The sequence below is a fragment of the Syzygium oleosum genome, unplaced genomic scaffold (genome assembly GCF_021117445.2).
Source record: "Syzygium oleosum isolate NSW1041296 unplaced genomic scaffold, Sole_v2.1 Sole_v2.27, whole genome shotgun sequence".
Lineage (NCBI taxonomy): Eukaryota > Viridiplantae > Streptophyta > Magnoliopsida > Myrtales > Myrtaceae > Syzygium > Syzygium oleosum.
The window spans coordinates 4,555,719-4,627,206 of NW_026607511.1; the positions used below are offsets into that span (position 1 = coordinate 4,555,719).

The 71,488-nt window shown below is 40.0% G+C and overlaps 4 protein-coding genes and 2 pseudogenes across 13 annotated transcripts; 1 reads left to right on the forward strand and 5 right to left on the reverse strand.

Annotated features, from left to right (window-relative positions):
* Positions 1 to 9,337: 9,337 nt before the first annotated feature.
* On the forward strand, positions 9,338 to 12,193 carry LOC130135068 (uncharacterized). Its single transcript, XM_056303317.1, has 6 exons — positions 9,338 to 10,315; positions 10,551 to 10,716; positions 10,845 to 10,988; positions 11,842 to 11,867; positions 11,972 to 12,023; positions 12,134 to 12,193. Exons 1-6 carry the CDS (start codon positions 9,645 to 9,647, stop codon positions 12,191 to 12,193), a joined length of 1,119 nt encoding a protein of 372 aa, XP_056159292.1. The 5' UTR covers positions 9,338 to 9,644.
* A 2,205-nt stretch (positions 12,194 to 14,398) lies between these two features.
* On the reverse strand, positions 14,399 to 17,369 carry LOC130135100 (WAT1-related protein At1g68170-like). Its single transcript, XM_056303445.1, has 7 exons — positions 17,249 to 17,369; positions 17,099 to 17,161; positions 16,686 to 16,802; positions 16,276 to 16,525; positions 15,399 to 15,557; positions 15,103 to 15,254; positions 14,399 to 15,010 (listed from the first exon to the last, which is right to left on the reverse strand). Exons 1-7 carry the CDS (start codon positions 17,326 to 17,328, stop codon positions 14,755 to 14,757), a joined length of 1,077 nt encoding a protein of 358 aa, XP_056159420.1. The 5' UTR covers positions 17,329 to 17,369; the 3' UTR covers positions 14,399 to 14,754.
* Positions 17,370 to 25,132: 7,763 nt separating this feature from the next.
* LOC115663811 (uncharacterized) lies at positions 25,133 to 30,339 on the reverse strand. 10 transcript variants are annotated; one of them, XR_008814579.1, is made up of 7 exons: positions 30,192 to 30,339; positions 29,152 to 29,207; positions 28,750 to 28,906; positions 28,354 to 28,458; positions 27,694 to 27,808; positions 26,352 to 26,424; positions 25,133 to 25,587 (listed from the first exon to the last, which is right to left on the reverse strand). XR_008814579.1 is itself a non-coding variant. In XM_056303443.1 (5 exons), the coding sequence occupies exons 1-4, from the start codon at positions 29,891 to 29,893 to the stop codon at positions 27,910 to 27,912; spliced, it is 354 nt and encodes a 117-aa protein (XP_056159418.1). In that variant the 5' UTR covers positions 29,894 to 30,179; the 3' UTR covers positions 27,780 to 27,808; positions 27,880 to 27,909. The 10 variants fall into 10 exon arrangements, 2 of the variants coding, with proteins under 2 accessions (XP_056159418.1, XP_056159419.1); XR_008814580.1 differs by lacking the exon at positions 30,192 to 30,339 and adding an exon at positions 29,817 to 30,179; XR_008814577.1 differs by lacking the exon at positions 30,192 to 30,339 and adding an exon at positions 29,817 to 30,179 and having other exon boundaries at positions 28,750 to 29,207.
* Positions 30,340 to 31,858: 1,519 nt separating this feature from the next.
* LOC115663810 (WAT1-related protein At1g25270-like) lies at positions 31,859 to 34,800 on the reverse strand. The gene is made up of 7 exons (XM_030585779.2): positions 34,597 to 34,800; positions 34,447 to 34,509; positions 34,035 to 34,151; positions 33,625 to 33,874; positions 32,751 to 32,909; positions 32,455 to 32,606; positions 31,859 to 32,362 (listed from the first exon to the last, which is right to left on the reverse strand). Exons 1-7 carry the CDS (start codon positions 34,794 to 34,796, stop codon positions 32,107 to 32,109), a joined length of 1,197 nt encoding a protein of 398 aa, XP_030441639.2. The 5' UTR covers positions 34,797 to 34,800; the 3' UTR covers positions 31,859 to 32,106.
* An 18,006-nt stretch (positions 34,801 to 52,806) lies between these two features.
* Positions 52,807 to 55,251, reverse strand: LOC115692876 (WAT1-related protein At1g68170-like; annotated as a pseudogene).
* A 1,977-nt stretch (positions 55,252 to 57,228) lies between these two features.
* Positions 57,229 to 59,247, reverse strand: LOC115667414 (WAT1-related protein At1g68170-like; annotated as a pseudogene).
* Between the last annotated feature and the right edge of the window lie 12,241 nt (positions 59,248 to 71,488).

Sequence of the window (71,488 nt, forward strand, 5' to 3'; positions counted from 1 at the left end):
TGGCCACGCACATTTAGAGTGGTTTTGGCCAAAAATTGGAATTTCGACAAAAATTAGAAAAATAATATTATTTTATTCCCGAAACTTTGCAGTCGATTTTCAAGGGCTTAAAGGGCTGTTTTCGCCATTCCGACGCCATATTATGTTGGCCACGCACATATGGAACACGTATGTGCGAAAATTGGAATTTCGCCCCGGGACCGGAAAAATGACGGTTTTGCCCCTGGGCCGTTTTCAGTTCCGAATTATTTTGGGAAAATTTCAGGATATTTATGGAGGGTTATCAGCTCAATTATTGGCCCTATTGACCCTTTTGCCCCTCATTTTTGGATAAGATTAAATTAGAACCGTTAGATTAAGGGTATTTTGGTCAAAACCGTCGGATTTGCGACACGTGTCGCCCCTAGGCTGCCATGTTTGACCAGATAAGACTCTCTCTCTCTCCTCTCACCCTCACTCACGGCCAGAACATCCCCAGCAGCCCCTCTCCAGCTTTCTCCCTCTCATTTCCTCTCTCGGTTTGCCTCGCCAGAGCTCGCCACCGGCCACCGGAGCGCCGCCGCAGACCGCCGTGCCTCCCCGTCGACCACCACAGCCCCCAGCCGCAGCCTAGCCCCTGTCCGACCCATTTCTCTCTCCCTTTCCCTCTCTTTTTCTCTCTTTTTCTCTCCCGGGTTAGCACCGCCGCCGCGTCGGAGCCTCGCCGGAGCTTCGCCGGAGCTCCGATCGCTGTTCCGTCGCCACCCAGCCGTCCAGCCACGCTGTACGACGCCGACCGTACCCGTCCGCACAGTGTCCGTACGGACGGTACTGTAGCACCGTACGGTCGCCGTCCGTACGGCCGTCGCGCCGGCCACCGGCACCTCGCCGGCACCGTTCCCAGCCTGTCCGTACAGTGTTCCGTACAGGGTGCTGTTCACCGCCGTCCGTACGCCGTCGCAGGGAAATTCCGCCGCCGGTTTCACTGTTCACCAGTGATCGGCCGCCGTTCCCCGTCGTCGTGACCTTGAATTAGGTGAGTAAAATTCCTAAACCCGGATTAGGACTGATAGTGCATTTTTCTGGATTGGTTTAGGTATTATCGGTGCTTTTTTGGACTGGCTTAGGTAATATCAGTGTATATTTCAGACTGGGATGAGGACTGATCGGTAGAAATTATTATTGGGAAAGTTTAGTGGATTAATGAGAATTATTTGGGAAGATTAATTGGATTAAATGACCAATTTAGGAGCGCATTGGAAAATTACCGAGTATGTCCGGATTGACTGGTTGTACGTAATTTGTGCTTAATTGTGATTAACTTCATACTGCCATGTCACATGTCGTGTGGTTGAATTATGTGGAGTGCGATTGGCCAATGATTGGTTTGAAATTAATTACTGATTTGTGAATTGCACGTTAGGCCACGCGGTATTAATTGGGCCAATTAAGCACGTGTTGTGATATTGGGTGTCTGAATTATGTTGGTGCTCGTGGTGCATTGCATTGCATAACATGAACACGCATTGCGTATGCTAAGAGTGAGGCATGTGATGAAATTGTGTGAGAATGCGTGTCTGCCATGAGCATGTGATCACCTAAAATACCCTGAAGCGCTATACGCTGGGTTCAGATAATAATGAGTTGTGTGATCACCTAAGGACCTTCGGGTCGATACCGTCCTCATGCACTTTGAAGCAGGATGATGCCCGGTACGTCCGGAAGGCGACCATCCTCATGCACTTTGAAGCAGGCTCTGGTTCGCAAGGAGAACAGTGTTGCGCCTTATGCACTTTGAAGCAGGCTAGAGACACTGGGCTAGATCGGTTGCTGCGCCTCATGCACTTTGAAGCAGGCTAGACGCACCGGGCCGTGAATATTGTTGACTCGAGTCGTAATAAATAATAAATTGGGCGATTGCCAGTGTGCCAATGTGGGCCAGGAAATGAACGTGACATGTCGACGACATTTGCATGCATGAACATGCGTGGACTAGCATGCGAGTGTGTGAGACTCGGTGCATGAGCATGTGATTGGCGTACGTGTGACTAGGTGTGCCACGTATGTGCCGTGATTATTATATATTGAACTGTCTAACCTGCAGGGTCAGAGAGCTATTCGATTGTTGTTGTGTTATTGTTTTAAGTATTTGTTTCCGGTCAGGAGATTGCATGCTAGCCTAGCCTAGGTTTAGGGGTTGAACTTACTGAGATTCGTCTCACGGTTGTGTAAACCGAAACTTTTCAGACCCCCAGCAGTAGGATGCCGAGGTCACCACCTCTTTTTGGAATACCGCATTTTATCCAGCGGTCGTCGAGCATACACCCCGGTAGGGACGGAGCAGAACGGAGAAGTGGCTATTTGGTTATTCCCAGCTGTTGGCGTTTCCTTTTTGGTTGTAGTGAACACTGTAAAAAGAGATTTAAAATAGTAATATAAGTATGTACATATTTTCTGCGTTGATCGTTGTTTATTGCTTGGCTATCCTTGGCTCATATTTTATATTAGTCAGGGTTTGTTATGTATTGCTTCCGCATGTGTTTGATCTCTGCCTGTTCTGAACGTGCGTCGGCGACGCTTCCTGGGACGTCGCATCATAATCGACCGGAGGTAGGATGCTCGCGCTTCGTGGGGTACGGGGCGTGACACAAATTTACCTGAAACTAATATTTTGACCAGTAAAAACCCTAAATTGGTACATTTGTGATAAATTTACCCTCCATTAATTTCCGTTATATTGAATTAATACCACAACAAATCACAAATTGATACATCTGTGACAAACGCAGGGTAAAATATAAAACCGGTACATCAGTGAACTGTCATGTGTCATTTAACAAAATAATTTGATAGTAAAATTTAAAGGAAACAAACCGAGGGTTAATTTGTCACAAGTATACCGATTTGGGGTTTTTTGTGATAAAAAAATTAGTTTAGGGTAAAATTATCACAGGTGTACTAGTTTGGGTTTTTCGTGGTATTAACCCAAATAAATATATATAGGTGAAATGTTTCAACCAACACCGTAAAACTAGCCAAGGCAACGGTCACTAGCATCAAAAGATTAAAAACTGACACAAAGATTGATCCTCTCATCCGCACGCACCAAGCAATTAGGGCACGCATGGAATCCATTATGCTCCAAAAATCAAATTCTTGCCAGAAAATTGATTTCTGGAATTCTTGCTAGAAATTGATTTCTGGAGGAGAAATCTGTTTGATAAAACAAGACTAATTCTGCTCCAGAAATTGATTTTTGGAAGAGAAATATGTTTGATAAAACAGAAGGAAATTTCTGCTTTTGGAGGTGCCCAAAAATTTAAATTTCACTCAAAGTGGGTAGTTACAGGTATTCTAAGCCATTCTGTGAAGTCTTAAATTTTTTTATTTTTGATTTTTTTTGGGCACCACAAAAAATTTAAATTTCACTCAAAGTGGGTGGTCAAGGGTATTCTAAGCCATTCTGTGAAGTTTTGACATTTTTTTATTTTTTGATTTTTTTGGGGCACCTCAAAAAATTTAAATTTCACTCAAAGTGGGTGGCTACAGGTATTCTAAGCTATTCTGTAAAATTTTGAAATTTTTTTGGGCACTTCAAAAAGTTTAAATTTCACTCAAAGTGGGTGGCCACAGGTATTCTAAGCCATTCTGTGAAGTTTTGAAATTTTTGATATTTTTTTTTTTTGGAACCTTAAAAAATTTAAATTTCACTCAAAGTGGGTGGCCACTGGTATTCTAAGCCATTTTATGAAGTTTTAAAATTTTTGATTTTTTAATTTTTTTTTGGCAACTCAAAAAATTTAAATTTCTCTCAAAGTGGGTGGCTACAGGTATTCTAAGCCATTTTGTAAAGTTTTGAAATTTTTGATTTTTTGATCTTTTTTGGGCACCTAAAAAATTTAAATTTCACTCAAAGTGGATGGCCACAAGTATTTTAAACCATTTTGTAAAATTTTTTATTTTTTTTTTGGCACCTCAAAAAATTTAAATTTCACTCAAAGTGGGTGGTCACAGGTATTCTAAGCCATTTTGTAAAATTTTGAAAATTTTTATTTTTCTTATTTTTTGGGTACCTAAAAAAAATTAAATTTCACTCAAAATGGGTGACCACAGGTATTCTAAGCCATTCTGTGAAATTTTGAAATTTTTTATTTTTTTTGGGCATCTCAAAAAAATTAAATTTCACTCAAAGTGGGTAGCCACAAGTATTTTAAGCCATTATGTAAAATTTTGAATTTTTTGATTTTTTGGACACCTAAAAAAATTTAAATTTCACTTAAAGTGGGTGGCCACAGGTATTCTAAGTCATTCTGTGAAATTTTGAAATTTTTGATTTTTTTGATTTTTAGAAATTTTTTATTTCTTGTAAAGAAGGAAATTTGGGCTAGAATGCATCATGGAAAAGATCTTTTTTGGGCCAAAACTCATTCTGGAAGCAAAAATTCATTCCGGAGCCAAAAAAAGAATGAGGTTCTACCAAACGCGTTTTTATTCCAGAATGCAAAAATTACTCCAGAATGCATTCCGAAAATTTTTTAGCAGACGCATTTCTGTTCCAGAATGCATTATTCTGCTCCAAAAATCAAATTCTTGCCAGAAATTGATTTCTGGAGGAGAAATCTGTTTAATAAAACATGACTAATCCTGCTCCAGAAATTGATTTCTGGAAGAGAAATCTATTTGATAAAACATAAGGAAATTTCTACTTTTGGAGGTGCCCAAAAATTTAAATTTCACTCAAAGTGGGTAGTTACAGGTATTCTAAACCATTCTGTGAAGTTTTAAAATTTTTGATTTTTTGGGCACCATTAAAAATTTAAATTTCACTCAAAGTGAGTGGCCACGGGTATTCTAAGCCATTTTGTGAAGTTTTGAAATTTTTTATTTTTTGATTTTTTGGGGGCACCTAAAAAAATTTAAATTTCACTCAAAGTAGGTGGCCACAGATATTCTACGTCATTCTATGAAATTTTGAAATTTTTTATTTTGAAATTTTTTTTGGGCTCCTCAAAAAATTTAAATTTCACTCAAACTGGGTGGCCACAGGTATTCTAAGCCATTCTGTGAAGTTTTGAAATTTTTGATTTTTTAATTTTTTGGGCACCTTAAAAATTTAAATTTCACTCAACGTGGGTGGCCACGGATATTATAAGCCATTTTGTAAAATTTTTAAATTTTTTGATTTTTGATTTTTTTCTGGCACCTAAAAGAATTTAAATTTCACTCAAAGTGGGTAGCCACAGGTATTCTAAGCCATTATGTGAAATTTTGAAATTTTTTATTTTTTGATTTTTTTAAATTTTTGATTTCTTGTAAAGAAGGAAATTTAGGCTAGAATATATTCTGAAAGAGAGAAGCTACAAAAAGTAGCTTCTCTTTTTTGGGCCAAAACTCATTCTGGAAAAAAAAAATTCATTCCGGAGCCAAAAAAAGAATGAAGTTTTACCAATCACGTTTTTATTCCAAAATTCAAAAATTGCTTCAGAATGCAATCCGGAAATTTTTTAACAAACGCATTTCTGTTCCGAAATGCATTATGGAGCAGAATTTCTGCTCCAAAATAGATTCCATACGCGCTCTAATGTTCCATATGAGCTTTCACAAGCTCCAATCCCTCTCTCGTCACAATGCCTAAACCATTGCTTGGATTGACCCCATGAAGGTCATCAACGTCGTGCTCGTGCAATGGCATGGCAACCCCTCACTCATCTTGGCCTGTCCAACAAATCATTGCGCATTAATAGGTAAGATGCAATTCAAACATATAATTGTTTGCATTTAGTGACATTGAGAGTCCTACCTTATACAACCCATCTAATTCATCATAAATTTCCCATCATTGATCACTAAAATGCAATTTTTTTAGTTCAAAAGAAGCAACAGAACATTTTTCACAATTGCAATATATGTGAATCAAGGCCAACGTGCTTATTGACAAAGACTTCATCTTTATGAATCATGAAAATTTTCAAGTAACGACCTCTTTTTTTGATAAATAATTTCCTTGCGATGCTAAATAAATCTTGCCAGCCGCTCAAGCTACGTACTAGTTTATTTTAAATATGCAAAACCTTTCAAATATGTTTTGTGATTTTTCTTGATTGACATAACTTAAAACTAACGAATGCCTTAATTTTGCACTTAACATAATAACTAATTTTGGGTCTTATGCTCTTCTCGATAAAAAGGATGGAAGGAGGGTCTTCCAAGCCTCCATGGGCAGAGTACTGAGAGTATATAATGGGTGAGAGTGGGATTGAGTACACCTACTCCATTTTGTCTTTGTCTCCCTTTTTGTACTTTTTTTTTCTTTCTCAATTTTTCTTTTGCTTTTTTTCTTTTTAAAATTAAAAATCATGATTCTAAACATCTCATTAAATATTTACATATTTATAAACTATATAATTATGTGGTGAGAAAATTTTATGTATCAAGATTTCCTTTTCGCTAAATCACGTCGACAATATTGTTTCGTCGTTCTAAAACTTTTAGCAATGATTAAATGAACAAAAAAATTCCTATAACCGACACGAACTTGCTATTTATGTTATGAAGTGATATAAATTCTTAATTATCTAACTTATAAGTTCATAAAAAAAATCTAGAGATAATACAAGATATTTCTGTAAAATTTGGTATTATTTGGTCATAAAATTTAAATGGCTCCGAAACCATCCACTTTAGTTGGTTTAACTCTCACTCTGATATGGAGTGTGTTCCATATAAAGAAGAACTAACTAGAGTTACTTTTTATTTTTACTATAGTTAGACAATGCATATGAAATTCTGAGTGGGAAAATATTATAGTGTTAGCTGGTCCAAGCTAAGACCATGCTCATCATCTGACTTGTACGTTATGTCTTATAAAGATATAGAATCAGTCATACCCATAATCTCAGGCAAAAGTACACTATAAGTGCCATAACTTGTCTACGGTGATCACTTTGGTGCCATAACTTTTTTTCGGATCACTTTGGTGCCAAGTCGGAGGAAAATCGATCACTTTAGTGACTCCGACCAAAATTCCGGCCAAAAAGCTGACCTGGCATTTTTATTTAAAAAAAGAGTGTGACGTGGATATTGGGGTCAACATTTGATGTCCACGTGGACAAGCAAAACGACGTCGCTCAGTCCACGTGGACAAGAAGGACGACGTCGTTCCATTTAGGACAGCAAACGACGTCGCTCAGTTCAAAGGTCTTAGCATCGCGTCGCTCGTCACACCTACTCTGTCTCCCTCGTCCAGTCGCCGTCGCCTGTCGCTCGTCGCTGGTGGCGCCCTCATTTCGTCGCCGTCGCCGTCACCGTCGCCATCACCGTCACCGTCGCCAACGCCGTCTCTTGCCTTCCCCTCGCGGTCGGTCAGCGTCGCTCCCTCATCCCGTGGACTGAGCATCACTCGTCCCGTCGGCGTCGGTCCTGTCTACATGGCAAATTACGAAGGTCGGTCTTCAAATAAGGGCTGTTAATTTCTATTTTGCTGAATTGATCGACACATTGTGCTTCATTGTCCTATGTTTCACTCAATTAATTGGTAGATTAGGGCTGCCTTCGGGAAATTAGGCTTTGAAGTAGGAAATTAGGGCTCGAACTTGGGAAATTGGGGCTCGAACTTGAAATTAGGTATTGAACTTCTGAAATTAAAGCTTGAACTTCATAAATAGCTAGTTGTTCGGATATTAGGGCTTGAAGTGGATTCGATTGTGTTGGTGCGGGGCTGAGTATATGCGATAGACTGTGGTCCATGTGGGGACCTCTGTCATTGTCACCCATGTGGTCTGATGGTGGCTTTTTCAATCTTGTCGACCATGTGGGGGACCTTCATGTGAAGCTGTGCTCTTTTTCCTATGTGGTGTGGTCCCGAAAGCTAAAATATTGAATTTTTTTGGCTTTTTTCCTTCAATGCAGGGTCGATATATGGGGGATAAAGATATAATTATCGGCATCATTGTTCGCTATGGAGGAGAATTTGTCATCGGCACTGACGAGTGGGAATACTTTGGGGGACTTGAAGGTACTGTTTATTTCGATAGAAGCAAGCCAGCATATATTAATCTCATGAGGGATATAGTTCAACAATTAAGATGTAAAATAGGAAGTTTGCATTATTGTGTTCCTGGAAGCAGCTTGAAGGACGGTATTAGAAACTTTCATGATGATAATGGTGTTAAGGATATCATCTACCATTATCTTCATGGAAAAGAAGCTGTTGTGTACGTTGAGTCCTATAGTAATGGTGAATCTGATGAAGGGGCTGAGGGAGGAGACTTAGGTGATGGTGCTGCTTTACCTAGTACTCAGGTTGGTGCTAGTTCTATTATAGATGAAGCTGGACATGAGAGGGATGAGAGGGAGGCAAGCCATGCAGCGAGTGAAGAGTTCACTGGATTTGAGTTCACTGGATTGTCGTGGGAAGTTGCTGCATCTAGTGAATCAGATGATGAGGGTGTGACAAATGTAAATTTACCAAGTGAAGATGACGATGAGAAACTTGCACAGTCAAGGCAAAAGCAAAGGGAATTTGGAAAAAAATCAACAGCTGCACTTGGAGGATTGCATGAAGCTGAACCAGGACATAGCATTGATGGAGCTCCAGTTGAAGGTAATGACACTGATTATGAAGAAAGTGGCTCTGATGAACAGAATGATAATTCTGAAAATCAGCATGAAGATGATGATCCCGTTGTGCGCAGAAGGAAACGTAAGTATCCGTTATACGATCCTGGCTCTTCTTCTTCTGTGTTGACTGTAGGTCTGAAATTTTCTGATGCCAAACAATTCAAAGAAGGGATTATCAAGTATTCAATAGCTGAACAGAGGACTCTTCAGTTCACTCGAAATACGCAGGACTATGTTAGAGCAAAGTGTTCTCAACCTAGTTGTTCGTGGAAGATATATGGCGCACGTTCAAAGAGAGACAGGTCATTCCAAATTAGGTCATTACAGGAGGAACATACTTGTTCCATCATGTTTGACAACAAAAGGGTAACGAGTGCTTGGTTGTCGAAGCACTTCTTCGATACCATCAAAGCGATGCCTGATGTGAAGAGTGCTCAGCTGAAGCAGTTGGTAAGGGAGCAAGTAGGGATTAACGTGTCACTCAATCAGTGTAAAAGAGCCAAGTATAAGGTGATGAGAAAAATTCTAGAGAGGTACAAGGAAGAATATGGTCAAATTTGGGAATATGTTGGAGAATGTAGACTGCAAAACCCGGGTAGTCGAGTTTATGTTGAGGTTGTGGAGCGGCCACTGCCTAACCATGGGACTAACTTTGACCGAATTTATATTTGCTTTGATGCATGCAAGCGGGGATTTGTTGCTGGTCGTAGACGAGTCATAGGGTTAGATGGATGTTTCTTGAAGGGTGTGTGCAAGGGAGAATTGTTGGCTGCCATTGGGAGGGATGTCAATAATCAGATGTTTCCAATTGCTTGGGCTGTTGTGAAGGTAGAGAGCAAGGACACTTGGTCGTGGTTCCTGAAAAATTTGATGGCGGACCTTGAGATCACTAATGGAGGAGGTTGGGCATTCATGAGCGACCAACAAAAGGTAATGCTGGTGCAACTGCACAAACAATATTTATGACATTTTATCTTGCACATGCCTTTATTAATGCCTTGATGTATGAATTCTTGTAGGGACTTCTTCATGCTCTAGCTGAGTTGATGTCATTTGCTGAACATAGGATGTGTGCGAGGCACATATATGCAAACTGGGCAAAGATCTACAAAGGGGAGAAACTACAGAAGCAATTTTGGATGATAGCTAAGAACACCAACATGGCTGATTTTAGAATTCACAAACAGCAGCTGCTTGACTTGACGAAGGACGGTTATGAAGCACTTTTTCAAACTGAACCCAAGCATTGGTGCAAGGCCTTCTTCAGTGAAGAATTCAAGAGTGATATCATTGATAACAATCTTAGTGAAGCCTTCAATGGCAGAATTTTAGAGGCGAGGTGCAAACCAATCATCAGCATGCTTGAGGATATTCGAGTGATAGTCATGACAAGGCTGCAAAAACAGAGAGATGAGGCTGCGAAGTGGACTGGACAGTGTGGTCCTAGGATTGCCAAAAGATTGGATGACAACTTGGCGAGTAGTAGGTTCTGTCATCCTATCTGGAATGGAGATGATGGCTATGAGGTCATGGAAAAAACAGACAAGTATGTTGTCCAATTGGACAAACTAAAGTGCTCATGTCGAGCTTGGCAACTTTCTGGAATTCCCTGCACACATGCCATTTGTGCCATCCAAGCGAAGTACCAAAATCCCAAGGATTGCCTGCATGGTTACTACCACAAAAGCACATATCTTGCTGCGTACCAGCACATGATGTAGCCTATTAGAAGTACAAAATTCTGGAAGCCGACAAATCATGAAGCCCCTCATCCTTTACCACTTAAGAAACAAATGGGAAGGCCTAAAAGGAGACGAAGAAAGCAGGAGGGAGAGCCCAGAAGTAAGAAGATGAGCAGGTCAGGTGTAGAGATAAAATGCTCATATTGTCGTGAGGTAGGTCACAACAAAAGTGGTTGTCATTTGAAGAAGCAACATCGGTTGCTTCAACAGCCAAGTGGAGGGACTCAAATTGGATCAAGTGCACAAAGACAAGAACCACCAAGGGGCGCGAAAGGCCCGCTCGGGAGGGCTAGCCGATAGGCATGCCGATTGTCTAGTCAAGGACCCGCCGAAGGCCAAGTTCAAAAACCAGCTGAAGAGCCAACCGGAGGCCCAGGTTTAAGGGCAACCTCCTCCTCGACTGTTGCACAGGTTAGGAGAAAATATCCAGTAAGCTATATGTATTTGTATTAATCTTTAGTGAGCAGACTTTGACTTTAGTTGACATTGTTTTGTTCTTATCAGTTGAGAAGAAAACCAACTGAACAAGCAGCTCAGGTTCCTCAAAGTGAGGCACCATATCAAACAAGAGGGGTCCTCGGCAGAAGATTAAGGCAATATGGTTATGGAATTTATACGGACTTCAATACTGGAATGACTATTTTGCATGTAAGTTTTATACATCTCATGCATTTCATTCGTGAGTTTTTCACTTTTATGACAATATTGCTTCTTCTCATCCATGATTATGTTGTAGCCTGGGAGGAGTTCAGAGGTTCTCATATCTCAAGTTGGCCCAAGCCAAGAGTCAAGAGTGCACCAAAAAGAATCCAACCAACGCCGCAAGCGTGGTCCGAAGAGAAGAAGGGTGGTCGGAGAGAAGAGTGTTCTGAACCGCCACCAACAAAAAACTCAACACTAGTTCCCGATCAACCAAGACATGTCGAACCTCCCAAAACAGCCACCAACACCAGTAAGAAGAAGATAGTTGCTGCGCCTGAGAAGAAATCTCGAGCAAGAAGGCCAGTAGAACAACCTGCTGGTCCAGCAGTTGAAAAAGATGCAGCTGGAGCAGTTCAAGAAGAAGCAGCTCTAGCTGTTGAAGAAGATGCAGCTCAAGCAGTTCAAGAAGAAGCAGCTCCAGTTGTTGAAGAAGATGCAGCTCCAGCAGTTCAAGAAGAAGCAGCTCCAGCTGTTGAAGAACCTGCATCTTCAGAAGAACAACCTGCAGTTCATCCAGTTCGAAAGAGTCAAAGAATTATGAATCAATTCAAGAAGCCGTCGAAAGGAAAAGGAAATGGTGAACTTATCACTATTGACTAATGGGAGGGTGTTGAGGTGATTGTTAGTTTTTGTGAAATTAGGGAGGTTTACCGTATTGGCTAATAGGAGCTTGATTTTTTGTAGTCCTGGAATGTTATTGCCTAATGGGATGTTGTGTGTAATGACTAAATTCGATGTTTACCGTGGTTAAGGTGGTTGTGATTTTCATATTTTTGCACACGTGTTTGCTCTGTTTTAGTATAGTACTGGTGTAGTGGGGTGCTTGTAAGTTGCATCAGTAAGTTAATATTCAAAGAAACTTACTGATGCAGTTGGTGGGGAGGGTGGGAATTAGTGCTACTAGTGCTGGTTTTTTGTGCTATTTTCAGGTGCAATATGGTGCTTGCACCAGCTGCTGATTTTGTGTTGTTTGAGAGTGCAGTATGGTGTTTGTACTAGCTGCTGATTTTGTACTATTTGGGAGTATAGTATGGTTACTATTTGGGAGTATAGTATAGTAGCTGCTGATTTTGTCATATTTGTGAGTGCAGTATAGTGCTTGCACCAGCACGCCAGCACGTGCTGGTGCAAGCATTTTGAACCGGTTTTGAATATGGTTTAGGGGTTGTTTGGAGCTGGTGATTAAATATGGTTTGGGGGCTGTTTGAACCAGCTTATGAGTATGGTTTGGGGCGGTTTGGTGCTGGTGAGCAGTGCTGGTACAGTTACTGCTTTGATTCTGGAATGATTTGGTTTAAAGATTGGTTTGTTGGAACCAAAGTCTCCATTTTTCAAAGAAAAACACGTCATGACACTTAAGTGATCAACTTTCGGCCACAATTGGCACTTAAGTTATCACTTTTGAACCACGACTGGAACTTAAGTAATCACTTTTGAACCACGACTGGCACTTAAGTGCTCACTTTTGAACCACGACTGGAACTTAAGTGATCACTTTTGAACCACGACCGGCACTTAAGTGATCACGATTAAAAACATTTGGCACTAAAATGTCAACTGCTGAACTTGTGACGACTTCATAATTTGCTGCTACGAAGAGTTGCAGCACTTGCAGCACCTCATTTTTCAGTAGTGAGCCTTACTCCATAATATGCAACCATCTAACCAGATGAAAAAAATACAACAAATGAGCAAGTGATTATACAGCAAATGAGCAAGTGCAGCAAATGAGCAAAAATATGAAGCAAATGAGGAAGTGCAGCAAATGACAGCAAATGAACAAAAATATGCTGCCAATGAGGAAGTGCAGCAATGATAGCAAATGAGCAAAAATATGCAGTAAAATATGCTGCAAATGAGAAAGTGTAGCAAATGACAGCAAATGAGCAAAAATATGCTGCAAATGAGGTAGTGCAGCAAATGACAGCAAATGAGCAAAAATATGCAGCAAAATATGCTGCAAATGAGGAAGTGCAGCAAAAGACAGCAAATGAGCAAAAATATGCAATAAATATGCTGCCAATGAGGCAAAACTGCATCAAAATATGCAGCAACAAAATACTAAGCAACTCAACATTGAGAACCAATAAATTCCAACCTTCCATTTGTCATAGATTGCAGCAAACCTCTTGTTACATACAAAAATTGCAGCAAACTAATAACACAACCGTAGCTACAAATTGCCAAATACACGTACATAGTACTAGCCTATCTTAAATTATGGTAGACTAAGAAACTTTTGCTCATAACTGACATTACATTTGACCATAAAATAGGCTATGAAAAATATCAATAACACAATCAACAATCGATAACACTTTCTTTCGATTTTCATCCTTCGAACTTCCTTCTTCAAATGGTTGGCCAGAGATGCTAAAGCCTTCATTTCAGCTTGCAATGAGTCGACATCGTCCAACTCGTCCATTAATGCAGGTGGAGGTTGATGTCGAGCTTCAAGTAGCTTCACTATCACCTCTGTTGCTCGATCTGAAAATTTCGCATCAACCCACTTGAAGAATTTGCACTTCGAGCCTTCTCTCTACCTGGCGCATCCATGGAATCTTCTCCCGGGGTTCAATCGAGTCCAAGATGTTCTTCTTGGACTCGGTAATCCACAATAGCAGAAGAACCGACCTTCTTCTTCACTTCGTTCAAACAAATTTGAGCCGCTGATGAAGCTCCTGCCATCCATTTGTAACCTTTGGCTGTCAATTTCGGGAAAACAAGGAAATAATATGGCCGGTTAGGGTTTGCAATTGAGGAATATGTCCAATTAGCCGATTTAGGGTTCCTATATTTGGGGGAGAAAGGTTGAACGACGTCGTTTTCGCTATAAGGGCTTACTGGACTTTCCGACCTGCTCCGGCCAGCCATCTCAGCATCGAATATTAATAAAAAAGAGTCACATCAGATTTCCGACGTGCCATGTCAGCTTTGGCACTAAAGTGATCGATTTTCAAAAAAGTTGGCACCAAAGTGATCCGAAAAAAAGTTATGGCACCAAAGTGATCGCCGTACACAAGTTATGGCACTTATAGTATACTTTTGCCCATAATATCATAACATGTGTTATTATGAGGTATATCCATAAAATTAGCTAATGAGTTTATGCTTTATGCAAAGAATTATTACGTAAGTTCATATCCATTTGATACCTTACTAAATTAAGACTTAGTAAGATGTGAACCAGAGCTTGGATTCGGTCGGTAGCCAAAGACGGACTTGTAATATTTGTCCTAGTGGGGTCGATATGATCCATGGTTGCAAAGAAATCAAGTATATCTAGTTGAGATATAAAAGCAGTTACACATAGAACTCAACTATACACTTCTCTTCAATTGAGAATCATAATAGCATTATATCATTGGTTGATATATATTTTAGTTAACCGTAGTAATGCCCGGACAACATTCTAATTACGTCGAAAGACGAGATTTAAAGAGCAGAAAAAGGATATCATTGGGAGAGGCTAAATCTCTGAGTTGGGCATATATCATTCCAAGAATAAACTGATTGCTTATACAAAAGGGAATAGCTAAAGACTTGGGTATATCTTAAAGTTCTTGACTATTGTATAGACATTGCTGTGCAATATCGGCTACTTACCAAAATGCCCGATCTTGGACAAGTCGAAGTTGCCACTTTTGCATTTCTATGCCCGCCCATATTAGGGACAATGTACATCATACAGTAATCCAAGGTCAGTTACTCCTTAAGCTCGTTCTCCTCCTCCTCCTCTTTTCCCTTCAAAACTTTCTTGGATCACTTCGCTCTCCTTTTGCGCCAACTCTTCAACATCGTCGCCCTCCTTAATGTCGTTCTTGTTAGGAGAGGCGACAAATATCTCAATGGATTCAGATTCATTGGGGCTGCTCGATGTCACTAACTGATTCATCTTCTTATTCTCCTTTCTTTTGCCCCATAGCACCGCATAGAGACCAAGTACTATGAGCCCTGACCCTAGAATGCTGTCATCAAAATAAAGCGAGTATTTTAGATATCCCGTGTTAAGTGATTCGAAAGGTTCGAATGCTTTGAAAATATATGTATGTATACTTACCTTCCCAGGTTCAATTTTTCATCCAACACCAAAGACCCCGCCAAGGCCACAATCACTAGCATCAAAGGACTAAAAGCCGACACGAAGACCGGTCCTCTCACCCTTACGCACCAAGCCATTAGAGTATAGCACAACCCGGAACCTACTACCCCCTACAACACCACAAGCAAAACCGCGCCACGCAATAGGTGGCGGATTAGCTAACGACACGTACCAAGGCAATTCGACAATCGCTATTAAGCCGCCCCCAATAAATGCACGCAACATTAGAAAGTAAAGTGTTTGTCATGGTGTACCAAGTATGATACAGTGAGAAGCCTGATGTTCCATCCAAGCTTCCACTGGCTCCAATCCCTCTCTCGACACAATGCGTAAACCACTGCTTGGATTGATGCCATGAAGGTCATTAACGCCGTGCTCGTGTACTGGCATGGGAATCCCTCACTCATCTTGGCCTGTCAAACAAATCATTGTACGTTGTAATTTCTAGTTACCGAGAAAAAACACTTAGCGACATGCACGTTACGATATTTTCTTCGTTTTAAATATGTCATTTATTTATTTCAAGCAAAAAAACTGAATGTTTTGATACGCTACACTGTTTAGTTACTATGCATGAGGTCACTTCGGCCTCTTGCATCTACCTCTACAACTGTGGCGTACTTGAGATTCTCGATTTGACCGATATATAGACATCGAGGTACTTTCCACTTGTAAGGTGGTAGGTGTGACCTTTATAGTTATTTTGGAAGTGCACTTAAATCACTCTATCAACTTCAATCCCTCGAAGGCTCATTAGTCCTTGCAGACCGAATACAAATTCGGGGGAGTATAACTTCTCCATATATATATATAAAAAAGGGTGAAAATCCTATACGTTTGCTTTGGTACCTCAATAAATCTCAACCATCAATCTCAGTTTTATAAATCTGATTTTCATATAACAATCGTTTGGATCTATTGAGACATTAAATGAAGCATTGAACGGGATAGAAAAATTCATCTTTTATAAAACGAATCTTCGGGATGTTTGGATGCGCATGCAATCTTTCCCAAACTAACCAGAAGAACCTTGAAAAGGAAAAGGTGATCGACACTAGAAAGATTGAAAAGAAAAGGCAAATCAAAGGCGACAACATGAAGACGTATTGAAAAGATACAGCAAAGACCCACCTGAATGATCAACCACAAAGCGTAACAGAAGCAGCTGGCCACGGCCAAAAGCGACCCCAGGGGGAGATTGCTCGAACCCTCCTGGCCCTGCTGGGTCGCCGCCACGTGACGCAGCAAGTTCACGTGTGTTGACCACAAGTTGACTTCCACGCCCTTGTAGAACGTGAGCAGCATTGCCCCACCAATCCCCATTAATGTTCCCCCCACTTTTGCCTTCCCTGCAACTGTCCTCAGCCTCGCCTTCTCCAACCTAATTGCCATCGACCAACGTGAACATGAAAGAAAGACACGCGCCACGTCAGAAGAACATCCCAGCTGACGATCCCCGAGCATATGCGCCAAGACCGATCCTAGTGAATTATAAGCCAATTACATGTCAAGGAACTTGCACGAGACATTCCTGTACATACCCGAAAGAAATAGCCAAGACGAAGGTTACGGCAGGGGTGAGGTTGGCCATGGCCGAGACGTATGTCGCCGATGTCATCGATATGCTTGCAAGGTACAAATTTTGCCCCATTGATCCCCTGCAAATTCATTCAATCATAGTCAACGATAAAAGACCAGAACCTTCCCCATGCATAAACACCTGAGTCTTCCATATTTATGTACTAGAAGTCTCTTTTAGAAGGAATATCTGGTGAAGGCTGCGTCTAGTCTGCTGCAGTACATGGAAACATGGGTTTTAGGCTGTTATCACATAAGTGCTGTCTTATAGCACCACAAGTCACTAAGCATTTCGCAAATGTTATAGATTAAACAAAAAAAAAAGGCATGGTAATCAAGAACCCCAACATCAGTGCACTAAGAAACACACACTTACCCAAATAGCCCACAAAAGAAGGCTTGGACAAGCACTGTCCACGTTATCTTTGGCCTGCTCTTCCTGTTATAAACCGAAACACAAAACCAGTATACCTATACAATACACTATAAAAATTTGGTTTAATAAGAGAAGTGTGTTGTGTGTGACCTTTCTAAGAAGAAAGCCAGAGGGGCCATGAAAACCATCGCAAATATGAAGCGGTAGGCGATGACGAGCATCAGGTTCATCCCGTTGCTCGCGGTGAGCTTGTATAGTATGGTGACGCCAGCGAACGCAACCTGGACGACCACCATCACCAGCAGGGCCTCCATTTTGTGCATGGCCTCGGACAAATGATACATCGCCATCGCTTGAATCTCTCTCTCTCCTCTCGAGATTTCGGTTCCTCGATCGAGTATGGAGGAAGTATCTTAATCAAACGTGAAAACTGAAAAAAGATGGGATTTGCTAAATCTTTGTCCTGAAATTGTGTAAGAGAGGAGTGAAAGCGGGGTATGTATAATGCAACAGAGAAGGCCACCAGATGTGTTGCTTGGCTTACGTACTTCCCGTCACCATGCACTGAATCATCCTCGCGCCAGGGATGATTCAGTGGTTTGCAAGTGCACGCCACATCAAGGCTGACGTGGTGTGCGCTTATTTACTGTTATCCAATGAGATCTTGGCATGTGGATAGTGATCTGGAAATTAAAAAAATTGTCTTTTTCCTTTTCCATTTTCAACCTCCGCTCCGCTTTGGCTATCTCCTCCGCCCAAGCCGCTGCCGCCGCCGCCGCCGCCACCATCCTTGAGCCACCGCCCCCACCGTGGCCACCGTGGTCCGCGGCAAAGCTGTTGAGCTCGTGGCAGGAAGCCATGGACTAGCAAAGACTCGAGATGCAGATACGGAGATGCTGCAGCTCGTCGCCGGAAGCCATCGACGAGCCAAGACTTGAGATGCAGAGCAGCGTCGGCCATGGATGGCCTCTCGTCCACAGATCTGAGCACCCACTTTTCTCTGCCGTCCCAGCGGCTGAGCGGCAGATTTAGAGATGCAGAGCAGTGGGCTCGCGGCCAAGGCTCCAGGTCTGGAGCCATGGCCGCGAGCGACGACCGTCTGAGCGACAGAATTGGAGACGTCGACCTCCGCGTCTACCCCTCCGTTGTCGCGGGTGAACAGACCGTCGTCTCTCGTGGCCTCTGGCTCCAGATCTGGTATACACACTTTCAGTCCATGGATTCTCTGTTGAGTGATGGAAGGAGAGAGATCTTCAGCCATGGCTCCTCTCTTCGCCAAATCCAGTCCCTAGCCACCAGATCTGGAAGCGAGGCACCGGGTGGAGGAGACGGCCAAAGTGGAGAGATGCGGCGCCAGCAACTCCGGCTCCGCCGGTGGCCGTGGCGGATGGAGGCGTGGGGCTCGTCGTGAAGACGGAAGAGGAAGAAAAGAGAAATCTAGGTGGATTTGGGGGGATTTTTAATTTTTTTTTTTGATTCCATGTGTCAATTTGTAATTGATTATTAATAAATAAGTGCACGCCACGTCAGCCGTTGACTTGGGGCTCGCAAACCACTTCATATTTCCGCAAGATTGGGGGAGTGGAACTGCTTTTTTGGGCCATATACGTATAAAAGTCAATGCCAAGCACTAATTTACTTACTCTGTGTGCGCTTCGCTACCAGATTAATTTGGATTCCTGAGTTCATGCATGCTGTACACGACATATATGTGCTCGTGGAGATTAATCGGGTCAAAAATTTTGGATAATCTATGCTATCAAATCGTATATAATAGGTATTTAAGTTTTAGGGTACGACGAAAGTCATCGTTTGTAGCGATTGAGGAGCACCCGAGTGCACATGCGAAAATTGATACAATGCGTATTTGACTTCTATAATTGTGCCAAAATTAACCTACAAGTTTTTCAAAGGAGTACACTCATTCAAAATTAGACTCGGATATAGCATGCATGCTACATAATCTTTTAGGTGTGGTCGAGCAATTTTTTACTGTCGAGCCCAACCTCATTGCTTGCCTAATCCAATCCCTTATCCAATAATTTAAGCTTTTCTAACAGCTGATAGAGCTCTCTTAATAGTTCACATATTTTGAGTAAATAGGCGCTTGTGTGAATGTAATTCATTTTTCGCACTACCCACATCTATAGTAACTCAAATTTGCAAAATATATTACACGGACCGTGTAGCATATGAAAACCCTCCTTCATTTGTCAAATGGGATAGTTTTCGCGATGGCCTTCCAAGGGTTTTTCTTTCATTAAGTGCTAATGTTGTGTGAGGGCCATCGGGGCAAGTCCAAGATTGGACCGAGATACAATTTCGGCATAATCAAGCCGAACCAAATCGAGTCGAGTTAGTCAAGACCTTATGACGATGATAGACAAGCAAAAGGAATTTCAAGGAATGAATATGACAATTTCGAAGATGCGAAAAAAAAAAAAAAAAAACAGAGAGAGAGATGTGAGCGCCGGCGGCACACCGGTTGTTGAATGTCATGTGTGGCATTATCAAAGGAAGTATTAATGTGGGATGGCACTGATTTCATGCTTTTGATTTCCACTGCCCTTTTTTGTCTATTCGTTTCTCCACTAATGGAAGCTGTAGCCAATTTGGCTTCTGTTTTGTTATTTTTTTAATTTGCGACTACTCTTGCCTTTTTTTTTTTTTAATATGCGATTATTCATGTGTCCGCCAATGCGATTCCACGAACCGTCTCTTATTGTCTTGGAAGGACCGGACTAAAGCGGACATGTGGCGACGCCGCATGCGCATATTTATACTCTCAAACGCATGCGAGGCAGCTACACTATATTCCTTGAATATAATTGGAATTCAATTACAAATGGTTCAGGATCTCTAAGATGATTCCTTTCCTCCGTAATAAAAAGAATCAAGTAGAAATACATCCATAAGTTGAATACTCTCGGCATAAGTAAAAGTAACGAGAAAATATTGGGTACCTAAGTGATGCTATGTCAGCAAAATCATAGTCCACTCGGTGATGGACACGTGTCGCCTGGGCCCACCTGTGTGGACAAAGTCATAGTCCACTAAGTTGAATACTTCCAAATTTTTGCTACGTCAGCAAAAAAAAAAGTATATGTTTAGCATCACTACGTATATTTCTTCAATAAGCATAAGGAAAAATACCACCAAAAATCCCAAACTATGTCACTTGTGATAAATTTACCTTGAACTTTTTTTTGTGACACGAAAAATCCCAAATTATGCCACTTGTGACATATTTATCATGAACTTTTCATGACACGAAAAATCTTAACTATGCCTTGTGATACATTTACCTCACAATACTTTGACCCATGGGCATTTTCGTCTTTTTCCTTTTTTCTATTTTTTTCCTTTCTTCTCCGGCAGAGGGAAGCCGGCAAGAGCGGTCCTTGCCGGCGGTGGGTTGGGCGAGGGCTGCCCTCGCTGGATCTAGCGAGGGTCGCCCTCGCCTGGGCGAGCGAGGGCAACCCTCGCCAGCTTCCCTCTGCCGGAGACGAAAGGAAAAAAAACAGAAAAAAGGAAAAAGACAAAAATACCCATGGGTCAGAGTATTTTGAGGCAAATGTGTCACAAGTGGCATAGTTTGGGGTTTTTCGTGTCACAAAAAAAAGTTCAAGGTAAATTTGTCACAAGTGGCATAATTTGGGATTTTTCGTGTCACAAAAAAAAGTTCAGGCTAAATTTGTCACAAGTGACATAGTTTGGGGGTTTTGGTGGTATTTTCCCTAAGTATAAATGTGAATTTTCATGTGTACTTGTAACATTTCATGAAAATGTAGATTCATAATCATTTGATAGTAGAGGATAATCAAAAAAGTTATATAGCAAGATATCTTCTAATTGTGAAATAGTTTAATACTATATAGTTACACAATATAACAATACGTTTTCACAATATAGCAAGATATCTTCTAATCATTTGAAAGCAAGTGTCATCAGAGATTTCGACTTCAAAAACTACTGAATTACCGAGGACAGCCTAGGCATGGTTGCCCGTTAATGCCCATGGGTACCACATTTGCATATTTAGCGAACCTTCCTATTTAGCTTTTGCTTGCTGATGGTGAAAGGGGGGCACAGGCTGCTGTGTAAATGTGTTGGGGTGGTGCTATTACTGAAGTACTTCTGAAGCTTGGCTATAGTTTGGGCACGGAAAAAGGGCTTCCTCCACAGCAAATGGTTGGAGAGCTATCAAAGAACATGTTCCCATCTTATATATCTGTAAGCCAAACCGTGGCCGTTGTCTTCGTGAGACTAGCAATCTTTTTTGCAATTTATTTTCCTCGAATTCATGTAATGAGTACAACTCTCACCAATCACATATTCTTTGGACATGAACAGCAAGCTAGACTTGGCTCTGCACCTCCACTGTAATTTTTCGCTTGGAAAAAGATTTATGAAAAAATTTGCAGGTTCTTGCTAATATTCTTCCGAAAGAAACACTTCCTATGGAAGCTTCAGATGCGTAAATCGGCTTCGGCATATACAAATTCACGCATTCATGCTGTCAAGGCACAAAATCTACTTCTTACAAGGTCCTTATTTTATCCATTCTGTCAGATCTCATATAATTAGATGTTGGGAGATTGGAGTTTATGATGGTTATGTAGATTTTATTGCTATCCCACACATCTCCTAAAAAGCTAGGAGGTATATGGATGAGCCATCCACATGTCAAACACATAACTCATTTACTTGAGTTCAGATTTAGATATAAAAAAAGGCAGTGCAACTACTAGCGCGGATATTGACCCAATATCTTTAGCAAAGTCGAAGGCTACAGCCTCATTTGGAAGAACTTCGATGTGTTTTCCTTCAACTAAAGGTTAAATTATTGACTTACTTCAGTTATAATCCTTCATTTTCTTTGCCTGAACCACCTTGATTTTGTGAGGAGCGTGATAGTCACGTTTCTTTTCTTTTTTTCCTTGATGTTAGATGATCTATATGCTTATGAGGTGCTTGGTCTTTGTTAAACTTCTTCCTTCTTTGGCCTTCCCTTTTGTCCCCTTTCTTCAACCTTTATTTCTAAAGATACACAAATTTCTTATTTAAAGTTGTGATCGTTATGTTTTTTTGTGAGGTAAATTAAGTTTAACTTTTATTGAGATTTGTAATTCTAGTAGGAAGGATTAGCTATTGCCAAGTCAAGCAAAAGGTGCTAGACTAGACGATGCATGCAGAAAAGTGATCTCAACTATGCCATTTCCTTTTCTTGGTAGGTTTATCTGCGCATGAACTTCTCATATGTGTCTATGATTTCAATAAAATGGACAAGAAAAATCACCCTCGAAAAGAATAGAACAAGTTTTAGTGTCGTCACAATCCTTTTTAACTTGTTTGTTATATCAAGTGAAAATGTCAAGTATAGAAACCAATTTAGAAACCTACTGCTAGTCTTGAGTGTTCTTCCTCCTAGTTGAATATACAATTTGTGAACTTCCACTATCTCTAATCCGAGTATTGTTCTCTCTTGGTGAAATTTTGCAAAGCCATCAATATTAAAATTACTTTGATATTTTGTATAGGTATTCTGCAGTACATCACGAGATAATCATGCCGAGTCCGTTCTGCTGACTGACAAATCTATTAATACTAATACTAGTTTCACTTTTCTTTGAGGATCATCGTTTATATAACATTCAAAATTATTTTGAGATATACTTTGTTGTTGCTCACTAATCTTTAGATGAAAAAAATATCGATACTTTCTTTTTAATTAATAACATGGCTATCAACTCTAATACATGAGTATATGATTCCCCACGACCGCATACTACTTTTATTGTAACCGATGTTTTTTTGTTAGATGAATGTTGTAAGTGCAAAATTATACTCGTGAGGCTATATAACCCTACTCACGCCTGCACATAAAAAATATGATGCAATTATATGAATCAAACATATAAAATTTTTTGTCTGAACTTTGTCTGAGGGTCAAAAGAGATAACAATTTCAGACACCTAGAATGTTCATGCATATCGTGTTCTGCAAACTTAATCATGCATTTGGCCAGCTAGTGACCTTCTGGCATGATTTATTCTAGTACCCACGAATACAATATTTTAAAGGTTCAATGAAATGAGCTCAGAAAAGGAGATGCGTGTTGTATGGTCAAAACAAAATAGTTTCAATTGACTAGTTTGTTTTCATATCATGATAGTCGTGTCCTTTTTAAAAAAGTTCCTACATTGGATTAGTTTTTAACCTTTAAACTATTCTTATTTGACAACTTACAGCATCTTTAGATGATTTGATGAGATAACTGGACCGGTGATGCTGCCAGCTTTAGAGGATGGGATGATTGTTAGAGGTCTAGATGGGATTCCATTTGGCTATCACATGTTATTAGGGATGGAAGTGGTTTCCTATGGTTATACGATTCCTGAACCAAGGGGTTGAAGTGGTTTCCTATGGTTGTCCGATTCCTGAACCAAAGGAACATACTTCTACGAGGGATAGCACACACATACTATGCTTTTTGAGAAATATAAAAAAGGACAAACGCTTGAGCCGGGGTTTTATGACACTTTCCGGATGATAGGCGCGGTACCTATTTCAGGAACCAATTTGTTCAAGCTTCTTTCGTCAAAGTCTTATATCTTCCTCTATCTAGGAGGCATGTGCGAAGCACTTCATAGTAGGGAACTAGTACTAAAAACTCAATGTGCTGCCGTTGTCAGAGATTATATAATTAATGAAATACCTTGAAATTGGATTATGGCAAGCCTTATGTTAAATAATAATCATGCATCATTGATAGTTTTTTATCACCCATCGCTCCAACTATAGCTCAAGATGTTATCCGTAGTTACATTATCATATCTCACCATCTAAAATGTCCATGTTTGTGGCACATGCACAAGGAAGTACTTTCACGTTATCTTTGCTCTAACAAAGAGAAAATTTGTCCTTACATCAAAACTTGAAATAATGTCATATGTAATTGCTAGGGTGAAGAATACAAGCTATTTTGACCAAAGCAGATTGAGTTTGCAGGATGGCAGTTAGATTTAAAGCCAAAATAGTGCCTTTTGGTACTGTTGGAGAAGATGACTTTGGTGAAGTAAGTCCTCTGTAAGCTCTAGTGAAGCTTTGTGCCCCTATCATTGTATATCAGAGATGTAAGGAATTGTTGACAGAATGTTTTGGGTTTTTTTAATGCTCATGTGTTTTGCTTGACGACAATTTCAAACATCTTTGATAGACAATGATGAAAGCACAAAGCTCCTTAAGAGCTCACAGAGGATTTACTTCATCAAAGTTATCTTCTCCAACGGTACCAAAAGGCACTATTTTGGCTCCAAATCTAACTGCCATCTAGACAAACTCAAACTGCTTCGGCCAAAATAGCTTGTATTCTTCACCCTATCAATTATATAGTACATTATTTCAAGTTTTGATGTAGGCATAGATTTTATCTTTGCTAGAGCAAGATAACATGAATATTAAGTATGCCCTTGTGCATGTGCCACAAACACGGACGTTTTAGATGATGAGATATGACAATGTAACTACAGATAACACCTAAAGTGTAGTTAGAGCGAGGGTGATAAAAAAACTATCAACCATGCATGATTATTATTTAACAAAACGCTTGCCTTTGTTTGATCCAATTTCAAATTACTTCATTAATTATATAAATTCTGACAACTATAGTATATTGAGGTTCTAGCACTAGTACGATGATGTGCTTTAGCCTCATGGATAGGACAAGACATGACACTTTGACAAAAGAAGTTTGAACAAATTGGTCCCTGAAACGAGTACCGCACCCATCATCCGAAAAGTGTCATAAAACCCCGCTCAAGCGTTTGTTCTGTTCTATATTTCTCAAAGAGTATAGAATATGCTATCCTCGTATAAGTATGTTCCTATCACATATCCATAGCAACCACTACACGCCCCAAAAATAAGTGATAAACAACATATAGAACTGGCCCCTTCAATGGAATCTCAGACCTCTGACAATACTCCCATTCTCTAAAGCTGACAATATTACTAGTCCAGTTATCTCATCAAACCATCTAAGATTTATGCAAGTTGTCGGGGAAGAAGTCTAAACGTTAAAAACTAATACAAAGTTGTAACTCTTTTAAAGAGGACACGCCTATCTTGATATGGAAACAAACCAGTCAAATGAAACTATTTTACTCTGACCATTCAACACGTATCTTCTTTTGTGTTCATTGAACCTTTAAAATACTGTATGCATGGGTGCTAGAATGGATCGTACATAAGGTCACTAGCTGACCAAATGCTGGATTAAGTATGCAGAAAACGATATCCGTAAACTTCCTAGATGTCTTAAACTGCTATCTTTTTTTACCCTCAGACAAAGATTGGACAAAAAAATTTACTTGTTTGATCCATATAACTTCCTATATTCAGCAGGCGTTGGTGGCAGGTAGTAGAAGTTTTCCACGACGGTAGAAGTTAACGCCCTTAATAATGGTAGTTAAATCAAAATCATCTTTCTGCATGCAAAGAACAAAAGAGGATGCTTCAGTGAAGCTAAACTGTATCATATTTTTTAAGCAGGGGTTAGTAGGATATACAGCCTCACGAGTATGATTCTGCAGTGACATTATTCATCTAACAGAGAAACATCGGTTATAAAAGTAGTATGCGGTTGTGTGGATCATGTACTCATTTATTAGAGTTGATAGCCATGGTTATTAATTGAAAAGAAAGTGCTCATATTTTTTTACCTAGAGTTTAGTGATCAACAATAAAGAATATCTCAAAACAATTTTGGATGTCTTAAGTGTATATATAAACGATGATCCCCAGGGAGTAGAGTAAAGCCAATATTAACAGATTTACTAGTCAGCAGAATGGACTCGGCATCATTATCTCGTAATGTATTGCAGATACCTATCCGAAATATCAATCAAAGGAGTAATTTTAATATTAATGGCTCTACAAAATTTCACCAAGGGAGAACACGATACTTGGATTGGAGATGGTGGAAGTTCAGAAGTCAAATAGTCATCTAGGAAGAAGAGCACTCAAGACTAGCAGCAAGTTTCTAAATTGTTCTTATTCTTGACATTTTCACTTGATAAGGCAAGCCAAGCTAGAAAGGATCGTGGAGATACTAAAACTTGTTGGGTGATTTTTTTTTTTCCATTCTATTGAAATCGCTGAACACATATGAGATAGTAGTTCATGCGTAATTCTAGCCTCTGGAAAGAGCGAAACCTTCTAAGAAAAGGAAATCACCAGTCATCAAACTTACAGAGATCACTTCTCTGCACTGCATCGTGTCGTCTAGCATTTCTGCTTGACTTGGCAATAGCTGATTCTTCCCACTAGAATTACAAATCCCTATAAAAGTTAGTCTACATTTGCCTCACAAAAATACATGATGATCGCAACTTTAAAGAAGAAGTTGTATATCTCATAAATAAAGGTTGAAGAAAGTGGACAAAAGGAAATGCCGAAAAAGTTTAACAGAGACCAAGCACCTAATAAGTAGATAGATCACCTGACACCAAGGAAAAAAAGAAAGGAAATGTGACCATCATGCTGCTCACAAAATCAAGTTGGTTCGGGCAAAGAACCAAAGAAATGAAGGATTACAATGACCACAAATCCGCAGTAGCAATGGGCACTAGCCAGTGTTATATAGATTTTACTAAATGACTCTATGCAGTTAAATTAAGATAATAATTTAACCTTCAACTGTAGCCTTCGACTTGGTCAAACATATTGGGGACAATATCCAGTGCGCTAGTAGTTGCACTGCATTTACTATCTAATATATGAACTCAAGAAAATGAGTTATGTTTTGATATGTTGATGGGCGCATCCATATATCTTAAAAACTCTAATTACCCGCTTTTTTAATTTGGTATTTCTAGCCCAAGTAAATCCCCCTTCAATGCAAATATATTTAAGCTGCTCATTGGAAGATGCTTACTTGATTAACTTGATTATACATTCATACTAGAAATTTTTCATATTAATCTCACAAACATGTGAGAGAATCCATTTAATTTGCTTTACTAAAGGGCTTATGAAACTTAACGTATTAGTAACCTAGTAGTTCAAAAGAGATTCAATGACGGTCAACAAAAGGATAACAAGTTGATCCTCATTTGCCTCTGCTATAATATATCAATGTGTTAGCATTATGTTTCCTCTTTACTATTTAGGAGATGTGTGAGATAGCAATAACACTGGCTGGGATATTTGCTTGCCAAAATCTACATAACCATCCTAAACTCTAATCTCCAAACATCTAATTGTATGAGATTTGACAGAATAGATAAAATAAGCACCGTGTAAGAAGTACATTCCGTGCCTTGGCAGCATGAATATATGAATTTGTATATGCCGAAGCCGATTTAAGCATCCGAAGCTTCCACAGAAATGTTTCTTTCGGAAGAATATCAGCAAGAACCTGCAAATTTTTCCATAATTTTTTTTTCAAGCAAAAAATTATAGACATAGCGCAAGTCTAGCTTGTTGTTCATGTCCGAAGAAAATGTGATTGGTAAGAGTTCTACTCATCGAGGAAAATAAATTGCAAAAAAGTTTGCTAGTCTCATGAAGATGATGGCGATAGTTTAGCTTACAGATATGTAAGATGGCGTGGTCAATATGTCCTTTGATAGCTCTCCAATCGTTTGCTGTGGAGGAAGCCCTATTTTCTGTGCTAGCCTTGAATGTCCTCGAAGGATCACCTTATATCTGCCAGAAATGAACTAGAATAAGTGGAGAAAATTACAGCATGGCTGCAGCCGGATATATATGGTACTAACTACTGAGTGTGCCCAAACTATAGCCACGCTTCAGAAGCACTTCAGTAATAGCACCACCCCAACACATTTACACAGCAGCCCATGCCCCCTTTTCACCATCAGCAAGCAATAAGGTATTCCTAAAAAAGGGCAACCATCATCTAAACCTATGAAACAGATGTTATGGGGATCCCCTGTAATTGTAGCACCACAAATAAATGTAGGTGGTAAAAGAAAAAACAGTTCGGAGAGAGAAGCTGAATAGAAAGGTTCGCTAAATACGCAATTGTGGTACCCATGACATTAACGGGCAATCATGCCTAGGCTATCCTCAGTAATTCAGTAGGCTATCCTCAACTGTAGATTTCTATATTATCAGCGTCCACAAATCAGTAGCCTGGTATACTATAAAGAAGTGCGAAAATAAACCTGAAACAATTTCTACTTTACATGGAAAAGTGCAGCAAAATACAAATAATAAGGAGCAACGCAAACCTGCCATCAAACTCAGGTTGAAAGGATAGCTTAGCTGCAACAGTATCGGCATGAACTCCAGCAAAGGTAATAGATGTCGTATTCCCGACTTGTCAAAAGACGTGGCTGCAAAAAAATATGTATAGTGTTCTTATTTAATAAGCAAAGCTGCGACAACTGACACAGGTTCTAAATGAACATAAGCATTAATCCGACATACTTCAATGAGGACACTGCATAACTCACATAGAACAATTCATTTACCACAAGAAAAGGCTGCATATACATAAGATTCTTGTCGCCTTTGTTTTTCCAGAGATTATGAGTTAGAAAACCGATCATTTCAGAGTTGATATAACAACTTGATTTCCTCGTCCTGTTGCATATATTTAACTTCACTAGAAAGTGTTTCTCAACTGGGTTGGCCAAGATTAATCAAAGATCAATGTCAGGGTTGCATGCTGTGACAGCTAACACAAGGCATCCTCCCAATGATTCTCCAACAAGATGTATAGGTCTACTGGGGAGCGGTAGGTCTCCGCTTTTATTGTTCTCTCGACCATTTTCACCAGGTCTGAGCCATGCAAAATGATCAGGAGTTATCAACTCGTATGGTATTAAGATGAGAGGACTCAAAGCATCTGTTGTAACCTGGCTTTGTTGTATTACAACTCCAGAATAACACGATATGCTTTTACTACGTAATGGAGCTAGAAAGAATCACAATTAAATTGTTGATTACAAATGATTTTGTCTTCAGATTGTTACCATATATTCAAAATTGGTGAAGCAGTTGGAGAGAGTGAGAAAGAGGAGGACCTAGAAATGACGTTCTATCCATGGCTGGGATGTGCAAGCACCAAATGTCGAACATCCTTCACACATGAAAACATTCATCCAGTTAGACATTTACTGCTGCATTAAATAGTGAAGTGCGCAAGCTATTGCATGAAACAGATGGTATAGTCATTAATAGTCCGAGTAACCCGCAGAGGACAAGTAGGGTAACACAGGCACTGCAACTCATCTCACTTCATCCAAGTTCAGGAGAGAGAGGAAAGAGCCTTTAACCTAATGCAAAGTGCAGCAATCACCACATCTCTCACAGTGAACAGGGAGTGAACAAATTTCATCAGATTTGTTATGAATGAGAAAAGAAACCTGATTTGTGAAGTACTCTGCTTAAATTTGACATACTTATATTCTAAGATCTTAAACCGTGCAACCCGATAACTGATCTAGCTGGAAGGGGATTGAGGTCGTATGTCTATAAACAAGCTAGCTGCCCTATGTTGCCAGGCACTGCAATTGTTTTTCCCCCTCTTTCGTTTCCTTATTAAGCTCAGCTGGGCGCTCAAAACCAGGGTGCTCGGAAGTATATTGTAGAGACGATTAATGCATTTCGGCAACAAGCAGAATTAGATGCTGAAATTTCAGTGCTAAACTGGAAGATTGAATAATCGAGGAAGAGTAGGCATGCTTACTGTCCGAGCTTTTTGTACTGCAAAGTCGATTCCCGTGAAACAACATATCGGGAAACAGAAAGCACTGAAACTCCCATCAAAGATCGAATAAATTTCACAGAAACATGACGAATTCAGAAGGAAACCAAACAGCTTATGATTAGATTAAACCGACGCAACAGCGGAAAAGGATACAACATCAAGCTGCACATCAACAGATATCTAGAGATGATCACGGTCGAAATCACAAAAGCGCGATTGTGTAAGTCCTGCTTAATTCTCAGGGTCAGATCACTTCAACGATGAACCACCGATGGCGACAAAATCGAACGGTTACAAATCTCACGACCACGAGCAAGAAACTGACGTCGTCCTCCATCTCGAGGGAACACTCACCAGGCAGATGAAGAAGCAGGGGCGACTTCTCCAAGCTGAGTGCCGCACTCCAGAGGAGAGAACCAGCGAGCGAGGCGGTCCGCTCGTTTTTTTGCTCCCCTTCTCTACAAGACTAACCCTTCTCGGCAGAGGAAAGACGGTCGCGGTTGCTGCGGAGGACCACCAGCTCCTTCGAAATATGGCGAATCCGGCTCAGAAAGGACGCACGGAAAGGGAAGCGGGAAAGAGAGAGAAAAAAAAAGCAAGAAAGGACGCACGGAAGGTTGCACAACAGAATCGGCGGAGGACGATTCGGTGGTCCTGCAGATAAATTGTCCGTTCCCTTTTTGTTTTTGCATGTTTTTTTTTGTCGAAGTTTTTCGATATTTGTTACTAGTCACTTTTCGTACTCCGTACTTTTTTGGACAAATCGAAGTCGCCACTTTTGCCTGTCTATGCTTGTCTCTATACATGATAACTTAAAACTAACGAATGCCTTAATTTTGCACTTACCATAATGACTAATTTTGGGTCTTATGCTTTTCTCGATAAAAAGGATGGAAGGAGGGTCTTCCAAGCCTCCTTGGGGAGAGTACTCAGAGTATATAATGGGTCAGAGTGGGATTGAGTACACCTACTCCCACTTTGTCTTTGCCTCCCTTTTTATACTTTCTTCTTTCTTTCTCGCTTTTTCTTTTGCTTTTTTTTTCTTTTTAAAATTAAAAATCACGATTCGAAACATCTCATTAAATATTTACATATTTATAAACTATATAATTATGTGGTGAGAAAATTTTATGTTTATAATTTACGAGTATCAAGACTTCCTTTTCTCTAAATCATGTCGGCAACATTGTTTCGTCATTCTAAAACTTTTAGCAATGATTAAATGAACAAAAAAAAAATACTATAACAGACATGAACTTGCTATTTATGTTACGAGGTGATATAAATTCTTAATCATCTAACTTAAACGTTCATAAAAAAATCTAGAGATGATACAAGATATGTTCTTTAAAACTTGGTATTATTTGGTCATAAAATCTAAATGGCTCCGAAACCATCCATTTTAGTTGGTTTAGCTCCCACTCTAATATGGGGTGTGCTCTATATAAAGAAGAACTAACTCGAGTTACTTTTCTATTTTTACTATAGTTAGACAATGCATATGAAATTCTGAGTGGGAAAATACTATATTGTTAGATGGTCCAAGCTAAGACCATGCTCATCACCTGATATGTAAGTTATGCCTTATAGAGGTAGAATCAATCATACCCATAATCTCATAACATATGTTATTATGAGGTATATCCACAAAATTAGCTAATGAGTTTATGCTCTATGCAAAGAATTATCACGTAAGTTCATATCCATTTAATACCTTACTAAATTAAGACTTAGAAAGATGTGAACCAGTGCTTGGATTGGGTTGGTAGCCAAAGATGGATCCGTAATATTTGTCCTAGCGGGGTCGATATGATCCATGGTTGCAAAGAAATCAAGTATATCTAGTTGAGATATAAAAGCAGTTACACATAGAACTCAACTATACACTTCTCTTTAATTGAGAATCATAATAGCATTATAATTGGCTGATATATATTTTAGTTAACCGTAGTAATGCCCGGACAACATTCTAATTACGTTGAAAGATGCGATTTAAAGAACAGAAAAAGGATATCATTGGGAGAGGCTAAATCTCTGAGTTGGGCATATATCATTCCATGAATGAACTGATTACTTATACAAAAGGGAATAGCTAAAGACTTGGGTATATCTTAAAGTTCTTGACTATGGAATAGACATTGCTGTGCGATATCGGCTACTTACCAAAATGCCCGATCTTGGACAAGTCGAAGTTGCCACTTTTGCATTTCTATGCCCGCCTATATTAGGGACAATGTACATCATACAGTAATCCAAGGTCAGTTGCTCCTTAAGCTTGTTCTCCTCCTCCTCCTCTTTTCCCTTCAAAACTTTCTTGGATCACATCGCTCTCCTTTTGAGCCAACTCTTGAACATCGTCGCCCTCCTTAATGTCGTTCTTGTTGGGAGAGGCAACAACGATCTCAATGGATTCAGATTCATTGGGGCTGCTCGAGGGCACTAACTGATTCATCTTCTTATTCTCCTTTCTTTTGCCCCATAGCACCGCATAGAGACCAAGTACTATGAGCCCTGACCCTAGAATGCTGCCATTGAAATAAAGCGAGGAATTTAGATATCCTGTGTTAAGTGATTCGAAAGGTTCGAATGCTTTAAAAATATATGTATATATACTTACCTTCCCAGGTTCAATTTTTCATCCAACACCATAGACCCTGCCAAGGCCACGGTCACTAGCATCAAAGGATTAAAAACCGACACGAAGACCGGTCCTCTCACCCTTACGCACCAAGCCATTAGAGTATAGCACAACCCGGAACCGACTACCCCCTACAACACCACAAGCAAAACCACGCCACGCAATAGGTGGCAAATTAGCTAACAACACATACCACGGCAGTTCAACAATCGCTATTAAGCCGCCCCCAATAAATGCACGCAACATTAGAGAGTAAAGTGTTTGTCACATTGTACCAAGTATGATACGATGAGCAGCCCGATATTCCATCCAAGCTTCCACTGGCTCCAATCCCTCTCTCGGCACAATGCGTAAACCACTGCTTGGATTGATGCCATGAAGGTCATTAACGCCGTGCTCGTGTACTGGCATGGGAATCCCTCACTCATCTTGGCCTGTCAAACAAATCATTGTACGTTATAATTTCTAGTTACCGAGAAACGACACTTAGCGACATGCACGTTACGATATTTTCTTCATTTTAAATATGTCATTTATTTATTTCAAGCAAAAAAACTGAATGTTTTGATACGCTACATCGTTTTGTTACTATGCACGAGGTCACTTCGGCCTCTTGCATCTTCCTCTACAACCATGGGGTACTTGAGATTCTCTATTTGACCGATATATAGACATCGAGGGACGTTCCACTTGTAAGGTGGTAGGTGTGACCTTTATAGTTATTTTGGAAGTGCACTTAAATCACTCGATCAACTTCAATCCCTTGAAGGCTCATGAGTCCTTGTAGACCGAATACAAAATTCGGGGAGTATCACTTCTCTAGATATATAAAAAAAGGGTGAAAATCCTATACGTTTGCTTTGGTACCTCAATAAATCTCAACCATCAATCTCATTTTTATAAATTTGATTTTCATATAACAATCGTTTAGATCTATTGAGACACTAAATGAACCATTGAACGGAATAGAAAAATTCATCTTTTATAAAACGAATCTTCGGGATGTTTGGATGCGCATGCAATCTTTCCCAGACTAACCAGAAGAACCTTGAAAAGGAAAAGGTGATCGACACTAGAAAGAATGAAAAGAAAAGGCAAATCAAAGGCGACAACGTGAAGACGTATTGAAAAGATCAAGCAAAGACCCACCTGAATGATCAACCACAAAGCGTAAAAGAAGCAGCTGGCCACGGCCAAAAGCGATCCCAGGGGGAGATTACTCGAACCCTCCTGGCCCTGCTGGGTCGCCCCCACGTGGCGCAGCAGGTTCACGTGAGTTGACCACAGGTTGAGTTCCACGCCCTTGTAGAACGTGAGCAGCATTGCCCCACCAATCCCCATTAATGTTCCCGCCACTTTTGCCTTCCCTGCAACTGTCCTCAGCCTCGCCTTCTCCAACCTAATTGCCATCGACCAACGTGAACATGAAAGAAAACCACGCGCCACGTCAGAAGAACATCCCAGCTGACGATCCCCGAGCATACGCGCCAAGACCGATTCTAGTGAATTATAAGCCAATTACATGTCGAGGAACTTGCACGAGACATTCCTGTACATACCCAAAAGAAATAGCCAAGACGAAGGTTACGGCAGGGGTGAGGTTGGCCATGGCCGAGACGTACGTCGCCGATGTCATCGACAAGCTTGCAAGGTACAAATTTTGCCCCATCGATCCCCTGCAATTCATTCAATCCCAGTCAACAATAAAAGACCAGAAACTTCCCCGTGCATAAACACCCGAGTCTTCCATATTTATGTACTAGAAGTCTCTTTTAGAAGGAATATCTGGTGAAGGCTGCGTCTAGTCTGCTGCAGTACATGGAAACATGGGTTTTAGGCTGTTATCACATAAGTGCTGTCTTATAGCACCACAAGTCACTAAGCATTTCCCAAATGTTATAGATTAAACAAAAAAAAAAGGCATGGTAATCAAGAACCCGAACATCAGTGCACTAAGAAACACACACTTACCCAAATAGCCCACAAAAGAAGGCTTGGACAAGCACTGTCCACGTTATCTTTGGCCTGCTCTTCCTGTTATAAACCGAAACACAAAATCAGTATACCTATACACTACACTTGTAAAATTTGGTTTAATAAGAGAAGTGTGTTGTGTGTGACCTTTCTAAGAAGAAAGCCAGAGGGGCCATGAAAACAGTCGCAAATATGAAGCGGTAGGCGATGACGAGCATCAGGTTCATCCCGTTGCTCGCGGCGAGCTTGTATAGTATGGTGACGCCGGCGAACGCAACCTGGACGACCACCATCACCAGCAGGGCCTCCGTTTTGTGCACAGCCTCGGACAAACGATACATCGCCATCGCTCGAATCTCTCTCTCTCCTCTCGAGATTTCGGTTCCTCGAACGAGTATGGAGGAAGTATCTTAATCAAACGTGAAAACTGAAAAAAGATGGGATTTGCTAAATCTTTGTCCTGAAATTGAGTAAGAGAGAAGAGCGAATGTTGCCGACGAGAGGAGTGAAAGTGGGGTATGTATAATGCAACAGAGAAGGCCACCAGATGTGTTGCTTGGCTTACGTACTTCCCGTCACCATGCACTGAATCATCCTCGCGCCAGGGATGATAGAGATCGAGGAGATGTGAGAGAATATTCAGTGGTTTGCAAGTGTACGCCACGTCAAGGCTGACGTGGCGTGCGCTTATTTACTGTTATCCAATGAGATCTTGGCATGTGGATAGTGATCTGGAAATTAAAAAAATTGTCTTTTTCCTCTTCCATTTTCAACCTCCGCTCCGCTTTGGCTATCTCCACCGCCACCATCCTTGAGCCACCGCCCCCACTGTGGCCACCGTGGTCTGCGGCAAAGCTGTTGAGCTCGTGGCAGGAAGCCATGGACTAGCCAAGACTCGAGATGCAGATACGGAGATGCTGCAGCTCGTCGCCGGAAGCCATGGACGAGCCAAGACTTGAGATGCAGAGCAGCGTCGGCCATGGACGGCCTCTCGTCCACAGATCTGAGCACCCACTTTCTCTGCCGTCCCAGCGGCTGAGCGGCAGATTTAGAGATGCAGAGCAGTGGGCTCGCGGCCAAGGCTCCAGGTCTGGAGCCATGGCCACGAGCGACGACTGTTTGAGCGACAGAATTGGAGACGTCGACCTCCGCGTCTCCCCCTCCGTTGTCGCGGGTGAACAGACCGTCGTCTCTCGTGGCCTTTGGCTCCAGATCTGGTATACACACTTTCAGTCCATGGATTCTCTGTTGAGTGATGGAAGGAGAGAGAGATCTTCAGCCATGGCTTCTCTCTTCGCCAAATCCCAGTCCCTCGCCACCACATCTGGAAGTGAGGCACCGGGTGGAGGAGACGGCCAAAGTGGAGAGATGCAGCGCCGGCTACTCCGGCTCTGCCGGTGGCCGTGGCGGAAGGAGGCGTGGGGCTCGTCGTGAAGATGGAAGAGGAAGAAAAGAGAAATCTAGGTGGATTTGGGGGGATTTTTAATTTATTTTTTTATTCCATGTGTCAATTTGTAATTGGTTACTAATAAATAAGTGCACGCCACGTCAGCTGTTGACTTGGCGCTGGCAAACCACTTAATATTTCCGCAAGATAGGGGGAGTGGAACTACTTTTTTGGGCAATATACGTATAAAAGTCAATGCCAAGCACTAATTTACTTACTCTGTGTGCGCTTCGCTACCAGATTAATTTGGATTCCTGGATTCCTGAGTTTATGCATGCTGTACACAACATATATGTGTTCGTGGAGATTAATCAGGTCAAAAATTATGGATACTCTATGCTATCAAATCGTATATAATGAGTATTCAAGTTTTAGGGTACGACGAAAGTCATCGTTTGTAGCGATTGAGGAGCACCCGAGCGCACATGCGAAATTGATACAATGCATATTTAACTTCTATTATTGTGCCAAAATTAACCTACAAGTTTTTCAAAGAAGTACGCTCATTCAAAACTAGACTCGGATACGGACGTGATGCCACATAGCATGCATGCCGCGTAATCTTTTAGGCGTGGTCGAGCAATTTTTCACTGTCGGGCCCAACCTCATTACTTACCTCATCCAAGCCCTTATCTAATAATTTAAGCTTTTATAACAGCTGATAGAGCTCTCGTAATAGTTCACATATTTTGAGTAAATAGGCGCCTGTGTGAATGTAATTCATTTTTTACACTACCCGCATATGTAGTAACTCAAATTTTCAAAATATATTACACGGACCGTGTAGCATATGAAAACCCTCCTTCATTCGTCAAACGGATAGTTTTCGCGATGGCCTTCCATGGGTTTTTCTTTCATTAAGTGCTGATGTTGCGCGAGGGCCATCGGGGCAAGTCCGAGATTGGACCGAGATACAATTTCGGCATAATCGAGCCGAACCGAATCGAGTCGAGTCAGTCAGGACCTTACAACGACGATAGATAGGTAAAAGGAATTTGGAGGAATGAATATGACAATTTCGAAGATGGGAAAAAAAAAAAACAGAGAGAGAGACATGGCAGCGCCGGCGGCACACCGGCTCTTGAATGTAATGTGCGGCATTATCAAAGAAACTATTCATTTCTCCACTAATGGAAGCTGTAGCCAATTCGGCTTCATTTTTTTAAAAAAAAATTGCGACTACTCTGCTTTTTTTTTAATATGCGACTATTCATGTCTCCGCCAACTTGATTCCACGAACCATCTCGTATTGTCTCGGAAGGACCGGACTAAAGCGGACACGTGGCGATGCCGCATGCACATATTTGTACTCTCAAACGCACGCAAGGCAACTGCACTCTATTCCTCGAATATAATTGGAATTCGATTACCAATAGTTCAGGATCTCTAATGTTCTGTTTGGTAACGTTTTTGTTCTCGGGAACAATTTTTGTTCCGAAATAGTTTTTTTTATTTCTATTCCTTGGACAAGTTTCCGAGCAAAAGAACGTGTTTGGTCACTGCACAAAATTTATATTCCCGATATAAAGAAAGAACAAAAATGCGTTTGGTACAACCCTAAAAATTTTTGTTCTTAATTTTTTTCATTTAATTATAAAAATATCAGTGGAAACTTAATAATTCATATTTAGATAAAATCGGACTAGAAATAGAATCAGAGTATATTATGATATAGAATTGGATGACTTTAATGCAATCATAAAAAAAAATTACTCCTTATAGACAAAGCAAATATCGGGTAATGGTCAAAGCAAATATCGGGTAATGGTCAAAGAAATTGCACTTTAGGACTTAGGGTCTAGGTGTTTAGGATTTAGGGTTTGGGATTTAGGGGTTAGGGTTTTAGGGTTTGGGGTTTGGGGTTTTAGGGATTCAAGTTTTTGGGTTGTAGGGTGTGGGGTTTGGGGTTTGGGGTTTAGAGTTTTGGGATTTATGGTTTTAGTGTTTAGGTTTTGGGTTTTGGGGTTTAGGGTTTTAGTGTTTAGGTTTTGGATTTGGGGTTTAGGGTTTTAGTGTTTAGGTTTTGGATTTGGGGTTTTGGGGTTTAGGGTTTAGTGTTTCGGGTTTTGGGTTTGGAGTTTTAGGGTTTGGGTTTTGGGGTTTTGGGTTTTAGAGTTTAGGGGTTTAGGTGTGACATCCCGATTTTTCATAATAATATTTATGTGGCATTAGGAATTTTCGGTGTCCGAAAATAATACTTAGATTGTAAAAATAAGTATTATTTAGCTTAGAATTCGGATGGACACGTAGAAATCTTAGTTGGATCGTAAATTTTGCGGGGTATGAGAGGTGCGGAAGATGATTTTCCGTGAACGTAATCGTTCCAAGTCCACCGCGTTGAAATTCAATAGATAACGATGATGTGTACGATGATTATTAGAGTGATGCTAATTGTCGATGGAGACGGATATTTTTGAAATTATATGATTATCAAGTTTGAATTTGCTAAACCGAGATTTTCTCAGCATTTGGTATGATTTACTAATAATCTTGGTAAAATCATGTGTCATGGGTTACCTTATTAATTTTTAATCCTAGTTAACTAATAATAATTTACTTTCGTTAATGACCTCCCTCACTTGGCCGAAAATGGATAACATCTCTTTCACAATGATCACATTCTTGTCTACACATATTGGGTCACTAACACCCACTTGTTCTTTTGAGAGTTGCATGATTAGACCATTTGCCTATTCTGAGCTAAGACACGTAAGACCTCTTTGTGATATTTTGAGATAACATGCATGACCACATGTTCTCTCGCATGAACGCTAGTTGTTTTCTTAAGGTGAAGACACTTAGGCCACTTGTCTCTTAAAGAAAGAAACTTTGCATGAGAGGCCACATGTTCTATTCTACTCTTGCATGAATGGTTTGTTAAGGAAAATTCCCAATAGATTTTGAAGTTGGCAAAACTGTTCATGAGTGTTTTGTAAGTCTGACAAATGCTTTGAAGTATTTTGATTCAGGAAGTTATTTTTGGAAGAAAATCATATGTCAATCTTGATCTAGTTCGTGTTCAGATTGTGAAAGAACTTCAAGCAAAAAAGATTCAGACTCAGAATGAGAAGTTCAGACTCAGAACGAGAAAGTTCAAACTCAGAATGAGAAGTTCAGACTTTACCGAAGACCCACACTAATCTAAGTTCTGAGATGCAGACGCAGAAGTTATTCAGATGCAAACGTAGACGCAGAATTTCTTCAGACGCAGACGAAGAAATTATTCAGACGCAGATGCAGACGCAGAAATTATTCAGACGCAGACGCAGATGCAGAATTTCTTCAGACGCAGAATTCAGAACGAAACATAACAGCTAGTGATCTGGTATGGATTTCACAGAAGGAAAGTTTTGATTGTTTCAATCTAAGGCTATAATTGATTGACAATCAAATACTATGACAAGTATGCATTACAACGGATAAAGCTCTACTTATGGAAACCAAGATTCGATTGTATGGGCGACAGAATCACGGGATTCAGATTTTATCAACCAACGGCTACTCAATCCATTTTATACAAATCTGTCCAAAGGTGAATATTGGAAGATGATCCTCTGAAGACTGTCCAACGGCTAGTTTGGAAGTGGAGGAGTATAAAAGGAGATCAACGAGGAGCAGAAGGTAGAGAACGAAATCAAGAATCAACAAGTCCAAAGTCTGAGCATACTCCGATTCAATCTCTTGTCTTTCATGAGCTTAAACGTGTAATCATTTGAGAGGTGTAGACAGTGTTATAAGTGTGTGCTTAGGTGTGAGATAGTGTGATCTATCGGCTTGGTATAAGCAGCACCAGCTTCGGGGAGAAGTGCTTGGGTTTAAGCGGCACAACTTACTGTAACTTCTCATTGATTTGATTGGTGGAATCCAGCCAATAGGCTGTCAGCATGGGAGAGTGGACGTAGGCTTGATCTAAGCCGAACCACTATAATTGTTTGTGTGCAGTTTTCTCCATCTCTAATCTCTTATTATATTGTTTATACTCGCTCACAAGAACATTTGTCACAAAGTCGATCGAACCGCTTGTTGTTCGACTTTGTTCTTGATCTTTTACTTCCGCTTTAAATTGGTAAAGAATTTATTTAGATCACCTATTCACCCCCCCTCTAGGTGATCCTTGCTAGCTACATCAATTGGTATCAGAGCAGGTTGCTCGTTTATTGAAGTGTTTTACTTATGAACTAACGATCTATATGGCTAGCATGAGTGCTCCAGGTCTCATTGAAGGACAAAGCAATTCCAGGCCACCATATTTCGATGGCAATGAATATAGCATCTGGAAAAACAAGATGAAGGCATTCATCAAATCAATTGATCACATGCAATGGGATGTTGTCATCAGAGGAGTCAATCCAAAACATTCCGTATCTGCTTCAAAAGAGAAGTAAGATGAAAGCAAATCAGCAAATCCTCCATTATCTCAAACTAAGATAACAAAAAGAGAAGCTTTAGATTCAAAAGCGATTTATTCATTTTATTGTGCTTTATCACCTGTTGAGTATAAGAAAATTGCTTCTTGTGAATCAGCCAAGGAAATCTGGGATACTCTCCACACTACTTATGAAGGAACAGATCGAGCCAAGGAAACTCAAATCAATCTTTTGCTTGGTCAATATGAATCCTTCAGAATGAAGATAGGAGAATCAGTTGCTGATATGTATGACAGATTTGCTGACATAGTAAACGATCTTGCATATCAAGGACAATCAGTCTCAGATGCGATGAAAGTCAACAAACTTTTGAGAGGACTGTCAAAGCAATGGGACAACATCAAAACTTCACTTCGAGAGACTCAAAGGATCATGCCACTATCAGTGAATGAACTGATTGGAACTCTTCAGTCATATGAAGTAGAATGTATACATAAAGAAGATCCAGAAGGTAAGAAGTTAATTGCCTTAAAATCTAACATTGATTATGATGAAACAGATTTTGAAGGAGATGAAGAAGACGATGATGAGGAGATGAAGTTGCTGATCAAAAGATTTCAACACCTTGTGAGAAAGAGAAGAAACCCTAAAGAGAAGAAGCCAACAAAGAAATCCGGAGAAAGAAAATATTTTAAGAACAGAGACGACAATGAAGAGTCTGAATCCAGCGATGATGAAATCCTTGAGCAGGGAAATCTATGCTTAATGGTGGACATTGAATCCGAAGAAGATGAGGTGATTTGTTCAGATCCTATTCTCGATGATGATGATCTTTTTGAAGAGTTATGCACGGAACATGAGAATGCGTTGAAGAAGATCTCCGAGTTGAAAAAGGAAGTCTCTAAATTGAAGCAACAAAATATTACGAATGAGAAAAGGATCATTGAGCTTGAAAAGGAGAATTCCTCTGTCAAGGAAGAGAAGGATATTTTGGAAAAAGAAGTTGATTCCTATAAGGAAGAAATTCCGAAGATTTGCAAAAAATTTGCTCTTGGCTCAAAGACATTAGAGCATGTTCTATCCATTCAAGTCCCCTATTACAACAAATCCGGCCTCGGTTTCGAAAATGAAAATAAGATCAAGAATGACTTTCCGAAGGTCAAGGAGAGACTAAAATGCAGGCCTTCAATCCAGTATTATAAAAATCATTTTGGTAAGCAATTTGTCAAGCCTATTGGATTTCAATATTATAATTGCTCAAACTCGAGTGATCACTATAAGCAACAATGTCCAACTGATTGGACGAAATCCAAGACAATCAATTGGAGATTTGATGCTTCTTCTAACCAAAAAGGACCCAAGCAGATTTGGGTACCAAAGAAAAGATGAGATTACTTTTCTTGCAGGGAATAAGGAAAGAGAGTTTGGTAAGTAAAGGTATATTTTTCAAATTCTAACTATGCTTTGGATACGTACTTTAAATATCTATGAATTCTCTTTGGACTTAACATTTTATCTCCATGCTCTGCTTTATTTTGACTTGAAATGGCATGTTTTACATCATTCGTTGAGTTAGAAATGTCGAGTTTATTTTGATGGATTTTTTAGATGAAATTTTATAAAAGAGATTGTTTGATATCTTATTGGAAATGAAATTTTTTTTGGACTCATTATGTGTTCTCCGATATTGTCATGCCTTACAAAGAAAGAATTTTTTTTTGCGAGATATTGTTTTATTATGCATATTTCCCTTAAATACTCTACTGAGATGAGTTGGGAAAGTATCTTTGGGCTTCTATGAAAGTTTCCTATTTTGCGTCTAACAAAAAGAAAGGATCCAAATACAAGGATACTAGAAAGGAAATGAGTTTATTACAGACAATTATACAAAGGAAGCATGAATGCAAACCTACGCAAGTCATGATGCAATCAACGAAGGATCTCAAGTGATGAATTCTTCTAAAGAGGAAAGGTATATTCTGAACATGCATTTTGAGATACAAATTGGTAATATATTGGTAATATTTGTTGCCATGTGTGTAAGATATTGCATATATTTAATGCTTGAAATAGCTACATTTCTTTTGCGAAATTCGTTAATGTCATATAATCTTTATGCTTATGAGATTCAAGCTTAAGGAAAATTCCTACAATCTTGAATCACTTGCTATATTCTTAGAAGATTTTTTTAATTAGCAAGTTTGATCCGCAAATCAGAGCAAGGTATGTACATGACATTCTCTATATTTTGCAAAGATTATTATCTCTCTTACAAGTATTTGCAGGATGTAAACGAATCTTTCCTTGTGAAGTTTGGAAAGCATGATCCCACAATCGGGGAGATTCTGCAACTTTTCCGAAGGATCGAAAATTTCTCCTTTATGCAATATTCTGACAAATTATTGGAGGCATGTCAAAACACGATAAGCAAACGCTTAATGCGTCTTACGAAAGGATAAGTTGCCTCAGGTTTAAATATTTGATATTATTGCTAAAGAAAAGGCATTACATATTATGTGAGATATTATATCTTTAACTGCAAATTTGTGCAAAAGGTTTGTTGAGTTTATGCAGTTTGAATCCGAGACGAGCTTGATGGAAGAAAACAAATTTCTTTCTCGAATTTCAAAATGCAAACAAATATGGCGGATGTTGCTGCTACAAAGAAAATAGAGGAACAACAATTTGTTCAAAGTGCACAAGCTGCAATGAAAGTTATTTGCAAAAGCTGTCTTGATGACAGGGGGAGAAAAACAAAAAGTGGAAAAATGCAAAAGAAAGGGGGAGAATCATCTCAAAATGGTATCAAATTGAGGGGGAGCGTAAATCAAGTATGAAAGTAAATTTAATTTCTGCCCACTCTTGATTACTATGAAAGAAAAGGTAATGTATGTTAGAACTTGCGAAATTCTACACAATCCGGGTTAGTATTTCCCTTACTTTTTGTCATTAACAAATCTCTTATTTATATAATCGTTTATTATGACAAAAAGATTGTGAAATTTATTATGTGCATACGTGTTCATTGATATATATATATATATATATATATATATATATATATATATATATATATCGTTCATTGATGTTTTTGGAGATTGTGTTTCATGCCAAATATATTTTGAAGATAGTATGTGAAGATGAGTTCAGTTTATATTCTCTACGTGATACCCTTTTTATTATTATCGCTTCTTGATTATGACAAAAAGGGGGAGAGAATGTAAATATGCATATGTACTTAGTGGTTAATTCTACTTAATTGATGCATAATATTGAGTTTTGATTATACTTCCATATATTGTCATGATCATTAAGGAATTTTATGCATATATCTTTTTGTGATGCTGACAAAAAGGGGGAGAAATATGCAGATATGATATGCTTTGATATGCTCAAATACGCAGATATGATTTGGTTTGATATGCAGATTATTGGATACAAATAAAAGGAGACAGACTGTGATTCATTTCTTTTACGATTCAGATTTTGTCATACTCCTTGTCTTATTCAAAAACTGAGTATAAAAAATCCCATATCAAATTACTATGATCATATATGATATCTTGAATATCTACTACATTATATGATTGATCATATTTTTCAAAATTATCTCAAAATCTATATATCTGCATGGAAGTTTTGTCACCATAAAAAAGGGAGAGATTATTACGGAAAATTCCCAACAGATTTTGAAGTTGACAAAACTGTCCATGAGTGTTTTGTAAGTCTGATAAATGCTTTGAAGTATTTTGATTCAGGAAGTTATTTTTGGAAGAAAATCATATGTCAATCTTGATCTAGTTCGTGTTCAGATTGTGAAAGAACTTCAAGCAAAAGAGATTCAGACTCAGAATGAGAAGTTCAGGCTCAGAACGAGAAAGTTCAAACTCAGAATGAGAAGTTCAGACTTTACCGAAGACCCACACTAATCTAAGTTCTGAGATGCAGACGCAGAAGTTATTCAGATGCAAATGTAGACGCAGAATTTCTTCAGATGCAGACGAAGAAATTATTCAGATGCAGATGCAGACGCAGAAATTATTCGACGAGATGCGAGATGCAGAATTTCTTCGACGCTTGAAATTCGAACGAAACATAACAGCTAGTGATCTAGTATGGATTTCACAGAAGGAAAGTTTTGATTGTTTCAATCTAAGGCTATAATTGATTGACAATCAAATACTATGACAAGTATGCATTACAACGGATAAAGCTCTACTTATGGAAACCAAGATTCTGATTGTATGGGCGACCAGAATCAGCGGGATTCATATTTTATCAACCAACGGCTACTCAATCCATGTTATACAAATCTGCCCAAAGGTGAATATTGGAAGATGATCCTCTGAAGACTGTCCAACGGCTAGTTTGGAAGTGGAGGAGTATAAAAGGAGATCAACGAGGAGCAGAAGGTAGAGAACGAAATCAAGAATCAACAAGTCCAAAGTCTGAGCATACTCCGATTCAATCTCTTGTCTTTCGTGAGCTTAAACGTGTAATCATTTGAGAGGTGTAGACAGTGTTATAAGTGTGTGCTTAGGTGTGAGATAGTGTGATCTATCGGCTTGGTATAAGCAGCACCAGCTTCGGGGAGAAGTGCTTGGGTTTAAGCGGCACAACTTACTGTAACTTCTCATTGATTTGATTGGTGGAATCCAGCCAGTAGGCTGTCAGCATGGGAGAGTGGACGTAGGCTTGATCTAAGCCGAACCACTATAATTGTTTGTGTGCAGTTTTCTCCATCTCTAATCTCTTATTATATTGTTTATACTGCTCACAAGAACATTTGTCACAAAGTCTGATCAAAATCTACTTGTTGTTCAGACTTTGTTCTTGATCTTTTACTTCCGCTTTAAATTGGTAAAGAATTTATTTAGATCACCTATTCACCCCCCCCTCTAGGTGATCCTTGCTAGCTACATCATGGTTAAGTTGTCTTCTTGAGGTGAAGACACTTATACATGTAGGCTAGGCATCATTACTTCTCCTATGAGCCAATCCACTCTTAGGCTCCGTTCGTTTGGCGGAAAATATTCTCCTTTTGGAAAATATTTTCCCGGAAGTCATTTTCCTGGAAAATGTTTTCCCGGAACATAATTTTCCGGTGTTCGGCGACCAATATGAAAAAGTTTCGGAAAATATTTTTCGCCGGCGACGCGGCGGCCGCGCAACCGACGGCCAACGTCCGGCGTCCGGCGGCGGCGCCGGACGTCGGGCGCGGCCGGCGACCAACGGCCGGCGTCCGGCGGCGGCGGCGGAAAAGCGGAAGTCATTTTCCGTAGACTTAGGCTATTTTGTGAGGGGGGGAAGGAAAATATTTTCCCGCGGAAAACGTTTTCCGCCCCTCGAACACCGGAAAACTCGGAAAATATTTTTCGGGAGAATATTTTCCGCCAAACGAACGGAGCCTTATGTTCTAATTGTACAACACATGGCAATGCAAAATGTAAACTTTGTAAGCTCATCACAAGTAGCCTTCCTTCTTCGTGCAAGCTTGCGCTTGTGTTCTCTTTACCTAAGAGTTGGCACGTTAGTTCTAAGGGGGAGGAGAAGTATAATCCTTAGAAGAAAATAAACCTTTTTACCAAAACCACTTCGAGGGGAAATGCTTGGCTTCTTCTGAAATCCTTAGGGGGAAATGAACGATTTCATTTTTTAAGAGGAAATTCAAGATTTGATTACGATTGGAGGTAAGTGAACAGTCTAGAGTTAAGTTAGATCAATCTACTTGTCACTTTTAACTTGGATGATTGTTATATGCTAGTTTGATGTGTTATAATATTGAGAATATAGTGATCTGTGGAATTGTTTGGTTGTTCTCAAGCATGTTAAAAATGGGTGTGATTTGTTTCCTTAAAGTATAGTATAATTGACAAGTGCAATTATTAAATCTGAACATGGAAATGTCATCCTTGAGGTGATTGTGGAATTCGTATTACTGGTCTTATGCATGTTTAAAAGGTAGATAATCGTTTTACTTAAAGTGGCGTACTTTTGGTGAGTGAAAATGATGAATCTTAACTTGGAAAAATCATATTTATAGGTTCAGACCTAACCGTCGTTCGTAAAATCTATTAATTTCTGAACCGAACAAATTTTACTCCCAGATTCTGGACATATTTATTTCTAAACACGAGCAGAATTTACTATCAGATTCTGGACATATTTATTTCTAAACACAAACATATTTTACTCTCAAATTTTACTCTCAGAATCGATATATCTATTTCTAAACCCGAACAGATTTTACTCTCAAAATCGATATATTTATGTACATGTCTATTTCTAAAACCGAACAGATTTTACTCTCAGAATCTGAACATGTCTATTATTGAAATTGAACAGATTTTACTCTCGAAATCAATATATCTATTTCTGAACCCGAACAGATTTTACTCTCAAAATCTGGATATGTGTAATTCTAAACTCGACTAGACTTTACTCTCAATATTTGGATATGTGTAATTCTAAACTCGAGTAGACTTTACTTTCAAAATCTAGACTTATGTATTTCTAAACTCAAGTAGATTTTACTCTCAAAATCTGGATATGTGTATTTCTAAACTCGAGTAGACTTTACTTTCAAAATCCAGACTTATGTATTTCTCAACTCGAGTGGATTTTACTATCAAAATTTGGATATTTGTATTTCTAAATTCGAGTAGACTTTACTTTCAAAATCTGGATGTATGTATTTTCTGAACTAAGTGGACTCTCAAAATCTAGCTATGCATTTTCTTAACTCGAGTAGATTTTACTCTTAGAATTTGGATATACTCATTTCTAAACCTAAACAGATTTTACTTTCAAAATCTGAATATACTTATTTCTATACCCGAACAAATTTTACTTTCAAAATCTGGACATATTTATTTCTGAATCTGAACAAAATTTACTTTAGAACCAGAATATATTTACTTCCTAGACTTTAGTATGTTTACTTTCTAAAATTGAATAGATTTACTTCTTGAGTCTGATCACATATTGCTTCATACATAAATGTTTGTCCAATGCATGTAAATGTTTACTTATCATTGCAAGATGGAAGAGATAAGTATGTTGTTATTATTATTATGATATGAATGTGGAAAGGTATGATGAGAAAGGAAAAGATGGTGAGTATATGCACGCAAATACTTATTTATCATGGCTTGCATGAGAATAATATATTTACCGTCACCCACAAATCAACGGTGACGATGTCCCGTGTGTCGGGATGCACCGGGAGTGTTCGGGAGGAGAAGTAATGAACCTAACGCATGTGTATGAGTGCTATATATCATAGGCTTGCGTCTGAATGAAATATTGTGGAATAATGAAATGATCAGATTATTGTGGTATATCTAAATGGAAAAGGTGTAACATTTATTCAAGTTCTCTGCATATTGGTTGTTATGCATGTACGTTGTTTGTGCCAGGTGAAGTGGTAAGATGATTTTCCTAACTTAAAACTAGAGATTTTATTTACTAGGCCTTGACTCATTCATTTATTTTTCAGACGTGTAGGAATGGACAATTTGCTGCCAATAGCTGCTGGTTTCCTAGACACTATGAGTGCCGGTTTTTGTCTGATACGATGGCGGTGATGTTTGTGGCTTGTCGATGGAGAAGATAGACGGTCCATGATGTAAAGTCTACCTATGTACAGGCAGACTTTTGGAGTATAATGTAATATGGAGATAGGCGACCTCGACCTTTATTCCAGGACTTTGGTGTTTTGTATTTTGCTTGGAAGATGTAGTTAAGTTGTAAAACTGATGTTTAACTTAAATAAAATTAATATCCATGTTTAACTCGTGCTATTTTCTTGCACGAGATTTTGTTGAGGAAAAATTTAATTGAGCTTCAGCATGCTATTATTGAATAAAGAATATAATTAGAAAGGACGCATGTCACGAGTGACATTTTGGGGCGTCACATTAGGGGTTTACGATTTTAGGGATTCGGGTTTTGGGTTTTGGGGTTTAAGGATTTCAGGTTTGGGATTTCGGGTTTTAGGGTTTAGGATTTCGGGCTTAGGAATTTAGGGCCCGTTTGGTAACGTGCCAAACAGTGAAAATTTCTGTTCTTTTGTTCCCATAAATAGTTTGGGAACAGAAATGCGTTTGGTAAACTTTTTGTTCCCGGGCACATTTTTGCAAAAATTTGTGCCTAGAAACAATTTTGGAAGAGAAACAAGAAGAAAAAAAAAAGTTGCTTCTTGTTTCTCGGCACAATTTTGAGAATGAGTTCTTTTTCTTCTTTTTCTTTTTTTTCTTTTCTTCTTTGTGTTGTTCTTCCCTGGGCTGTGGCCGGTCGCCGGTGGCCAACCGGCCATAGCCCAGGGCCGACGAGGGTGTCATGGCCCTTGCCGGCGAGGGCGTCATGGCCCTCACCGGCGAGGTTGAGGGCTGGACCCTCGCCGCCTGGGTGAGGCGGCTCGCCGTCGATCATGGCGAGGTCGGCCTCGCCCGATCTGAGGCTGAGCCTCGCCGTCGCGACCGACGGTGAGGCTCGGCCTCGCCTGATCTGGGCGAGACCGGCGGTGAGGCAGGCGGCCAGGGCCGCGACGCCCTAGCCTGTGGCCAGTCGCCGGCGACGGCGACCGGCCGTGGCCAAAGAAGGGAAGGGTAGAAAGAAAAAAAAAGAAAAAAAATATTAAACAATTTAAAATATTATTAATAAAAAGAAATTTTGTGTAGTTACCAAACGTATTCTGTTGTTTTCTATCCCAGGAATAGAAATTTTGGACACTTACCAAACGCCTTTAAATGCTCAGAAATTGTTTCCGGGCATAGAATCAAAAAGAATCATTTCTGAGTAGAAATAGTTCCAGGGCACAGAATGATTGTCATGCGCACCCTTAGTGTTTAGGGTTTTATGGTTTAGGTATTGGGTTTTGGGTTTAGGGTTAAGGTTTTGGGTTTTAGGGTTTGAGGTTTAGCAGGGGAATATCTTGTGAAAGAGAGAGAACTGATCTTGTTTCTCTATTTTTTTTTTTTGTTCCCGGAAACAAAAAAGCAGATTTTTTTTACTTCTTAATTCTGTTTCAAATCTATTCCCTAGCCACTTTTTTATTTCGGGGAATATAAAAATTAACTGACATTACCAAACGGATTTATGTTCCTTTTCTATTCCGGGGAATGAAAGAACAGAAAAATAGAGAAACAGAAACGTTACCAAACAGATTATAAGATGATTCCTTTTCTCCGTAATAAAAAGAATCAAGTAGAAATACATCCATAAGTTGAATACTTCCGGCATAAGTAAAAGCAACGAGAAAATATTGGGTACCTAAGTGATGCTATGTCAGCAAAATCATAGTTCACTCAGTGATGGACACGTATCACCTAGGCCCACATCAGCCCGAGCCCACCTATGTTAGAAAAGTCATAGTCCACTAAGTTGAATACTTCCAAAGTTTCGCTATGTTAGCAAAAAAAAGTATATGTTTAACAAAAACTATTACATCACTACGTATATTTCTTCAATAAGTATAAAAAAGAATTTTCATGTGTACTTGTAACATTTCATGAAAATGTAGATTGATAATCATTCGATAGTAGAGGATAATCAAAAAAGTTATGTAGCAAGATATCTTCTAATTGTGAAATAGTAAAATACTATATAGATACACAATATAACAATATGTTTTCACAAATAAATAATGTTAGATGATCATTAAAAAACAATTCATAACATGATAGCCCATATTTGACAAATAAATGACATTAAAGTTTATAAGAAAATTACGTGTCATTTTCGCAAACATACCGATCCTTGTAAAGCGATCAAGACAATGTCGATGGACATTTAGGGTGTCCAGTAGAGTTCGTCAGCACACTAAAATTTCTTTCGATCATCTATTGGCATTCTGGTGATTTATTTTTTTATATTTTCAATTGTATTTTGTTTCATTAATATTACTACTTCAACACATACTTTTCCAATAGTAACAAGTTCAAAGTATAGTCTGCATTATTGAATTTGTTAGAAATCATTGATAGATTTCGGGAGATATTCTTGATTAATCCTGATTAATTGTATATGATATCATAATATCTTATTACCTTTCTTGTTACCTTATATAGTTATTCTATAAAGCCTATAAATAGGCTCTTATACTCTTTGTTTATTAATGACCAGAATATTATTTTTCTCTTTGTTCACAAATTTCAACTTAATACTAGAGCCTTCCTTCTTGAGGCTACCTAGTGCACCGGATGCCAAGCACCCCGAATACTTAGTGCACACCCAAATAAATCCATCCTCGCCACTCAACAAGTTTCACTCTGTGCGCACAAGTCTATGAGGAAACACTTAATCGAGTCCATTTCACGATGGTCGTGTTTCGCCGCCAACCGGATAGGCAACGTTTGTTTAGTTACTGTTTCGACAGCAAACTCAACCGCAAAGGACACATGCTATTCGGCTCCAATAGCAAAGTCGACCGCAAAGGACGCACAATGTTTGGCTCCAACAGCAAAGCCGACCTAAAGGGACGCACAATGTTCGGCTCTAACAGCAAAATCGACCGTAAAGGATGCATGCTGTTTGCCTTTGATTCTCAACTTTTCACTTCTCGTTTCGAGAAGCCGACAACACCGCCAAACTTGCCGTCATCAAACGAGCAACATACTGAAATCTCGACATCAATGGAAGCTTGGTGCCAATCACACACGCCACCACGTGCCGCCTCACCTCGGATCTAATGAGCTCATTTTTCTAGCTTACTTATCTCACGACAATCGAAGATTTTGTGACATTGTTCAGATTATTTTTCAACTCAAGTTGATTTGTTTTGAACTCACCCTACGTTTGAGGGTATGTTAGCAATCCTTCATCCGAACTCGTTTTTGGACGAATCAGGTACGTACGGAACTACACACAACGTAGTTTAATTGCATGACAAATTCGAAACAAAGAAATTACCAGAAGACAGGTTATTTAGGCTCCAAATTCGACTAGTCCCGGTACGAGTTCCAGCTTGCTCACTCGACGCTTTCGAGCTCGTTTCTCCCTAACCATTCGACCAAATTACCTGAAATTAGCGGCGTTACAGCCATAACGTGACGAAGAATCCAATCATATTCACCAATCTTCCAGATTCCAGCTACAAAATTCGCAGTAATTCATTGAAGTATCTGTTTTGACCGGAAACCAACATAAGATCCCGCAAAGCACACAAGTTTTCGCGTGTTGTTTTTCGAGGAACGCCGATTCTCTGCCGAACACACTCAAGCGCAGAAATTTCCCTGTTTCCTTCTCTTTCTCCCTCTCTCTCCCCCTTCATCTTTTCTTCTTCCTCACTCACGTATGCTCTGTTTGCCTTTTCTTGTTCCTTTCTCTACTTCCTTTCGGCCTCTATTGATCACGTGTTTGTAACTCATGCTACTACTTTGGTCGATAGTAATGCTTCTTCTGCAAGTTCTACTTCACCCGATTCAAGGCTCGGTTGGTTTTTCTTCTTTTGCCATTCGCACTGTGCGGTTGATATGAATTGTTGATAAATAATTTCTTGTATGTTACAATCTTCAAACATAATCTATGTATAACATTTGACAGACCTAAAATTCAGATAGAGAGAGAGAAAGGCTAGAGTTTCAAATACTTCCTTGTGATTATTAGTCGCTCAGTCACTACTTCCCATGTCTTTCTTAGACATTTTTAATTCACTTGCTTATATAATTTGCAATAGAATGTCTGTACCTGTGGCAAGTATGCCTTTTGCTCCACCATTTATATCCATGCAAACTTCATGCATGGATGTACAGCATTTCGTCGGCGGCATGATGTGCGTTCTATATAAAGAAGAACTGACTAGCACTACTTTTTTTTAAACTAGATAGTTAGACAATCCATATAAAATTCTAAGTGGGAAAATCTTCTACTGTTAGATGGTCCTAGCTAAGACCATGCTCATCATATGATATGTACGATATGTCTTATGGGCAAAGAATCAATCATACCCATTATCTCATAACATATGTTTTTATGAGGTATATCCATAGAATTAGCTAATGAGTTTATGCTATATACAAAGAATTATTATGTAAATCCATGCCCATCAAATACCTTACTAATTTAATGGACTTAGTAAGATGCGAACCAAAGCTTAGATCGGTAGCCAAAGACGGATCTGTAACGTTTTTCCTAGTAGAGTCGATGTGATCCATGGTTGCAAAGAAATCAAGTATATAGTAATTTGAGATATAAAAGCAGCTACTTATAGAATTCAAGTATACACTTCTCTTTAATTGAGAATCATAATAGCGCCATATCATTGGTTGATATATATATATTTTAGTTGACCGTAGTAATGCACAGACAGCATTCTAATTAGGTCGAAAGACAAGATTTTTAAGAAAAAAAAGATATCATTGAGTATATATCATTCAATGAATGAACTGAATACTTATACAAAAGGGATTAGCTAAAGGTTTGGGTATATCTTAAGTTCTTGACTATGGTATAGACATTGTTGTGCAATATCGGCTATACACCAGAATGCCCAATCTTGGACAAGTCGAAGTTGCCACTTTTGCATTTCTATGCCTGCCAAGGTCAGTTACTCGTTAAGCTTGTTCTCCTCCTCCTCTTTTCTCTTGAACACTTTCTTTCTTCACTTCGCTCTCCTTTTGCGCCGACTCTCGAACATCATCGCCCTCCTTAACGTCGCTCTTGTTAGAAGAGGTGACAACGATCTCAATAGATTCGGATTCATTGGGGCTGCTCGATGGCACTAACTGATTCATCTTCTTATTCTCCTTTCTTTTGCCCCATAGCACCGCATAGAGACCAAGTACTATGAGCCCTGACCCTAGAATGCTGCCATCGAAACGAAGCAAGAATTTCATATATCCCGTGTTAAGTGATTCGGAAGGTTCGAATGCTTTAAAAACATATGTATATATACTTACCTTCCCAGGTGCAATTTTTCATCCAACACCATTGACCCCGCCAAGGCCACGGTCACCAACATCAAAGGATTAAAAACCGACACGAAGACCGGTCCTCTCATCCTGACGCACCAGGCAATTAGAGTAAAGCACAACCCGCCACCGACGATCCCCTAAAACACCACAACCAAAACCGCGCCGCACGGTGGGTGGCAGATCAGCTAACAACAGATACCAAGGTAGTTCGACAATCGATATTAAGCCCTAATGAAGGCACACAACATCAGAGAGTAAGGCGTTCGTCGTGGTGTACCGAGTATGACACGGTGAGGAGCCTGATGTTCCATCCGAGCTTCCACTGGCTCCAATCCGTCTCTCGACACAATGTGTAAACCACTGCTTGGATTGATCCCATGAAGGTCATCAAAGTCGTGCCCGTGTACTGGCACGGGAATCCCTCACTCATCTTGGCCTGTCAAACAAATCATTGTACGATATAATTTCTAGTCACAGAGAAACAACACTTAGCGACATGCACGTTACGATATTTTCTTCGTTTTAAATATGTCATTAATTTATTTCAAGCAAAAAAACTGAATCTTTTGATACGCTACATCGTTTTGTTGCTATGCACGAGGTCACTTCGGCCTCTTGCATCTTCCTCTACAACCATGGGGTACTTGAGATTCTCTATTTGACCGATATATAGACATTGAGGGACGTTACAATTAGCGACATGCACGTTACGATTGAAAAGAAAAAGCAAATCAAAGGCGACAACGTGAAGACGTATCGAAAAGATAAAGCAAAGACCCACCTGAATGATCAACCACAAAGCGTAGCAGAAGCAGCTGGCCACGGCCAAAAGCGATCCCAGGAGGAGATTGCTCGAACCCTCCTGGCCCTGCTGGGTCGCCGCCACGTGGCGCAGCAGGTTCACGTGCGTTGACCATAGGTTGACTTCCATGCCCTTGTAGAACGTGAGCAGCATTGCCCCACCAATCCCCATTAATGTTCCCGCCGCTTTTGCCTTCCCTGCAACTGTCCTCAGCCTCACCTTCTCCAACCTAATTTCGATCGACCAACGTGAACATGAAAGAAAACCACGAGCCACGTCAGAAGAACATCCCAGCTGAAGATCCCCGAGCATATTCGCCAAGACTGATTCTGGTGAATTATAAGCCAATTACATGTCGAGGAACTTGCATGAGAAATCCTGTACATACCCAAGAGAAACGGCCAAGACGAAGGTTATGGCGGGGATGAGGTTGGCCATGGCCGAGGCGTACGTCGCCGATGTCATTGATAAGCTTGCTAGGTACATATTTTGCCCCATCGATCCCCTGCAATTCATTCAATCCCAGTCAACAAAAAAGGCCAGGAACTTCCCCATGCATAAACACCTGAGTCTTCCATATTTATGGACTAGAAGTCTCTTTTATAAGAAATATCTAGTGAAGGTTGTATCTAGTCTGCTATTAGTCTGCTATTATGAGTGCTAATTTATAGCACCACAAACCACTATGCATTTCCCAAATGTTATGGATTAAACAAGAAAAGGCATGGTGATCAAGAACCTGAACATCAATGCATCCACAAACACGCACTTACCCAAATAGCCCACAAAAGAAGGCTTGCACAAGCACTGTCCATGTTATCTTTGGCCAGCTCTTCCTGTTACACGTGAAAGAAGGAAATCAGTATAAACATACATATTCGAATTGACCGGTATCGCAAGGGAAAAATTAAACTTCGTTCAATAAGAGAAGTGTGCGTGACCTTTCTAAGAAGAAAGCCAGAGGGGCCAGGACAGCGGTCACGAATATTAACCGGTAGGCGACGACGAGCGTCAGGTTCATCCCGTTGCGTGAGCCAGCTTGTACAGTATGTTGACGCCGGCAAGCACGACCTGGACGACCACCATCATCAACGGGGCCTTCATTTCGTGCACGGCCTCAAACAAACGATGCATCGCCATCACTCGAAACCCTCTCTCTCTCTTTCTCTCCCTTCTCTTGAGATTTCGGTTTCTTGAACGAGCGTGAAAGTATCTTAATTCAACGTGAAAATTGAAAAGGATGGGATTTTTGCTGAATCTCTTTACTGAAAATGAGTGATGAATGTTGCAGAAGAGAGGAGCGAACGTTGGGGTATATATAACGCAGCAGAGAACAAGGCCACCCAGGTGTTTCGCTTGCCTATGTGCTCACGTCACCATGCATAAGATCATCCTCGCACCTGCGATCCCCGAGCTGGCACGTGCCAGGAAAGAGAGAGAGAGAGTCCCTTTGGGTGTTGGCTTCTTCAATGCGCGGCCGCCAAACAAATGCATGGAAGTGGAGCCGCTTTTGAGGGCAAGAGCATTGCATGGCTTCACCGATGATCGCAATGTCCACTTATTATACCTAAGTTGATGCCAAGCATCATTTTACTTATATCATGTGTGCTTAGCTACCAATTCAGACAAAATCAAATTAATTTGGAGTGCTGAGTTTAATTTCCGCTCTATACGATAGATACGTGTTCTTGGAGATTAATCGGGCCAAAAGATTCGGATACTCTATACTATCAAACCGGATACAATGAGTATTTAAGTTTTAGGATATGACGGTACTCATTCGTTGTAGTGATTGCAGAGCACTCGAGTGCATATGTGAAATTGATGGCGCCATTTAACTTCTATTTTTGTGCCCAAATTAACTAGGAAATTCTTCGAAAATAAGCTCATCTAAACTAGATTTATATATGGTCGTGATGCCGTATGGCATGAGTGCTGAGTAATTTTTTGGTGGGGTTGGGCAATTTGTCCCTGTCGCACCCAACCTAATTGCTTGCCTTATCTAAGAATTTAAATTTTTAGAAGAGTTGATAATGCTTTCACAATTTCACATGATTCGAGTAAACGGGCGCTTGTGTAAATGTAATTCATTCTCCTATATACGACTTTATCCTATCTTGGGTAGGCATCAAATACAAGATATGATAAAATTTATCATATCCTGAATTTTATCCTGACTACCAAACGTAGCCTAATTGGATAGAAATTCAATTTTTCAAATTATATATATAGCGATGGAGTTGGATTGTGTGACAAAAAATTACACGGAGTTATTTTTTACACCACCTTCATCTGTAGTAAGTCAAGTTTTCAAAATATAGATAGCCATGGAGTTGGGTTGTGTGACAAAATTGATTACACGGACCATGTAGCATTTGAAAATCCTTCTTCATGGGTCAAACGGATAGTCTTCGCGATGGCCTTCCATGAGTTTTTCTTTCGTTAAATGCTGATGATGCGCGAGGACCATCGGGCCAAGTTCGAGCTTGGACCGAGATATAGTTTCGACATGATCGAGCCGAACCGAATCAAGTCGAGTAAGTCGGGACTTTACGATGATGACAGACAAGTAAAGGAATTTCGAGGAATGAATATGATAATTTCGAAGATGGAAAAAAGAGAAAAAAAACGAACATTTTTTTAGGAAAATCGAATGGCAGCGCCGGCGGGCACACCGGTCGCAAAATGTCAGGTGCGACATTATTTCAAGAAAGTGTTAATGTCGGAGGTGTGTCGGGGTTTGCTTCGACGTCGCTTGGTTTCCAGCACGTTGCAACAGCGACAGTGCGTGGTGGATGGATAGCTTGACCAGCTTGAATGCCCTTTTGACTATCTATTTCCTCCACTATTGGAAGCTGCAACCAATTTGGCTTTCTGTGGATTTGAGACCTAATCTTCGTCGCATGTGCATATTAATGCTCTCAAATACATGCAATGCAACTAAACTATGTATTCCGAATATATCGCCAAATTGGAATTCAAATGTCAATTGTCCGAAATCTCTAATCTCCATAACAAAAATAATCGGATGTATTAAACTCACTGGATTTTTTTCAATTACGACGTAGATAAGAAATTATCTCAGAGATCTTGAATTGTCTATATTTGAATTCCAATTTGACGATATATCCGAGGTATATAGTTTAGTTGCCTTGTATGCGTTTGAGAGTATAAATCTGCACATACAACGTCGCCACGTGTCCGTTTTAGTCCCGTCGGCAAATTCTGAACAACACCATGTGCTTTGATCTAAATCGAATTTGAGCATGATGATGTTTGGTCCCCAAGTAAACATATTTTAATATGAAATGGAAACTCCACTTTCAAAGTGAAGTGGGGAGGATCTATATAGAACACAAAATATGATTCATTTGTTTTGTCTCCGCGGTATTTCCGGGCATAGGCCACGGTCACCAGCATCAAAGGATTAAAAATCGACACGAACAATGGTCCTCTCACCCGCACGCACCATGCTAATAGAACATCGCACAACTGGGAAGTAATGATCCCCTACAACACCACAAGCAAAAACGTGCCCCGCGAGGGGTGGCGGATCAGCTAAAGACACATACCATGGTAATTCGACAATCCATATTAAGCTATAAAATGCACACAACATCATAGAGTTTGGTGTTTGTTGGGTGTACCGAGTATGATACGGTAAGGAGCCTGATGTTCCATCCAAGCTGCCACTAGCTCCAATCCCTCTCTCTGCACAATGCGTAAAGCACCGCTTGGATTGACCCCATGAAGCACATCAACGCGGTGCTCGTGTAATGGTATGGGAACCCCGTCGCTCATCTTGGCCTGCCCAACAAATCATTGTGCATCCTTATTTCTTGTTACCCCAAAAATAGCAATTAGCCACATCCACGTTATAATGTTTTCTTCATTTTAAGTATGTCATCTATTTGTTTCACGGGAAAAAATGAATGAGGTTCCTTTGGGTGGGAGATGTCGGGTTTTATATAGAGAAACCACACATCCTAACCGAGCTCGCTTAACCACTCGGTTAACTTTGAGACCTTAGAGGCTCATCTGACCTTGTAGACCCAATACGATCATTGCCAAACTAACCAGAAGAACCTTGAAAAAGAAAAGGTTGAATCGCACTAGAAAGATCCCACACAGTGAAGTGAAGTGAAGCGAATCAAAGGCAACAAAATGAAGACTTGCATCAAAAGAAAAGGCAAAGACCCCACCTGAACGATGAACCACAAAGCGCAACAGTAGCAGCTGGCCACGGCCAAAAGCGAGCCCAGGATGCGATTGCTCGAACCCCCCTGGCCTTGCTGGGTCGTCGCCACATGGTGCAACAGGTTCACGTGTGTCGACCAGAGGTCGACTTCCACGCCCTTGTAGAACGTGAGCAGCATTGCCCCGCCAATCCCAGTTAATGTCCCCGACACTTTTGCCTTCCCTGCAGCTGTCTTTTGCCTCGCCTTCTCCAACCTAATCTTGATCCATCAACGTGAACACGTAAGATAAACATGTCGAGGAACAGTAAGTGATCTCACAATGATTTCGTAGTTGGCCGTGTTAATTCCGTCATTCATAGAATGAGCCTGCACAATATGTCTTCTTAAGTGAACATTTTGTTTTTGTCGATCTTCACTTCAATGAACAATTGTTGAATTCGCATGGGAAATCCTCTATATACCCGAAAGAAATAGCCAAGACGAAGGTTACAGCCAGGACAAGGTTGGACATGGCCGAGACGTAGGTTGCCGATGTCAATGATAAGCTTGCTAGGTACAAATTTTGAAACATCGATGCCCTGCAATTCATTCGATCATAGTCAACAACAAAAGACCAGAAATTTTTCCAAGTAAAAGTTCTTTTCTGTGTATAAGGAAACATGGCACTTAGGCTGCTATGGCACCCACAAACACACACTTACCCAAATAGCCCACAAAAGAAGGCTTGCACAAGTACCGTCCACGTTATCTTTGGCCTGCTGTTCCTGTTATACGCCGAAACACAAAATCAGTATACACATTAGAATCAATCGATATCACAAGGACCAGGAAAACTGGTTTAATAGGAGAAGTGTGGGCATTCGTGTGACCTTTCTAAGAAGAAAGCTAGAGGGCCCATGACACCCGTCGCAATAATTAAGCTGTAGGCGACGGCGAGCATTAGGTTCACCCCGTCGCTGGCTGCGAGCTTGCTCAGTATGTTGACTCCGGCCAATGCGATCTGGACGGCCACCATCATCAGCGGGGCCTTCATTTCGTGCACGGCCTCGGACAAACAATACCTCGCCATCGCTTGAAACTCTCTCTCTCTCTCTCAGAGAGTATGAAATTGTCTCGACGAAACCTGAAGATTGAAAAAGATGAGATTTCAATGTGGGGGTACTTAGAATGCAACAGAGGACGAGGAGGCCAGCTATTTTGTTTGGCTATTCGCTCATTGGGTGCTTATGGGTGCTAAGATTGGCAACGTCCATAACCGAATTCTCTCTCTCTCTAACTTTAAGAAAATATTGTATTTCCAATTCAACAAAATCTTTTACTTCATACTTCCTACATTCAATAGTTAACGAACCAAATAAAACTTATGCAAAAATTACAGATACAAATGACATAAAGGACAATAAACACAGATGAAAGTATGCACTTCTATAAATGTCGGTGCGAAGCATGAGATACGTAATTGGTATTTGCATCATAAGAAGGGGCATGAATGTCCAATTCCGACCGGGGCCGAATATGCTCGACCCGCTACCGCCGCAGCATCGTGTGCACACGACGATGCTACAACCCAAAGAGTCTTGGTTTCACAGCACTAAGCACAAAGAAAGTTTAGGATCAAAAGTGAGTCCATAACAAAACTCACTAGAAATCAACTTGCATCCTAACAATCCCAGAAAGCGTGGGAAACTAAGAAACTCAGGACCAGCTTCCATACCTTACAATCCACATGCATAAACACAACAAAACATGCTTCTGTAGTTCTCACATGGCCTGCTTCAAGGGACTTGTCATGTGGCGCTTCTTTACCAAACATGCTTCTGTAGTTTAATCGATCGGCCGGTGATCGCTCTCCGATTTGGACATGGGTTGGACAACCTGGATCAGGCCTTTTTCATTTTGACCTTGATTCCATGAACTGTCTCGTGTTCTCTATAGAAGACGGGTTTAAAACGAACACGTGGCAACGTTGTTTGTGCATATCTTTATACTCTCAAACATATGCACGGCAACTAAACTATATACCTTGAATATATCATCAAATTGTGATGCAGAATCTATTAGTGAAGTGTTTCTGGACCAGTTGGACAGGCAGAAGTCCAAACGGAAGGCGAAACGGTGATGCGACTAGGACCGGCTGACGCGGTTGACGACATCGGATCGGGCTCAAATTCGATCGTTTGAAGCGAAACGGCGTTTTGAACAAAACTCAAAGCCTTTGGCTGTGATCTACGATGGATTTTGTCGATTCGAGATCGTTTAGATGGGTTTTTCTATTATTTTAATATTTTTTATGAGTTAAATTAAAAAGGGAGTTTCCTAATTTTGATGTTTTACGCTTTCCAATTTTAGTAGAGTTATGTTATAGGTATCTAAGCTTGTTTAAGGGTTTGTTGACATTCAAAACATTATTATCAATATTGAATTTCGAGATTACTCTCTCTAAGCAAGGTTTTGCTTGAATTATTCGCTGAACGCTGCGTCAAATTGGAATTCAGATACAGACAATCCAAGATCTCTCGGGTAATTTTTCATCTACGTCATAAAATAAATCCAGTGAATTTGCATTCATAAGTTTAACACATCCAACATAAGTAAAAATAGCAAGTCTTCTCCTTAAACAAGCATACCATTAAAGAAATCTTTAGAATTTTCCTGCATCCTCAGATTGTTGCGATCTCTTAGAGGTGAACCGCCGATAGGAATGGATTACTAAGTTCAAGGACTTAGTAAGAGCCTAAAATCTGTAGAAATCATAAGAATGCCATTGACTATAAAAGTATATTTATACAAATGGATGTAACTCGTAGGAAGATGAGCCATGTGGTACGCTCATCGATCAAATCATTTTCTTTTTAGGTGTTAACTCCAGCGAATTTTGAATGGCGAAGAAATCCTGAGTGACATATTTAATTACATATGATTCATAGGTGGTGCTGAGGATACTGCTTAATTATATAATTTGGATATTTCCACTATGTTGAGATACCCGTGGATTGGTGCTATATGTCTTACTTCTATATGCGTAGAAACTGCCTTTTTTATCACTAGTTGAGGGGGAAAAGTGTTGAATAAGTCCTAAACCTTTTAGGATAGATGCCAATTTAGCCCTAAATCCCAACCTAGTTTTTTCGGTGCCAATTGAGTCCTGCAAACCTTGATATAGTGCCAATTCAGGCCTTGTGGCCGGATTTTGCTGAACGTGACGGTCGGCTTATGGCTGCGACCGTCATCAAGATCGACGTGGACAAAATTTAATAATATTTTTTCTCTTTTTTCTTCTCCCTCTTCCTTCAGCCCTCGTCGGAAACGCGAGCTAGCGGCTTTGGGAGGCCAAAGGCCGGCGAGGACGACCTCGCTCGGCCTCAGCGAGCCTCGCGGGCCACCCGGGCGAGGTCGAGCCTCGCCGGCTAGCTTGGGCGAGGCGGACTTCGCCGGGGCATCCGGGCGAGGTCGAGCCTCGCCGGGGGGGGCCCATGGGCGAGGCTCACCTCACCGCCGCCGGGCGAGGGCGAGCCTCGCTACTGGCCGGGCGAGGCTCGCTCCCATCATCGCGGCGAGGGCAAGCCTCACTACCGGGGGGCGAGGCTCGCCTCGGGTGCCTCGCCATGGTGGCGGCGTAGGGTCGACTCCGTCAGATCCGGGCCGGGAGTGGCAGCCGCAGCCTCGCCCAGCCGCCGGAGGAGGCCCCGCCGCCCTCGCGACCTCCGCGGAGGTCTGCCAGTCTCGCCGACCTTTACCGGGCGGGCTTGAGGGCGAGCTCGCCAGTTGGCCGGCGTGGCTCACCTCGCAGGTCGACCTTCCCCTGCCTCCGTCTCCGGGCTGGCCGCCGTCCTAAGTGAGCGGTTGAAGGAAGAAGGAGAAGAAAAAAAAATTCAAAAAAAAATTAAAATATTATTAAATTTTGTCCACGCGTCGCCGACGATCGATCGCCGCCGCCGACGTCTACGTCAGCAAAATCCTGCCAAAAGGACTGAATTGGCACTATATCAAAAGGTTTATGACTCAATTGGCACCAAAAATAGGTTTAGGACTAAATTGGCACCACCCCAAAAGGTTTAGGACTTATTCAGCACTTTTCCCCTAGTTGAGGTCAAGGATCGAGTTATTGAGCTAATGAGCTCATTCCTGTGTAATAGATTTAGTGAAAATTGCTGAGGATGGACAATGAATTGGGATTAACTCATGTCTAATGACATATCGAGGATGCTTGGAAAATTCTAAAGACTTCTTTAATGGGTATGCTGATTTAAGGAGAAGACTAGCTACTTCTACTTACGGTGGATTTATTATGGGTGCATATTCCCTGGATTTCTTCTTTTGCTTTTTTATGATAGTAGATAAGAAATTACCTTAGAGATCTTGAATAGTCTATAATGGAATTCCAATTTGATGATATATTCAAGTATATAGCTTAGTTGCCTCTCATGTGCTCGAGAGCATAAAAATCTACAAGTACGACAGTTGTCACGTGTCCGCTCTAGTCATGTCCTCCAAAGAGAAAACGAGAAACAGTTCGCGGGATCAAGATCTGAAAATGTCGATACCAAAATCTTTTGCCAAAAAATCGAACATACATTTTTGTAAAAAAAATGCAAACAAAATAACAAATTGAAAAAATAAAGAAAGAAAAAGTAACAAAGGCCCCCTTGTAAAAGAGGAAGCCTTTGCGTGAAAATCGGTGCTGTTTTGTTGCCTCTACATCCTTTGCGTGAACTGATTGTCTGGCTCCTCATCGGCCTTAGATAGACTAGTGGCGACTCTAAATTAGATAAGATGTTCGTCATTTGTTCAAATCGAACCAATGTTACACGTGGTAGGGTTTGGGAGAGCCCGCTCCGAGCAAGGGGGAGCACCTCAATAAGTGGGATAGCCCGCTCCCATTTGACGAAACTTCTAAACCCGCTCACACCCTAAGACTCGTCAGGGACGGTCGGGACAAAAAAAGAAGTTTGAAACAAGTGAGGACACTTTCATACTCGTTCAGGGAACCGAAATCTAAAGAGATGAGAGGAGAAAGAGAGAGAGAGTATCGAGCGATGGTGAGGTATCGTTTGTCCGAGGCCGTGCACCAAGTGAAGGCCCCGCTGATGATGGTGGTCATCTAGGCTGCATGCGCCGGCGTCGACATTCCGAGCAAGATCATAGCGACTGACGGGATGAACCCGATGCTGGCCATTGCCTACCACTTCATTTTTTGCGACCGCTGTCGTGGGGCCTCTAGATTTCTTCTTGGAAGGGTCACGCGCATGCACATTTCTCCTATTAAACCTATGTTTTTTTCCTTATGATATCAATTGGTTCCAATGTGTATGTGCATTACTGATTTTGTGTTTCGGTGTTATAAAACGTGGACAGTGCTTGTGCAAGCCTTCTTTTTGTGGGCTATTTGGGCAAATGTGAGTTTGTGGGGGCAACATGTTTCCATGTACCGCAGTAGACAGAATAGAACTTCTACTTGGGAAATTGCTGGTCTTTTGTTGTTTGACTATGATTGAATGAATTGCAGGGCATCAATGTTTCAAAATCTGTACCTAGCAAGCTTATCATTGACATCGGCAACTACGTCTCGACCGTGGCCAACCTTGTCCCGGCCGTGACCTTCGTCTTAGCTATTTCTTTCGGGTGTGTACAGGATTTCCCATGCGAATTCAACAATTGTTCAGACAGAGACAAAATGTTCACTAAAGAAGACATTGTACAGGCTCATTCAATGGATTCTCTTTATTTTTCTGCTAGATCCCATAATAAGGCTCCAAAGCGCCTATCGATAAGCGCATGCGACCCGGATGGACAACATCATTGCACCTAAGTGCCTAAGTGCAATGCAACATCAATATCATGCAATGTCAATAATTTTGTTTAGGGCTCGAGGTTGATCCCTGATTTTCTTATGCGATAAATGATTAAGTGGATCGGTCAAAATTTAGATGTCAATAATCTTCCATTCGAGACTTCCAAATAGAATAATTTGAGGCTCCAGGGCATGCGACCTGGACGAACACCATCATCACGCCTAAATGCCTAAGTGCAATGCAACATCAATATTATGCAATGTCAATAATTTTGTTTAGGGCTCGAGGTTGATCCCTAATTTTCTTATGTGATAAATGATTAAGTGAATCGGTCAAAATTTAGATGTCAACAGTCTTACATCTGAGACTTCCAAATAGAATAATTCTAGAAATTTAACGTAAACATGGTGTCTCTGGTTTCCTCCGTTATGCTAGCTCTGATACCACTTTATTTGAGATAAATGACATCAATTCACTAAGAACTTAAATCAGTCTATTAGCGATATTATATTAGAGATTCTTAAGATTTTTTATAGGATATTTACCAATGTTAAAGACAATTATGATATTAGTGTTGTCTTCAACATAGGTAAATATCCTATAGAAAATCTTAAGAATCTCTAATAAAATATTGCTAACACAGTCCATGATCAATACCTTCCCCAAAACTCAACCAACTAATATCAAAATAACCTCATTGACAACCAGCCACATTATTTTAGCAATATGAGCCACAAAACCAGAAAATATAGTGCTGAAAATTAAAGACGAAACAGAAAAACTATATCCACAATGTTTTATAAAATTCGCCTGATAGATACTTATTATTTAAAAGTATGATGTTCCTTTAACGGGAAACATCTCTTACTGGCTAGTTGACTGATTAATCTAAAGACAAAAGTAACCAGATACATTAGTCTTTTTTTTGGGTCGAAATTCTATCTTCCAAAAGGAAACAAGATCATGACTAGAGACTCCGTTCGTGTCACGGAAAACAACTTCCAGAAAAACGTTTTCAAGATTTTTCAACGTTCGTTTGACAGAAAATAAACTATTCATGGAAAAATATTTTCCACCAATGGAAAAAATACCTTCAAAAGTGAGGAAAATGTTTTCCGTATCTTCTTTCACCCCATTTTCTTTCAAATAACACATCTTATTTTTATTTTTTCTTTTCTTTCTTTTTTTAATAAAAAATCAAGTTTTTTTTTCTTTTTTTTTTGGTCTTCTTCATTGGCCGGTCGCCGGCCGTTGCCGTGGCCAATGACCGGCCATAGAAGAAGACAAAAATAAAATAAAAAATGAAGTAAAAATAATTTTAAAAAAAAATCGAATTTTTCTGTAATTTTTTCTAGAAAATCAAATCAGATGCCGAACGGCAGAAAATATTTTTCAGTTCATTTTCAGGTTTCAGCCGAACACCAGAAAATATTATCCTTTTCCTAGAAAATGACTTTCCGAAAAATATGTTCTAGAAACGTCACAATATGTGAAACGAACGGAGCCAAAGAGTGCATTCGTTTCGCAGGAAAATGAGCGATTTGAAAAATATTTTCCGAAAAATAATTGCTTATATCATTTAGAAAAAATAGTCAACGGAAAATATTTTCGTCATCAATAATAATCTATGCCTGACTAATTTCGTGGGCGACGAAAACATTTTCAATTTAATTTATGTTTATGTTTTCCAAATCATTCATTTTCCGCGAAACGAGCGCATCCTAAGAGGAAACAAAACATTCTAAAGCGTTTTTTTGGTCGACATCTAAAGGGTTGATTAATCTAGATTTCGCTTACCCTCTTTGTGATATTTAGCCAAATAGCAGCTGGATTCTATAGTTGCGAGAGATTTGGCATAAAATTAAGGAATATTCTGGAGATATTCAGAACTATCATAATTAATAAATACAAAAGATATTAAACTCGGTAATAATATATGTTTATATGGCAATTCTTATACCAATGTAGAAAAGGAAAAATATATAAAGTAATATGATAATTCTAATCCCAGAGTAAAGAGGATACTAATTAAAGATAATATGGTTATGGCAAGTTGGCCACATCCGATATCCTCCATTCTTCATCCTCAAATAGCTGAGTGATGTTGAAATTGGAGCATACATACCCCACAATGGTGAATTCATCAGGTGAGCTCATATGTTTTTGTTCTTTATTGCTAACTAGTTGTGTGGGAGATGTTTGGGGCAAGACACATGTTGTGATCAATAACAATTTGCCGGCTGGAACTATTCTAACAGTTCATTGCAAGTCCAAGGACAATGATCTTGGGGTCCATTATATAACAAGCAGCTGGGATTTTGCATTCAAGCCCAATTTGTTTAAGAGAACGTTGTTCTTTTGTAGCTTTGCATGGCCGAATCAATTTCATTGGTTTGATATATATGTGCAAAAGAGGGACCAAGGTCATTGCAAATTGTGTTCTTGGAAGATTTGGCCCAATGGTCCTTGTAGGTTTAATGAAACGGCCGGAGAGTATAATGTTTGTTTTCCATGGAATCCCCCTACACAATTAGGGAGGAAACCTCTTATGTGAATGAATTAGAGAGAGAATTGATGTTCAAATGAAATAAGAATCAACTTAGTTATCTTTTAAATATAAATATCTATACACACATGTGGGTTTCTTCTAATATCCTCATCATTTCAATTTCTATTGGCATCTCTTTATCATTTATTTCGTTTGTTCTCACTATCAAAATGTTATAATGTAAATTTCTTTTAACAAAAAAAAAAGTTAATAAGTGGCATGCCATGTCGGTTTTGAACTTATAACGCTGGTGTAGTAATAAGAACTAACACCCTTGAGTTCGTAAGCACGTTAATTAAACAAAATTCATTTTGAAAAATTTGGCAAAAATATGAGAGCACTGAATTGATGGGAGGCATTCTTGAGTCGACGGTATCATGGGCCATTGATCTTGGAGTGATCCTAAAAGCAATCTGCCAAAGAGAGATTTGCAATAGACTGTCCAGGTGGAGACCATGTTAGAGGAATAATCACATTCTTTACCTTGACTTCTGATAATCTTTCTCTTTAACCTGAAGAAGTTGAAGACTGTAGGTTGCATTTGCCGAATCGGAAACGATGTGTGCTTCTAAAGCAGGCATGGAACTGCCATTATTGTACGTCGAATAGAAGGGATGTAGCTCTTGGCTTCTTCTTTTTTTTTTTGGGTCGAAAAGGTGCAATTGGAGATTAGTTTCTTTTCTATTCAGACTGTAATTGTGACACCAGCACGTAAAAGGATGCGCTTGAAATTGTTTTGAGATAATCGTTAATGGTAGTTTCGGAAAAATTGAAAAAGTCCCGAAACATGGTGTTTTGGTGCACAAACAGAGCTCAGAAACGACTATTATACCTTTAAGGGATCTTGCTGCACAGCCCGAAAAATAGCATTAAGGCTGCATTTGGGAACACTTTGAGGGAAAGTCTTTGAAAAAATACAAAAGATTTTAAGTTGAAGGAGTTTTCCAAAATGTAAATTGTATTTGGAAAGTTGTAACTTAAAAATCCATTACAAAGCAACTTTGGGTAAAATAGTGTTTGGAAAAATTATTCTTGCAAGGCACTTTTTTTATTTTTTAATAAAGAAAAGTTCAAACCTTTCGTCGGAGCCGGTGAAGGATAGGCGGCTGCCGGTGACCTAGATTTGGCGCCAACGACCGTCGTCTGAGGTCGAATGATCTCAAGCAACCCCCGGCGACCACCGACGAGGGCTGCCTAGGGTCGAGTGACCCCCGACGAGGGTCGCGAAACCCAGGCTAGGGCCGTCGGCCACCCAGATCTGGCACCGCGCAGCCGTCGTATGAGGCCGAACGACCTCAAGCAACCCTAGCGACCACTAACGAGGGCCACCTCACCTGGGTTTTGCGCAACGCCAAATTTGGGTCGCCGGCAACCCTCGAGGGTCGTCTAGGTAGCACAACCTCAGCCAACCCTCACTTGAATGACACGGCGCCTCTCCAAGGTCGTGCAAGTTCTCGGGCGAGGGCCGTCTAGGTCACGTGACCTCAGGCGGCCGTCGCTTGGCTCACGGGGGTCGTGCAACCCCAGGCAACGGTCTTTGGGTTGTGCAACCACGCCGGCCCCTTTCCGTCCCGTCACCGTCCTCTCACAGCCACGCTATCGAGCTAAGCGGAGAAGACGATGAACAGTGATAAACGAGGGCAAAACCGAAAAATCAAAAGATATATGAGGGTAGTTTTGGAAGAAATGTTTTTTACTTATTCGGGAGCGTTGCATTCCAAGAAACCTAAAAGCCCAAGACAACCTAGGATTTGGCTTGGGCTTTCAGCCTTCGCAAGGCTAACTTTTGTTGAATGGGGTTTCTAAAAATTGTTCCCAAACACTCAATTTCAGTCCAAGGGGCTTTGGACGCTCAAAGTGGCTTCCTAAGTCCTTTTCTATCTAGCTACCTCTCTCTCTCTCTCTTTATTATTCACTTCTCTTCCTTGGACTTTGGCCATCTCTCTCTATTATTATTCACGAACGGAGCTCAGACACCACTCTTGCCTCTCCCCTTTGAACCATATCATGGGAAGCAACCAAACTCCCTTCATTTGCTTTCTCCGATAGTTTCGAATGGAGCCGACCTGCAATGAAGAACACTGTACCCCAAATACTTTCGTAAAGTATATCAACTTGCCTGGATCTGAGCACGTCCTTAAAAGGCTCCATCTCTAAGATTTCCCCTTTAGGCTTTGAGGGATGTAAAACCCTTAAGGGGATACTCCCGACCTTCCCTGGGAGGAAAAACTAATCTGCAAGGAAGAACACCTAACCCGAATACTTTCATAAAGTATATCTGCTTGCCATGTCATCAGTCCATTTCTTTTTTAGCATCCATTCGACCCCTCTATCGGACGCACGACAAAAAGCCAGATCTTTCAAATCGGCTTCTGAGGGTTTGCTCACAGATGAGTTATTTCTTGAGGGATAAACAGAACTCTATCGGCCCATGTAATAATAGTATTATGATTGGCAGGACGTATTCCTCCTATATCCCTTCCAAAATGAATGGACTTGATGGAGGATTGAAGGTACACGATCACTTACTGTGAATCCAGTCTCTATCCAGCAAGGGACTGTATGATACATCGGCAATTATAAAGATAATTGGAGATCTCGCACTATTGATATTTGAATCTCAATTCGGTGATATATATAATTATTGCGGAAGCAAGCGATCGAACAATAATTTTGACAAAATAAGAAAATAAATCGGACATCAGATTTACGTGGTTCGGTCATAGTGACTTAGATCCATGGGAAGAGCAGCAACGAATTTCACTATAGATCAAGCGATACAACCACACTCGAGTTACTCAAACACTCTAAGTATTTCTCAAGGCCCAATTACCGCAAATAACTCATCATTGTTACAACAAAATAACTCACGCATTGTTTAGTCCAAATGATTCCTCACGAAATAATCTCTCAATCTCACGAAATAATTATACACAAATCTTAACACAAGATTTAATCTCTTGAATACTAAATTATTGATATAATTGCACGAACAAAACCAATACCAAGCGCTCGCGGGAAAGACGGCGCTTCAAGACCCTTTCTGCTCTTTGATATCAACTAGGAGTGATCGATTCCAGGGTGGGTTGGTTCTAGACCTAGAATCAAACTTGATAACGATACCGTTTTAACATAACCACTATGTTATAACTGATTCTTAGTTTTTAAAACCTACCTAAAACCAACTATATTTGTCTGGCCCTGTTTTGGAACCTACCATTTTTTCGATCCAGTTTAGGGTCCTTTTCGGGAACCTATTTTTTTTTTCCTTTTTTGGTTTCATTTTTTCCAGGTAGCAAATAGGAAAACTTATAACTAAAATCAAAGGTTATAAGTTTGATTGTGCAAATAATCTTAAGTATTCATACAAAAGCATATTATTTTAATCCCAATAATTTAATGGACGTGATAAAACAGCATAGGTTTCAGTTGGATATGTAGTTTCTTCATTATAGAACAAAAATTCTAAGAAAAAGGAAATTGCTCCATATAATGCTTACAAGCCCTTGAGTTAGATTATCCGCAAATAATGATCACCTCACTCGTCCTTCTTGATATAATGTTTTGAATTATAACCATATAAAATTGCAAGTGGACCTCCATATAAAACCGATCAGAGTGGTTTTCACTTGGAATCAGAAACCGAACCGGTTTGTCGCAACCTAAACCTCCCACGGGTGCACCACCTAGGGGTTCGGCTAATTGATTATTAAGCCTGGGCCTAACTCGGGCTCTTCCAAGCCCTTACCAATTCGCGACTTAAGATTTAAGTTCTTAACATGCAAATCATTTCCAATCAGAAGTCGCCACTAATCTATTTTTTGGTGGGTCGATTAGAATTCCAAGTAAAGTATCGGGAGAATTACTTTACTCCTACGAATCAGAGATTTGGATTCGGGGACTTGATTGCACTAGATTTCTCTAATGCCCTTTCGGTACCTTTTCTCTTTTATTGAAAAAATAGTTGCAAGCAGCTTGGATTGATTTTAAACCTATCCACTAACATGCGAGATGATCATGCGGATGCGCAATTAATAATATAACACTCAATAATGCAAAGTAATAAATAAATTACAAGATAGGGACTTACCTCAAAGCAATGAAAGCACCTGCAATGTTAGTTAGAAAATCACATTAACAACCCTAATATGATTTCTAATTAACACGCAATTTCACTCAAATCTTTTTTAGGGTTTTCTCTTATTTAACGAAAACTAAACTTTATGCAATGCATTCTACGTCTAGTATGACATGTGACATACGATTTATTTAAATGTCCTAATTCTAACAACAATTAAATGCACTATCTCTAATATGGCACACAAATGAACCTAGACGTGAGATTTCTAATGACGAAAATTAATTAATATGCAACTATTCTAATATGACATGCACGTGGTATTTTTTATATTTTTTAATTTAAATTCGAAATAAATAATTAACCTAATTTAAGCATTTAATAATAAAATCCAAGAAAAGAATCTAATCTATTCTAAGAAAATAATCAAATTTTAACCTAAACATGCAATATATTATCTACTCAAATTTTACCTAATCTTTTTGTATTTTTTTTTATGGAAAGACAATCAATTCAATTTAAACAAAATACAATCAGTTCAATTCAAACAAAATACGGAAGGAAATAAAGTGAACACGACACCCAATCACAAGAAATATTATCCATATCCATTTAAATTTAGAAACAATAGATTGACAAATCATATCTCGGGCATGAGGATCAGATTGGTCAATCTTCCGCACAATCGCGAATCATATGTCGAGCAGGAGATCGGATTGACAATTTTCCGTGCGATCGCGAGTCATATTTCGGGCATGAAATCGGACTGTCAACCATAGCACGTGACGAAGTTAGGAAATAATTCCTAATTTAAGGGTACTTGGGAGTTTTCATGGATATGGTAATATTACTCAAAGATTTAAACAAGATTGCAATTTCACAAATTAGGCAA

Excerpts from the sequence above, each read along its gene's own strand:
- LOC130135068 (XM_056303317.1), top strand. The coding sequence starts at position 9,645 with ATGTCATTTGCTGAACATAGGATGTGTGCGAGGCACATATATGCAAAC. Across the intron at positions 10,989-11,841 it reads CTGGAATGACTATTTTGCAT|TATAGTACTGGTGTAGTGGG; the intron begins GTAAGTTTTATA and ends GCTCTGTTTTAG. Across the intron at positions 11,868-11,971 it reads ACTGGTGTAGTGGGGTGCTT|GTGCAATATGGTGCTTGCAC; the intron begins GTAAGTTGCATC and ends TGCTATTTTCAG.
- LOC130135100 (XM_056303445.1), bottom strand. The coding sequence starts at position 17,328 with ATGAACCTGATGCTCGTCATCGCCTACCGCTTCATATTTGCGATGGTT. Across the intron at positions 17,162-17,248 it reads CTGGCTTTCTTCTTAGAAAG|GAAGAGCAGGCCAAAGATAA; the intron begins GTCACACACAAC and ends GGTTTATAACAG. Across the intron at positions 15,558-16,275 it reads CTTTGTGGTTGATCATTCAG|GCCAAGATGAGTGAGGGATT; the intron begins GTGGGTCTTTGC and ends TTTGTTTGACAG.
- LOC115663811 (XM_056303443.1), bottom strand. The coding sequence starts at position 29,893 with ATGGGAGTTTCAGTGCTTTCTGTTTCCCGATATGTTGTTTCACGGGAA. Across the intron at positions 28,459-29,151 it reads GGATAGAACGTCATTTCTAG|CCACGTCTTTTGACAAGTCG; the intron begins GTCCTCCTCTTT and ends ATTTTTTTGCAG. Across the intron at positions 28,026-28,353 it reads CAACCTGAGTTTGATGGCAG|GTTTAGATGATGGTTGCCCT; the intron begins GTTTGCGTTGCT and ends TCTGTTTCATAG.
- LOC115663810 (XM_030585779.2), bottom strand. The coding sequence starts at position 34,796 with ATGGCGATGTATCGTTTGTCCGAGGCTGTGCACAAAACGGAGGCCCTG. Across the intron at positions 33,875-34,034 it reads GTCTTGGCTATTTCTTTTGG|GTTGGAGAAGGCGAGGCTGA; the intron begins GTATGTACAGGA and ends GATGGCAATTAG. Across the intron at positions 32,607-32,750 it reads TGCTCATCGTATCATACTTG|GGGGTAGTCGGTTCCGGGTT; the intron begins GTACAATGTGAC and ends GTGGTGTTGTAG.